Consider the following 72,089-nt stretch of genomic DNA (forward strand, 5'->3'; position numbering starts at 1 on the left):
AAATGGGCAAAAATTAAATGACGGGACCCAGTTGAAAGGGTATTATCATTGAAAGTTATCATTGCTATGAAACTATTTAGTATGGTATTAATTATGCAGTGGTGACAAATTTGGGTGTGCAAAAATGTAATCATTTTTCTCCAACTCAACATTGACATTGAGCTCCTCATTCCCCTTGGAGATTTAATCTCAGCCAATTCATGGTAGACTCAGTCAAATTATGGCTTTCTTAGTCAATTCAGAGGCTTATTTTTTCCCCCCAGTCAGTTCACGTTTCCTCCTCTGAGACTACTTCTCAATTGTGGGGAAGTTCCATTACCTCAAGGCATGGAGAAGAGACTACACTTGGGACGTTCTCTGCCTAGGCTGGCACCTGGCAAATGTGTCATTCTACCTGTTTCCTGGGGTCTGCGACTATCCCAGTGTGGTGTCTGCTGAGGCATTGGGGTCCCCATTGGTCTCCAGTTACTGTGCTCCCTTCAGCCACTGGGATGTGATGAGTGTGCAAGCTCTCTTTTAGTGACACCCCCCCCCCCTTGTCTCTCAGGGAGGCACAGGCAAAATTGTGCTCTGTGGAGCTTTCTCAGGTGCCTTGGTATAGACTCCTCATGCCACCATCTCTACCCACTGTCACCTTGCCATGGTGATACAGGGGCCCCTTTAAGGCTTACCTCTTGCATAGTCTCTAGTGGAAGTGGGGCACTGGTCTCCTCTATGCTCAGATCCCCAAACCTATCTGGGATTCTTTGCCCCTCACCCCCTCCCAAGAGTTTTGGCCCTGGTTGATGATGGTTAGAGGGCAGACTCTCTTTTCAGAGACCTACACCATCTAACTCTATGGCTTTCCTCTCATATCTTCTTACACTTCTCTCTTCCTTATAAATTGTAATCCCTTCTAAACTACTTTGGCTAATTTCACATGCTTTCAACTTTATTGTTCATGACATAAATGAAATGCCACAAATACATCATGATTTTGATACTCAGAAGTCAGACTTTTTTTTTTTGCGGTACACGGGCCTCTCCCGTTGCGGAGCACAGGCTCTGGACACGCAGGCTCACGGACCCAGCTGCTCCGCGGCATGTGGGATCTTCCCGGACCGGGGTATGAACCTGTGTCCCCTGCATCGGCAGGTGGACTCTCAACCACTGCGCCACCAGGGAAGCCCTAGAAGTCAGACTTTTGAGACTCAAAAGTGACTTTAAATAAAATAACTTTTTGCTTTGTCTTTGCTGCAAGTTTCAAAAGTCTGCTTTAAAACTCGGAAGCTGAGGATGAACTATTTTCATCTGCCCTCTCATCCTTTCTGAGACAAAGCCTACACGCCTAAAGGAGAGGGTCATGGAGCAAAATAAGAATTTTGAGGAAAAAAACTGGATGGGTTAATAACAAATTAACCCAATATATAATAAGGACAATTGATAATCACTCTAATGCTCCAAAATAATAGAATAGTAAAATAAAATTATAATGGAACACTATAAAATCATTGAATATTTAGAAGTATTTTTAATAACACAAAAATCTTTATGTATTAACGAGTGAAGAGATGGGTATATAAAAGTGTGTACAAAGATCACAACATTATAAAAATACTCGGAGAGCATAGTCATGAGGAAAAGAAGCATAACTGTAGCATAATTTTGGGTAGTAGGACTATGCATAATTCCTATTTTTTACATTTTCTAATATTTCCCTCTAAGGAATGTGAATTATGTTTATAATCACAACATTATATATTATATATATATATGCATATACATGTATGTATTTACAGTTTGACATAAATAATAAAATTTCCTATAGACAGGCCAGGCAAACAGCATCCCTTATATAACAATGGCTAAATAAGACTATATCTATCTTTAGATATATTTTTGTACTCTATCTGTACATATATTTTTTGGATGAGGGAAAAGAGCCAGGGGGGAAAGCTGAAGTAGCCAGGTTCCCCACAAGAAAATCAGGGGAACAACAATGTGGAGGAGGAGGACGGAAGTGCATGACTGCTTGCAGTTGGGGTGGGGGCTGCCATCAGACACTTGCTCAGATGCAGACAGATTTTGCTGTCTGCTACCACACAAACACATTTTAAGATGTATTCTACATTATAGACCTCTAAATATTTGAATTAGCTATTGTATTTCTCCTTAACTGTCCCCCTCTCCAAACTAGACATTTCCAGGTGCTGCACATTTTCATCCTGTGACTTGGTCTTCAGAGTCCTTGTTCTGCTGGTTGCTTGTCTCTAGATGTGCATATCCTTATCACTCAGCTTCTTAAAGTGACACTTGACTCCATATGTGGTCCAGGCAGCTCTAAGGATAGAGAAACTCCTTGTTCTTTCCCTCTAGGCTAAAGCAAGGAGAGAAGAAAGAAAAATGAGATGTGTTATGTTTCTGTCTGTGGCATGATTCCCTGTCAAGATTTTCCTAAAGTCAGGGGGAGTTACTTTGGCAACAACAATTTTATGGGCCTTTAAATAACCTCCTCCTGGGAGATCCCTGGTGGTGCAGTGGTTAAGAATCTGCCTGCCAATGCAGGGGACACAGGTTCAAGCCGTGGTCTGGGAAGATCCCATGTGCCACAGAGCAACTAAGCCTGTACGCCACAACTACTGAGCCTGCACATTAGAGCCCATGAGCCACAACTACTGAGCCCGTGTGCCTAGAGCCCGTGTTCCGCAAGAAGAGAAGCCACCACAATGAGAAGCCCGTGCACCACAACGAGGAGTAGCCCCCGCTTGCCATAACTAGGGAAACCCTGCAGGCAGCAATGAAGACCCAGTGCAGCCAGAAATAAATAAATTTTAAAAATAAAAATTAAAAGAAAAAAACAAACCTCCTCCTGCTTAGTGAGATTTCATTTTCATAAAATAAGCAAGCCCTGCAGTGACTTCTTAAAGTAGCCAAAACTCTTCTTTTCCCTCTCATTATTTAAGAAACATATTCAAACAAATCATATAATATTTAAAAACATGTTGCTGAGATTGGTTCAAGATGGCGGAGTAGAAGGACGTGTGCTCATTTCCTCTTGCAAGAGCACTGGAATCACAACTAACTGCTGAACAGTCATCGAAAGGGAGACACTGGAACTCACCAAAAAAGAAACCCCACAACCAAAGAAAAAGGAGGAGCTGCAATGAGACGGTAGGAGGGGCGCAATCACAATAAAATCAAATCCCATAACAGCTGGGTGGGTGACTCACAAACTGGAGAACAATTATACAACAGAAGTCCACCCACTGGAGTGAAGGTTCTGAGCCCCACGTCAGGCTTCCCAACCTGGGGGTCCAGCAACGGGAGGAGGAATTCCAAGAGAATCAGACTTAGAAAGCTAGCACAATTTGATTGCACAACTTCGACAGGACTGGGGGAAACAGAGACTCCAATCTTGGAGGGCACACACAAAGTAGTGTGCACATCAGGACTCAGGGGGAAGGAGCAGTGACCCCACAGGAGACTGAACCAGACCTACCTGCTAGTGTTGGAGGGTCTCCTGCAGAGGTGAGGGGTGGCTGTGGCTCACCACGGGGACAGGGACACTGACAGCAGAAGTTCTGGGCAGTACTTGTTGGCATGAGCCCTCCCAGAGTCTGCCATTAGCCCCACCAAAGAGCCTGTAGGCTCCAGTGCTGGTTCGCCTCAGGCCAAACAACCAACATGAGGGAACTGAGCCCCACCCATCAGGAGACAAGCAGATTAGTTTTACTGAGCTCTGCCCACCAGAGCAACAGCCAGCTCTACCCACCACCAGTCCCTCCCATCAGGAAGCCCCTTAGATAGCCTCATCTACCAGAGGGCAGACTTCAGAAGCAAGAAGAACTACAGTTTTGCAGCCTGTGGAATGAAAACCACATTCACAGAAAGAAAGACAAAATGAAAAGGCAGAGGACTGTGTACCAGGTGAAGGAACAAGATAAAACCCCAGAAAAACAACTAAATGAAGTGGAGATAGGCAACCTTCCAGAAACAGAATTCAGAATAATGATAGTGAAGATGATCCAGGACCTTGGAAAGAGAATGGAGGCAAAGATGAGAAGATGCAAGAAGTGTTTAACAAAGACCTAGAAGAATTAAAGAACAAACAAACAGAAATGAACAATACAATAACTGAAATGCAAAATACACTAGAAGGAATCAATAAGAGAATAACTGAGGCAGAAGAACAGATAAGTGACCTGGAAGACAGAATGGTGGAAATCACTGCTGCAGAACAGAATAAAGAAAAAAGAATGAAAAGAAATGAGGACAGCCTAAGAGACCTCTGGGACAACATTCTCATTATAGGGGTCCCAGAAGGAAAAGAGAGAGAAAGGACCTGAGAAAATATTTGAAGAGATTATAGTCGAAAACTTCCCTAACATGGGAAAGGGAATAGCCACCGAAGTCCAGGAAGCACAGAGAGTCCCAGGAAGGATAAACCCAAGGAGAAACACTCTGAGATACATAGTAATCAAACTGACAAAAATTAAAGACAAAGAAAAATTATTAAAAGCAACAAGGGAAAAAAGACAATATATAAGGGAACTCCCATAAGGTTAACAGCTGATTTCTCAGCAGAAACTCTACAAGCCAGAAGGGAGTGGCACCATATACTTAAAGTGATTAAAGGGAAGAACCTACAACCAAGATTACTCTACCTGGCAAGGATCTCATTCAGATTTGCCAGAGAAATCAAAAGAATTACAAACAAGCAAAAGCTAAAAGAATTAAGCTGCACAAAACCAGCTCTACAACAAATGTTAAAGGAACATCATTAAGTGGGAAACACAGGAGAAGAAAAGGACCTACAAAAAGAAACTCAAAACGATTAAGAAAATGGTAATAGGAGCATACATATCGATAATTACCTTAAATGTGAATGGATTATATGCTGCAATCAAAAGACACAGGCTGGCTGAATATATGTTCAGCCAGCCCGTATACATGTTGTCTACAAAAGACCCATTTCAGACCTAGGGACACATACAGACTGAAAGTGAGGGGATAGAAAAATATATTCCATGCAAATGGAAATCAAAAGAAAACTGTAGTAGCAATACTCATATCAGATAAAATAGACTTTAAAATAAAGAATGTTAGAAGAGACAAGGAAGGACACTACATAATGATCAGGGGTCAAGGAGTCAATCCAAGAAAATGATATAACAGTTATAAATATATATGCACCCACCATAGGAGCACCTATATACTAAGGCAAATGCTAACAGTTTTAAAAGAGGAAATCAACAGTAACACAGTAATAGTGGGGGACTTTAACACCTCACTTACACCAATGGACAGATCATCCAGACAGAAAATTAATAAGGAAACACAAGTTTTAAATGAAACAATAGACCAGATAGATTTAATTGATATTTATAGGACATTCCATCTGAAAACAGCAGATTACACTTTCTTCTCAAGTGCACACAGAACATTCTCCAGTATAGATCACATCTTGGGTCACAAATCAAGCCTCAGTAAATTTAAGAAAATTGAAATCATATCAAGTATCTTTTCTGACCACAACACAATGAGATTAGAAATTAATTACAGGGAAAAAACGTAAAAAACACAAACACATGGAGGCTAAACAATACTTTACTAAATAACCAAGAGATCACAGAAGAAATAAAAGAGGAAAGAAAAAGATACCTAGAGACAAATGACAATGAAAACACGACGATCTGAAACCTATGGGATACAGCAAAAGCAGTTCTAAGAGGGAAGTTTATAATAATACAATCCTACCTCAAGAAACAAGAAAAACTCCTCAACCTCCTCCAAAAAGTTGCAGAGGAAGGAACACTCACAAATTCATTCTACAAAGCCACCATCACCCTGATACCAAAACCAGACAGAGGTACTACAAAAAAAAAAAAGAAAATTACAGATCAGTATCACTGATGAATACAGATGCAAAAATCCTCAACAAAATACTAGCAAACAGAATCCAACAACACATTAAAAGGATCATACACTATGATCAAGTGGGACGTATCCCAGGGATGCAAAGATTCTTCAATACATGCAAATCAATCAATGTGATACACCATATTAACAAATTGAAGAATAAAAAAAACGTGATCATCTCAGTAGTTGCAGGGAAAGCTTTTGACAAAATTCAACACCTATTTATGATAAAAACTCTCCAGAAAGTGGGCACAGAGGGAACCTACCTCAACATAATAAAGGCCATATATGAAAACCCACAGCAAACATCATTCTCAATGGTGAAAAACTGAAAGCGTTTCCTATAAGATCAGGAGCAAGACAAGGATGTCCACTGTCGCCACTGTTATTCAACATAGTTTTGGGAGTCCTAACCACAGCAATCAGAGAAGAAAAGGAAATACAAGGAATACTAATTGGAAAAGAAGAAGTAAAACTGTCATTGTTTGCAGATGACATGACACTATACATAGAGAATCCTAAAGATGCCACCAGAAAACTGCTAGATCTAATCAGTGAATTCAGTAAAGTTGCAGGATACAGAATTAATGCACAGAAATTTCTTGCATTCCTATACACTAACAATGAGAGATCAGAAAGAGAAATTAAGGAAATAATCCCATTCACCACTGCAATAAAAAGAATAAAATATCTAGGAATAAACCTACCTAAGGAGGTAAAAGACCTGTACTCAGAAAACTATAAGACACTGATGAAAGAAATCAAAGATCACACAAACAGATGGAGAGATATACCATGTTCTGGGATTGGATGAATCAACATTGTGTAAATGACTATACTACCCAAAGCAATCTACAGATTCAGTGCAATCCCTATCAAATTACCAATGGCACTTTTTATAGAACTAGAACAAAAAATCTTAAAATTTGTATGGAGACACCAAAGATCCCGAATAGCCAAAGCAATCTTGAGGGGAAAAAACACAGCTGGAGAAATCAGACTCCCTGACTTCAGACTATACTACAAGGCTACAGTAATCAAGACAATATGGTACTGGCACAAAAACAGAAATATAGATCAATGGAGCAGGATAGAAAGCCCAGAAATAAACCCACACACCTATGGTCAACTAATCTATGACAAAGGAGGCAAGGATATACAATGGAGAAAAGACAGTCTCTTCAATAAGTGGTGCTGGGAAAACTGGACAGCTGTTTCTAATTTCATAAAAGAATGAAATTAGAGCACTCCCTAACACCATACACAAAAATAAACTCCAATTTGATTAAAGACCTAAATGTAAGATCAGACACTATAAAACTCTTAGAGGAAAACGTAAGAAGAATACTCTTTGACATAAATCACAGGAAGATCTTTTTTGACCCACCTCCTAGAGAAATGGAAATAAAAACAAAAATAAACAAATGGGACCTAATGAAACTTCAAAGCTTTTGCACATCAAAGGAAACCATAAAGAAGATGAAAAGACAACCCTCAGAATGGGAGAAAAATATTTGCAAATGAATCAACTCACAAAGGATTAATCTCCAAAATATATAAACAGCTCATGTAGCTCAGTATCAAAAAGCAAACAACCCAGTCCAAATATGGGCAGAAGACCTAAATAGACATTTCTCCAAAGAAGACATACAGATGGCCATGAGGCACATGAAAAGCTGCTCAACATCACTAATTATTAGAAAAATGCAAATGGATGTACAATGAGGTATCACGTCACACAGGTTCGAATGGGCATCATCAAAAAATGTACAAGCAATAAATGCTGGAGAGGGTGTGGAGAAAAGGGAACCCTTTTACACTGTTGGTGGGAATGTAAATTGATACATCCTCTAGGGAAAACAGTATGGAGGTTCCTTAAAAAACTAAAAGTAGAATTACCATATGACACAGCAATCCCAGTACTAGGCATATACCCAGAGAAAACCATAATTCAAAAAAGATACATGCACCCCCAGTGTTCACTGCAGCACTATTTGCAATAACCAGGTCATGGAAGCAATCTAAATGCCCATCGACAGATGAATGGATAAAGAAGATGTGGTACATATATACAAGGGAATATTGCTCAGCCATACAAAGGAACGAAATTGGGTCATTTGTAGAGATGTGGATGGACCTAGCGACTGTCATACAGAGTGAAGTAAGTCAGAAAGAGGAAAACAAATATCATATATTAATGCATATATGTGGAATCTAGAAAAATGGTACAGATGAACCAGTATGCAAGGCAGAAATAGAGACACAGATGTGGAGAACAAACGTATGGACACCAGGTCAGGGGGGAAGTGGGGGGGCTGGAGGGGGTGGTGGTGGGATGAATTGGGAGATTGGGATTGACATATATACACTAATATGTATAAAATAGATAACTAATAAGAACCTGCTGTATAGAAAATAAATAAGTAAAAATTTAGAAAAAGTAACATGTTGCCCCATAAGTGAAATATAGCAGTTAATGGCTGTCTCTTAATTTCAAGATTTGTTTGAGTAGTGATAATAAGCTTAATTTTAATGTGGCATTGAATTAATAATATCAGTAAAGTGGTCTCTTTTTTAACCAGCATGCTAATTGTTGCTGATTGCAGGATGGCTTTACAAAGGGAAGAATTATGACATTTCATGTTTGAAATAACATGTAGAATCACTGCAGTTCTTTGCTGTGGAGGCAATTCATTTTGTAAGGACAAACACAACTCCCCTTCGAAGCTCCAAAAATGATTTTTCACTTAACAGTCTCTTGCCAGCTCCAACTGTGCCACACAAAAGTACTGCAACCAGTTACAGCTGGTGACCTTTACAGTAAAAGTAACCCAGAAAAGGTAAGAAATTGTTTTTATGAGTAGTAGAGATGCCTATTCTGGAGGCTGTATAAAACACTAACTTTTACTTTAGGTGTAGAAAAGTGCCTGCAAGAATGTATGCCTCTTACTGTTTTATGTGTTATAATATGAAAAGGTACTCCACAGGGTTACTGGGAAAGTGCTATCAAACAGTGTTATTGAGTTATTTAGTTCTACACATCTAACCTTTGGACATTTTAAGATGAAGTGCTTGTCCTTTCAATTAATCAAAAATGTTGTTCCCTTCCAGTTAGCTAGGTCACTCAGGTCTCCATTCAGTCAGCATTTTCCCCCAGTTCTTTGGCTGATTTCCATTACTGAAAAATTAGGTCTGGTAATTAAATCCAATCTCAATCTCAGCAAAATTTTTTCAGGCAGTTTATTTAGGTTCTATGCAAAATGGAATCCCTTAGGGACAGAGAATTAATATGTTGTGAAGTGTAATTGCAGTGAAATATATTGAACAGTTATTTTTGTAGCTTCAGTGTCTTTATGCAAAGTTTTTCATTTGTAGCTCCCATCCTTTATAATTAGATGTGTTCATATATTTTCTGCTGGCTTTCTACATAAGCTGCTTTTGTCAATGATTTTGTATAAATCAGTATGTTTCCCACTGATTCATATATACACATACACATATATCAAAATATTCTAAAAATGAGACACAAGTATAAAAAGGTTAAAAATAAACATAAATATATACTTATAGCTATGCATTATATATTTATATTTTTTAACATTCTGTATCTTGATATATATCTATTTTATTTTTCTTTTTGTTGTTTGCAAGCTTTTTTTTAAAAAACATCTTTATTGGAGTATTATTGCTTTACAATGGTGTGTTAGTTTCTGCTTTATAACAAAGTGAATCAGTTATACATATACATATGTCCTCATATCTCTTCCCTCTTGTACCTCCCTCCCTCCCACCCTCCCTATCCCACCCCTCTAGGTGGTCACAAAGCACTGAGCTGACCTCCCTGTGCTATCTATGCGGATGCTTCCCACTAGCTATCTATTTTATGTTTGGTACTGTATATATGTCCATGCCACTCTCTCACTTTGTCCCAGCTTACCCTTCCCCCTCCCCATATCCTCAAGTCCATTCTCTAGTAGGTCTGCATCTTTATTCCCATCTTGCCCCTAGGTTCTTCATGAACGTTTTTTTTTTTTTTAAGATTCCATATATATGTATTAGCATATGGTATTTGTTTTTCTCTTTCTGACGTACTTCACTCTGTATGACAGACTCAAGTTCCATCGACCTCACTACAAATAACTGAATTTCGTTTGTTTTTCTGGCTGAGTAATATTCCACTCTATATATGTGCCACATCTTTTTTATCAGTTCATCTGTTGATGGACACGTAGGTTTCTTCCATGTCCTGGCTATTGTAAATAGAGCTGCAGTGAACATTGTGGTACATGGCTCTTTTTGAATTATGGTTTTCTCAGGGTATATGCCCAGTAGTGGGATTGCTGGGTCATATGGTAGTTCTATTTTTAGTTTTTTAAGGAACCTGCATACTGTTTTCCATAGTGGCTGTATCAATTTACATTCCCACCAGCAGTGCAAGAGGGTTCCCTTTTCTCCACACCCTCTCCAGCGTTTATTGTTTGTAGATTTTTTGATGATGGCCATTCTGATTGGTGTGAGATGATACCTCATTGTGGTTTTGATTTGCATTTCTCTAATGATTAATGATGTTGAGCATTCTTTCATGTGTTTGTTGGCAATCTGTATATCTTTGGAGAAATGTCTATTTAGGTGTTCTGCCCGTTTTTTGATTAGGTTGTTTGTTTTTTCTGATATTCAGCTGAATGAGCTGCTTGTAAATTTTGGAGGTTAATCCTATGTCAGTTGCTTCATTTGCAAATATTTTCTCCCATTCTCAGGGTTGTCTTTTGGTCTTGTTTATGGTTTCCTTTGCTGTGCAAAAGCTTTTAAGTTTCATTAGGTCCCATTTGTTTATTTTTGTTTTTATTTCCATTCCTGTAGGAGGTGGGTCAAAAAGGAACTTGATTTATGTCATAGAGTGTTCTGCCTATGTTTTCCTCTAAGAGTTTGATAGTGTCTGGCCTTACATTTAGGTCTTTAATCCATTTTGAGCTTATTTTTGTGTATGGTGTTAGGGAGTGATCTAATCTCATACTTTTACATGCAGCTGTCCAGTCTTCCCAGCACCACTTATTGAAGAGGCTGTCCTTTCTCCACTGTACATTCCTACCTCCTTTATCAAAGATAAGGTGACCATACATGTGTGGGTTTATCTCTGGGCTTTCTATCCTGTTCCATTGATCTATCTTTCTGTTTTTGTGCCAGTACCATACTGTCTTGATTCCTGTACCTTTGTAGTATAGTCTGAAGTCAGGGAGCCTGATTCCTCCAGTTTCATTTTTCGTCCTCAAGATTGCTTTGGCTATTCAGAGTCTTTTGTGTTTCCATACAAATTGTGAAATTTTTTGTTCTAGTTCTGTGAAAAATACCAGTGGTAGTTTGATAGGGATTGCATTCAATCTGTAGATTGCTTTGGGTAGTAGAGTCATTTTCACAATGTTGATTCTTCCAATCCAAGAACATGGTATACCTCTCCATCTATTTGTATTTTTAATTTCTTTCATCAGTGTCTTATAATTTTCTGCATACAGGTCTTTTGTCTCCTTAGGTAGGTTTATTCCTAGATATTTTATTCTTTTTGTTGCAATGGTAAATGGGAGTGTTTTCTTGAGTTCACTTACAGGTTTTTTATCATTAGTGTATAGGAATGCAAGCAATTTCTGTGCATTAATTTTGTATCCTGCTACTTTACCAAATTCATTGATTAGCTCTAGTAGTTTTCTGGTAGCATCTTTTGGATTCTCTATGTATAGTATCATGTCATCTGCAAACAGTGACATCTTTACTTCTTCTTTTCCGATTTGGATACCTTTTATTTCTTTTAATTCTCTGATTGGTGTGGCTAAAAGTTCCAAAACTATGTTGAATAAGAGTGGTGAGAGTGGGCAACCTTGTCTTGTTCCTGATCTTAGTGGAAATGCTTTCAGTTTTTCACCATTGAGGATGATGTTTGCTGTGGGTTTGTCATATATGGCCTTTATTATGTTGAGGAAAGTTCCCTCTATGCCTACTTTCTGGAGGGTTTTTATCATAAATGGGTGTTGAATTTTGTCGAAAGCTTTCTCTGCATCTATTGAGATGATCATATGGTTTTTCTCCTTCAATTTGTTAATATGGTTTATCACATTGATAGATTTGCGTATATTGAAGAATCCTTGCATTCCTGAAATAAACCCCACTTGATCATGGTGTATGATCCTTTTAATGTGTTGTTGGATTCTGTTTGCTAGTATTTTGTTGAGGATTTTTGCATCTATGTTCATCAGTGATATTGGCCTGTAGTTTTCTTTCTTTGTGACATCCTTGTCTGGTTTTGGTATCAAGGTGATGGTGGCCTCATAGAAGGAATTTGGGAGTGTTCCTCCCTCTGCTATATTTTGGAAGAGTTCGAGAAGGATAGGTGTTAGCTCTTCTCTAAACGTTTGATAGAATTCACCTGTGAAGCCATCTGGTCCTGGGCTTTTGTTTGTTGGAAGATTTTTAATCACAGTTTCAATTTCAGTGCTTGTGATTGGTCTGTTCATATTTTCTATTTCTTCCTGCTTCAGTCTCAGAAAGTTGTGCATTTCTAAGAATTTGTCCATTTCTTCCTGGTTGTCCATTTTATGGGCATATAGTTGCTTGTAGTAATCTCTGATGATCCTTTGTATTTCTGCAGTGTCAGTTGTTACTTCCTCTTTTTCATTTCTAATTCTATTGATTTGAGTTTTCTCCCTTTTTTTCTTGATGTGTCTGGCTAATGGTTTATCAATTTTGTTTATCTTCTCAAAGAACCAGCTTTTAGTTTTATTGACCTTTGCTATCGTTTCCTTCATTTCTTTTTCATTTATTTCTGATCTGATCTTTATGATTTCTTTCCTTCTGCTAACTTTGGGGTTTTTTTGTTCTTCTTTCTCTAATTGCTTTAAGTGCAAGGTAAGGTTGTTTATTTGAGATGTTACCCGTTTCTTCAGGTAGGATTGTATTGCTGTATACTTCCCTCTTAGAACTGCTTTTGCTTCATCACATAGATTTTGGGTTGTCGTGTCTCCATTTTAATTTGTTTCTAGGTAATTTTTGATTTCCTCTTTGATTTCTTCAGTGATCATTTCGTTATTAAGTAGTGTATTGTTTAGCCTCCATGTGTTTGTATTTTTTACAGATCTTTTCCTGTAATTGATATCTAGTCTCATAGCCTTGTGGTCGGAAATGATACTTGATACAATTTCAATTTTCTTAAATTTACCAAGGCTTGCTATGTGACCCAAGATATGATCTATCCTGGAAAATGTTCCATAAGCACTTGGGAAGAATGTGTATTCTGTTTTTTTTGGATGGAATGTCCTATAAAGATTAATTAAGTCCATCTTGTTTAATGTATCATTTAAAGCTTGTGTTTCCTTATTTATTTTCATTTTGGATGATTGGTCCTTTGGTGAAAGTGGAGTGTTAAAGTCTCCTACTATGATTGTGTTACTGTCGATTTCCCCTTTTTTGGCTGTTAGTATTTGCCTTATGTATTGTGGTGCTCCTATGTTGGGTGTATAAATATTTACAATTGTTATATCTTGTTCTTGGATTGGTCCCTTGATCATTATGTAGTGTCCTTCTTCGTGTCTTGTAGTAGTTTTTATTTTAAAGTCTATTTTGTCTGATATGAGAATTGCTACTCCAGCTTTGTTTTGATTTCCATTTGCATGGAATATCTTTTTCCATCCCCTAATTTTCAGTCTGTATCTGTCCCTAGGTCTGAGGTGGGTCTCTTGGAGACAGCATATATACGGGTCTCGGTTTTGTGTCCATTCAGCCAGTCTGTGTCTTTTGGTTGGAGCATTTAATCCATTTATATTTAAGGTAATTATCGATTTGTATGTTCCTATTACCATTTTCTTAATTGTTTTGGGTTTGTTATTGTAGGTCTTTACCTTTTCTTGTGTTTCCTGCCTAGAGAAGTTCCTTTAGGATTGTTTGTAAAGCTGGTTTGGTGGTGCTGAACTCTCTCAGCTTTTGCTTGTCTGTAAAGGTTTTAATTTTTCCATCGAATCTGAATGAGATCCTTGCTGGGTAGAGTAAACTTGGTTGTAGGTTTTTCTCCTTCATCACTTTAAATATGTCCTCCCACTCCCTTTGGTTTGCAGAGTTCCTGCTGAAAGATCAGCTGTTAACCTTATAGGGATTCCCTTGTGTGTTGTTTGTTGTTTTTCCCTTACTGCTTTTAATATTTTTAGTTTGTAAATTTTTTTTAACATCTTTATTGGGGTATAATTGCTTTACAATGGTGTGTTAGTTTCTGCTTTATAACAAAGTGAATCAGTTATACATATACATATGTTCCCATATCTCTTCCCTCTTGCGTCTCCCTCCCTCCCACCCTCCCTATCCCACCCTTGTAGTTAATTTTTGATAGTTTGATTAATATGTGTCTTGGCGTGTTTCTCCTTGGATTTATCCTGTATGGGACTCTGTGTGCTTCCTGGACTTGATTAACTATTTCCTTTCCCATATTAGGGAAGTTTTCAACTATAATCTCTTCAAATATTTTCTCAGTCCGTTTCTTTTTCTCTTCTTCTTCTGGGACCCCTATAATTTGAATGTTGGTGTGTTTAATGTTGTCCCAGGGTCTCTGAGACTGTCCTCAATTCTTTTCATTCTTTTTTCTTTATTCTGCTCTGTGGTAGTTATTTCCACTATTTTATCTTCCAGGTCACTTATCCTTTCTTCTGCCTCAGTTATTCTGCTACTGATCCCTTCTAGAGAATTTTTAATTTCATTTATTGTGTTGTTCATCACTGTTTGTTTGCTCTTTAGTTCTTCTAGGTCCTTGTTAAACGGTTCTTGTATTTTCTCCATTCTATTAACAAGATTTTGGATATCTTTAGTATCATTATTCTGAATTCTTTTTCAGGTAGACTGCCTATTTCCTCTTCATTTGTTAGTTCTGGCGGGTTATTGCCTTGCTTCTTCATCTGCTGTGTGTTTCTCTGTCTTTTCATTTTGCTGAACTTACTGTGTTTGGGGTCTCCTTTTCGCAGGCTGCAGGTTCGTAGTTTCCGTTGTTTTTGGTGTCTGTCCCCAGTGGCTAACGTTCGTTCAGTGGGTTGTGTAGTCTTCCTGGTGGAGGGGACTACTGCCTGTGTTCTGGTGGATGAGGCTAGATCTTGTCTTTCTGGTGGGCAGGTCCACTTCTGGTGGTGTGTTTTGGGGTGTCTGTTGATTTATTATGATTTTAGGCAGCCTCTCTGCTAACGGGTGGGCTTTTGTTCCTGTCTTGCTAGTTGTTTGGCATAGGGTGTCCAGCACTATAGCTTGCTGGTCGTTCAGTGGAGCTGGGTCTTGGTGTTGAGATGGACATCTCTGGGAGATTTTCACCGTTTGATATTACATGGGGCTGGGAGGTCTCTTGTGGACCAGTGTCCTGAACTTGGCTCTCCCACCTCAGAGGCACAGCCCTGACACCTGGCTGGAGCACCAAGAGCCTTTCATCCACACGGCTCAGAATAAAAAGGGAGAAAAATAAAGAAAGGAAGAAGATAAAATAAAGTTATTTAAATAAAAAATAATTTTAAAAATGTTTTTAAAGTAATTTTAAAAAAAAGAAAAAAGAAGAGAGCAACCCAAACAAAAAACAAATCCACCAATGATAACAAGTGCCAAAAACTATACTAAAAATAAACAACAAACAAAACTGGACAGACAGAACCCTAGGACAAAAGGTAAAAGCAAAGCTATACAGACAAAATCACACACAGAAGCATACACATACACACTCAGAAAAAGAGAAAAAGGGAAAAAAATATATATATCGTCCACCTCCTCAATTTGGTATGATTCTTTGTCTATTCAGGTATTCCACAGTTGCAGGGTACATCAATCTGATTGTGGAGATTTAATCCGCTGCTCCTGAGGCTACTGGGAGAGATTTCCCTTTGTCTTCTTTATTTGCACAGCTCCCGGGATTCAGCTTTGGATTTGGCCCCACCTCTGCGTGTAGGTCACCTGAGGGTATCTGTTCTTCGCTCAGACAGGACGGGGTTAAAGGAGAAGCTGAATCTGGGGCTCTGGCTCACTCAGGCCGGGGGGGAGGGCCGGGTACGGGTGCGGGGCAAGCCTCCGGCGGCAGAGGCCGGCATGACGTTGCACCAGCTCGAGACGTGCCGTGCGTTCTCTGGGGGAAGTTATCCCTGGGTCATGGGACCCTGGCAGTGGCGGGTTGCACAGGCTCTTGGGAAGGGAGGTGTGGATAGTGACCTGTGCTTGCACACATGATTCTTGGTGGCTGCAGCAGCAGCAGCCTTAGCGTCTCATGCCCGTCTGGGGCCCACGCTGATAGCCGCGGCTCGCGCCCGTCTCTGGAGCTCCTTTAAGCGGCGCCCTGAATACCCTCTCCTTGCGCACCAGGAAACAAAAGGCAAGAAAACGTCTCTTGCCTCTTTGGCAGCTCCAGACTTTTTCCTGGATTCCTTGCCGGCTAGCTAGGGAGCACTAGCCCCTTTCAGGCTGTGTCCACAGAGCCAACCCCAGTCCTCTCCCTGGTATCTGACCTCTGAAGCCCGAGCCTCAGCTCCCAGCCCCCGCCCGCCCCGACGGGTGAGCAGACAAGCCTCTCGTCCTAGTGAGTGCTGGTGAGTGCCAGTCGGCACTGATCCTCCGTGCGGGAATCTCTCCGCTTTGCCCTCCACACCCCTGTTACTGTGCTCTCCTCCGCGGATCCGAAGCTTTCCCCTTCCACCACCCACAGTCTCCGCCCCCAAAGGGGCTTCCTAGTGTGTGGAAACCTTTCCTCCTTCACAGCTCTCTACCACGGTGCAGGTCCTGTCCCTATTCTTTTGTCTCTGGTTTTTCTTTTGCCCTCCCCAGGTACGTGGGGAGTTTCTTGCCTATTGAGAGGTCTGAGGTCTTCTGCCAGCATTCAGTAGGTGTTCTGTAGGAGTTGTTCCACGTGTAGATGTATTTCTGATGTATTTGTGCGGGGAAAGGTGATCTCCACGTCCTACTCTCCCTCCATCTTGAAGCTCCACCTGATGTATATCTATCTTGATGTACATATTTTGATACATATCTTCTATAGTTGTGTCTTAAATTTCTGAGTAGTTTGTTCAGATCTCTTCTTGCAACTGGCAATTTAATGTCCTGAAATTAGATAGGGAGTAGGAAAATCAGCATCCAAAAATATAATGAGGGTTGCTGTTTTGAAGTCACCTCTAAGGTCATCTTATTTAGTTCATTCCTCAGGTTCACAGCTGTACAATTTCATCATAGTATGGAATTTACAAGTTGCTTCCCAGTGCTGTTGGTTTCTATTATTTATAATAAATTCTTACATGAATTTTTCAGGAAAGCTTGCAAAAATGACTTACTAGAGGTCCTTAAGGATAGTGTTTCCCACAGAGAACTTTGGTTTATTTTATTTGTCAGTTAGTTGGTTTTGATTTTGTGTCTAGGAATATTTAGAATGATATTCCTTCCAATCACAAACTCCTTTTTACTGATAGATTATTTTTTGTCATAGTATTTATAACCACATTGCCATGGGCTGAATGTTTGTGTCCCCCTCCCCCCCAAATTCATATGTTGAGATCTAATCCCCCGTGTGATAGTATTTTGGAGGTGGGTCCTTTGGAAGGCGATTAGATCATGAGGGTAGAGCACTGAGGAATGGGATTAGTGTCCTTTTAAAAGAGACCTCAGAGAGGTCCCTTGCCCCTTCTTGAATGTGAAGACACAGTGAGAAGACTGTCATCTATGAACGAGGAAGCGAGTACATCACCAGATATTGAGTCTGTTGGTGCCTTGATCTGGGACTTCCCAGCCTACAGAATGTGAGAAATAAATTTCTGTTCTTCACAAGCCACATAAGCTATGGTACTTTTTTATACTATCCAAAAGGACTAAGACATACACTGATGTTCTATGACTGAAAAAATTTTATGTATACATAACACACATATGCAGATCTGAATCTCAAACAAAGAATCAGGTGGTTAAAAATAACTATATTTTTTTGTAACTGAGTTTAGTTTCTGTTCAGAGTTCCTACTCTGCTAGGTAGTAGGTGTTAATATGTTCCATCAATTTAGCACCCCTTTTCTCCCCAACCCAGGCTGTGTTTGTGGGAAGAGAGAGGGGGTTGGGAGAAGGCAGAGAGGCTTTGTGATATTCAGGCACTGAGAAGGGCTGTATGCTGTGTGAACCACTCTGGCATCAGCTGAGACACTCTCGTTCCTGTTGGTCTTGGGTCATTGCACCCAGGCAGTTGCTGTGTCTTCCTTGTTCCAACCATGAGAGCTTTCTCAGTCCCAGAGGTACTGTCAGTGCTGAGTCCCCTCTTTCATGCTGTTTGCTGCTTTGGTGCAATGACATAATTCTTTTGTTTGACACTGAATGTGCACCCAGGCCCTCTGTGAGACCAGCTAAGGCTCTTGTTTTAGATTTCCCACTCCACTGCTATGTCTTCTGTGTTCTCCCATGTATGCTGAGGTTGGGAACACTGGGATCTTGCCAATTTTCAGGGCTCTACTGGGCACAGTGTACAGATTTCCTTTGCTCTGTGTTTTCCAAATGTATATGTCAAGGTTTTTGTAGTTTTCTCCCCTCCTCATCCCTGTAGCTGTCTAAGCCCTGGTTACCCTCTCCAGGACCTCATGAGCATCTAATTGTTGAGTTCTCTCCCTCTGTTTTTTGTTTTTTTTTTTTTTTTTCCATTAATACATCCTTTAGTTCTTCGGTTTTTTACTTAGTCCAGCTGAAAGGGGAGGATTGGTAGTTACAAGGTGGAGGGAATAACATGACCAGAGATGATGAAGTGAATTCGAGAAGGGTGAATATCAGAAATAGCAGGCACTTGAGATTCCCCTTGAGAATGTGGGTAGGGGTCAAGGGGTCAACTAGAGATCTGTGTAGAGAGTGATGGAGCTGCGAAAAGACAGTGGATCACTGATAGCCTGAAGTTTAAAACTTCATTTTTTTCCTCAAGGCAATGGGAAGCCTTTGAGAAGCAGAAAATGATTTAATCAAAGAAATGGGATAGATTCTAGAGAATTTATAGAGAAATGTGGAAGGAACTGGCATAGATGGGATATGTGAATGTGGGAGAACAACTCAGATATGATTCCAAGAACCCAGCCTAGGTGGTGTGAGCTTTTCTTGTAGGAAGAAATGGGAGTTCAGTCTTTGAGCTATTCTTTTTCAGTGGCAACTTTGAGATGTCTGGCATGCAGTTGGAAATGTGGGATTGGAGTTCAGAAGAGAGAGAAAACCTAGGCATGTGGCTATAGATGGAAACAAAAACATCAAAAATTGATTAGAATTGAAACTGTGGAAAGAGAAGAGAGAAAGACATAGAGAAGATAAAAGGTCATCTTGGAATGGTAAAAAATGGTCAGAAACCAAGGAAGAGAAGCAAAATTAGAATGAAATGACATAGAAACATAGAAGGAGGATTTCCAAAAAAGAGAGTGATTACTGGCATCAAATGTTACAGGAGAATTTTCCAGGAATATGGTGGTTTTACTGTCCAGAGTAATCCTCTCAATTCAGAACACCTGAAAATTCTGTAAAAATATGCAAAACTATTTCTATAGGCATCGCTAACTTCAGGAAGTAATGGAAATTATTTCATAGTACCTTTCCTCAAGGGAGTTGCCTTTAGGAAGCAGTTCTTCCCTTTGCGCTCACCCCGTCTTGGGATGTCTCTAGGCCTAGAACCAGAGTGTGTGCTGTGAGTGTGGATGGTGGAGGAGAGGGGACTTGGGAAATTACGAAGGCAAACCTAGGAGGAGAAGGTGATGTAAGAAAAGAATTAAAAATCTTTGCTAGTTCATATCACCAAAATCTGCAGGGAAATAAATTCTGAGGAAGCTCTATCAAGGATGGGAGAGCATAATTACAGATCAGACTGAATTTATCAATGCAAGCCCACACTTCAGAGATTCTGTATCCTGTGTGCTGGACCAAATGGCTGGAAATAGTTCTAAATGTTAACTTGGCTGGTTGAATGAAAATGGTTTCACAGAGGTCTAGAGTAGATAAACTTGATCTAGGAGAAAATACTCGATCTAATGTAGCCTGCGTCTACCAAAGACAGAAGTGTTTGAGTGGATTAAATAAGTGTGACTCCCGTAACGCTGCCCTCCAAGAGGTCTCAGAAGAAACTGTCTTCACCGAGGCCTTGAGTAATAAATACATCGACAAGGTGAGTACCTGAGAAGTGGTTCAGGGGTTCTTTTCTGTAGGCTGAGATGACAATGGGAGGTTCTACAGGGGTTATGGTCTCATAAACTCAGTGGGGATGGGAAGCGCCTAGATGCCCAAGCCAAGTAATGACATTTAACCAGCAGAAGCAAAGTGATGTCGTTACCTTCATGGGTAGCTGGGATAATAGTCAGTTGGAAGAATGTGACCCATACAGATTTTAGAGATGAATAATTGATCATGGGATTCCTAATTGGAAGCTGTCTATGGTCCTTCTTGATGTATTTAAATAAAAAACAAAAACATCTCTAGGTGTGGTGAAGGGGGCCTGACTTGAGCTTTTATCATAGAGAGCTGTAGCTCCTCACCCAATTCCCAGCCCTGAGCCACATCACAGACCTGGATGGAGTTTGCATGAAGGCAGGTCTGGGGCCCCTCAGAAAGAACATGCCAAAGAGTTACAAGTGTGTGCTCTTTACAACCAGTACTTTACATACTAATTGTCCTTTAAGGGTTTATAGCTATTTACCATGGTAAATGGGCCCAGATATTCCAGGGAAGATTTCACAATGGTTCTAACTCAGGTGGCCCAAGTTCTACTGAGGTGTACAAGGAATAATGGGGATTTTTTAAAAGCCAGATAATATTTAGAGTTTTGACCCAGGTCTACCTCACAGTAGGTACAGTAGGTTTCTGAACATGGTTATTTACCTAGTTCCTGTAAGTTTAGATGTATATATGTATGTATATAAATGTATGTAAAGATGAATACATATATTATATACAGTTAGAATAGGTATCCTGAGTAACTGGCAGGATAACTAATCTTCATTAGTTTCCTGACTCGTGAACTGATGTAAGGACGATTATGGTAGGAAAGGCCAACTGGAAGTTAAGCTACAGTAAAAGAAACAAAACAATGGTTGGTACCCATGGAATTAACTGGATTTATATCTTTATCATTAGAAGCGGTTAGCTTTATGGAATGGTACAGTGGACTATGCAGTACTCAATTTTACTGCCAATACCTTGTGTAGTTGGATACTGTCTTACAAAATTCAGAATCCACTCTGAACTGTTAACTGAAATACGGTGTTCTTTTTTCTTACAGCCAGAGTGTGAATGTCGAGGGATAATGAACTGGAGGTGGGGTGGATCCTGTACCTGGTATAGCTAATAACCCACTTATAAAACTTGCTTTCTGTCCCTGTGACTCTGGATTCTGTTTGTTTAGTTATGTTAGTGCCCCAGGGACAAATGCTTCTTCCAGAGGGCATACAATAGTTGAATTGGAAGCTAAGCTTGACCATTTTAGACGACTCATACTTCTGAGAGAACAGGGGAAAAGGAGGGTTATGGTGGTAACTGGGATGATGGATTCTGACTCTCCAGAATAAATGAGGTTTCATTTACTCAAAAGAGAAAGAGATGAGTTTTGATAATTCCTTGGGCAGCACCTATTATCACTGCATTGAGCAGTAAGTTAGTATAAAAGTGCAGCAGACCCTTCTGGGCTAACTCACAAGGGCTGAGATCCCCCAGGTGGGAAAGAAGGTTTGTGTTGTCCATGTGGCTAAAGACCCCATACTAGTTACAATGCTGGCTGAAGAAGAAGGGAAAACAAGCTGTGCAACAGAGGGGAGAACAAGTAACTATCAACTACATCCCATGACTAGTATTTCCTTCTTTGCCATGTCATATATAAATTTATATATTCTAACTAATTTTGTTTATCTTTCTTACCTTTTTACCAAACCATTTTTAAATAAGTTTTGTTGCTTAATTTTACATTTCAGATCATATGACTGCAGAACATTAAGCAGGCATTTAAGAGAAATGGAGGAAAAAAAAGAACATGACTCAGAGATCTTAGATTTGGAACTAAAGACAGTAATTGGCAAGGGTGAGGGTTGCCTTCCTTTGTTGGGAGTGGCTGAAGATGTCTTGATTATTTGAGGAGCACTGCATTAGTACATGAGGCAGGAGTATTTTCCAGTGAAGAGTATATGCAGATATCAGATAGGAAGAGTGCTGGGTTGTGCTAGACATCTGCTGTTGTTTGGCTACCCAGTGTCCAAACATGCTTCCGTTTGTGGGAAATCCTCCAGAGTGTGAAACTTGGTGGAAGTAAGGTGTCACCTGTTATAGAATCTGAAATGGCCAGGCATTGCTCCCTGGCCCCTGGTGCTGGGGTATGACTTCACCTGGGCTTGAGCATTCCAGTGTTCCTGGGAGAATGACAAAAATTACAGAGCCAATGAAAAACACTCCTTGGTGCTAGTTCGGTAATGATGGGGAGCTCAGCAAGGGTAGCGGTTAGTGTCAGAATTCTAGGGGCAACAACATGAAGTGTTTGGTGGTGGCAACACTGAGTTGTTATAGGTGGTGGTAAGCAGTGGTGGCCTCCTGGCGCCATGCAGTTCATTCTACAGTGATCCTGTCCATTTTCTCAGCCTGACCTCTCTAGCCTTCCTGTTGATTGAGTTAGCAACACAATATCCCTTCAATAAATGCCTTTCTGCTTCATAAAGTTAGTGATATTTGGTCTCTCTTGCTTGCTACCAAAAGCCTTGACCTTTACAAGACTGATTCATGCATAACATTTGATTTCTATCTAGGGACGGTGAGCACAAAATATTAAGGATTACATGAAAAAAAAACACTGCAGATCTTAAATTTTTTATATGATGTTTTCTTTACTCACCTACTTTTTCACATAACAAAGTAAAAAGTAGAAAAAATGTAGAATAACTCCCACTAATGGAAAATTAAACCCTTTTGAGGGAGATAAATTCTTATCTATAAAGAAGAATATTGTTAAATTTCACTTGTGTTTAGGGCCAGCACAATTCTGCCTTTGTGCTTCCAGTGTGGGTTAGTTGCCCTTTTCTTCATCTAGTTCCACTGCTGGATGGAGCTGACCTGCAGGTGCAGGAGAAGGTGAAGTGAGTGCTTCGATCCTGCAGGTAAAGTGGGGAGAGAGAAAAGGACTTCCTTATTGTCTGGCCTTCAGGAGGAGTATTGCACAGATCAGACCTTTCCACACTGTGAAGGTTCATCGTCTCCTAGCATATCTCTTATATCTTAATATGCTAAAATAATTGCTGTCACCTTTTTAATGTCACCTTTTAGAAGGCTTCCATTTTATTATTCACACTCTCGGAGTCTCCAGATTTCTCAAAATGGTCATTATAAAAATCCCACCCTTTATTATATAAGTCTGAGAGAAAATAGTATACCTCTTTCTTATTCTTATGTTTGCTAGCTTCACAAAGGGAAGGAGTAATCCTTTGTCAAGCTGACGAAATACAGTGAACACTCTCATGTCAGAATTGCTAAGTACCTGGAATCTGGTTCTTAAATGTATACTCAGAATATTTTGGCTTCTATTTTGATTTTGGTGAAAATGTCGTCACAGCATCTGGCAGGCTGAAAGCAATTAACAGCTCAATTTCAGACAAAAATTCCTTTGCCCAGGGCTAGTGAAGGTTAAAGCATTGCCCAGCTGTTCTCCTCAGTCCACTTCAAGCACCAGGTGCCTGGGTGGGCTTATGTATTCTGAACAAAATGAAACACATATAAAACAGTGAGATTCATTTAATCCATTTGATCTTTTGTGTATTGAGAACGGGGAGTGGTGCAAAGAGTGATCTATTTTGTTGGAAAATCCAAGTCACACAACATCTCAAAGATGGCAAAATAAGAAAGACATCATGTTTCTAAATTTTAAATGTTGTGCAACAGCTACCTGGAGGAAAAGCAGAAAGGTTTTGAAGGCCAAATAATGACTTTTAGTTGCTGGAAGGCATCCATGTTCAACAGTCTGTCAGGAAGAGACAGGTGGGGCTGGCTCACTGCCTGGGGTGAGGGCTGGTACAGGGCTTTTATTAAAATTACTGCACAGGAGCAGAGATGACAAACACTCAGTGGGTGTAGTAGAACCGCCAGGCCATATGTTTGGCCAGAACTAAAAGTCTCCTCCAAAATAAACCTACCTAAGGCAGGCACCATCTTTTTAAAAAAATCTTGAGTACCAGGCAAATACATTCCACGATTTAGAAATACAATTTATATGCTGCTGTGTCTTCAGTGCCAATGTCTGGGCTTTATGATCTGGCTATACAATCACTTGAGGTATGTTATGGCAGGGAGAATGTAAACTGAATTTTAGATATCATCTGAGGACGAGGAGGATGTTAATTTAAGTGGCTCTGCATGCTTAGCATCATGTCCATCATAGACTCTCAGAGCTAGATAGTTCTGAAGAGTTAACCAGAGTGAAGTCCTGTGGTGCAGGGTCAATTAAAGTCCTGAGAAATAGTGTGACTTGTTTAAGGTCCCACAGCTACAAGTGGCAAACTTAAAACCACAACCAAAGTCTTCTGACCCTCAGTCCTTTGCTCTCTTCAGTAGAGAACATAGCTTTCCATTGTATTAGTTTCACATGGCTGCTGTAACAAATTGCCACAAACTTAACAGCTTAAAACAACACACATTTATTATCTTGCTGATATGAAAGTCAGAAGTCCAAAATCAGTCTCACTGGGCTAAAGTCAAGGTGTCAGCAAAGTGCTTCTGGAGGCTCTGAGGGAAAATCGATTTCTGTGCCTTTCTAGCTTCTAGAGACCTCCTGCATTCCTTGACTTGTGGCCCCTTCCTCACATCACTCCAACTTTTTGCTTTTATTATCCCATCATCTATTGCTGACTCTGATTTTCTTGCCCCCTCTTATAAGGACACTTGTGATTACATCAATCCCAGCCAGATAATCCAGGATAATCTCTCATCTCCAGATACTTAATCACATCTGCAAAATCCATTTTATCATATAAGGTACCATGTTCACAGGTTTCAGAGATTAGGCTGTGGCCATCTTTGAGGAGCATTATTTTGCCTACCACTCCACTCTACCTTTGGTTATCTGCTCTCCAGTCCTCTGAAACCAAACAACATAGAAGGCAGAAGAGACTTCCAGGACCAAAACTGTGTGGTAAAGCTCATGGAGCACTGGGGGTGGTTCTGTTCACTTGACACAGCACTTTTGCCTCCGTGTCAGTTTCCCTGACCCCTGGATGAGTGGAAGGGGCAATATCACTATTTTGCACATTGGTAAAAGAGGGGACAGTTAAGAGCATTTTTAAATTAGAGATTGGTTCTTAAGGCATACTTGCTTGTACCAAATAATATTTAACAGCACTCAGTGCTTACAACAGTATTCAGAGTTCTTAGGTTTCTAATTTTTTGTTAACACTCAAAGCAGGTGGCTTCATTTGTTCCTTTAGTCATGCTTTTTTTCTTTTTATCAATACGGCAAGAGATAAGAGAACATTTGCCTAATATCTGTGTGACTTCATGTCCTTGGGAAGAGTGTGGTAAAGAACACATATTCATAATCCTAAATATATATAAATGGCTGAATCCGAACAGAGAGGTGCCCATTACCAAAAGCAATGGAGTGAGGGAGATGTGGAAGAGGATGAGGTCTCATTAGGGAGGGAAAGTCGTCACCTTGGGGAATTCAGTCATTTCTGCGCTATTTCCAGACGGATTAAGGTTGTCACTCTGAATTTCTTTCCTGGGGAATGATAGGAAAGAGAGTAAAAATATTTACAATTTATATGAACCACACAATCTCCAAATAGTCTGAACACTTGGTATTATGTTTTATTAAGACAAATATAGTAGGCTCTCAGTAAATGTTTGTGGTGTGTTGAATGAGTGAATCTTATCATTGGGTGATTGCATTTGCTTGAAAAATATATGAAGGATGTTTTCATTTGGGCTTGTTCACTTCCTCTACATTCAGTGATGACTTAAAAGAGTCCTTTGACTTTTAAATTTGGGCTAAACAAACATAGGCCTGTGGTGAGGCCAGATTTGGTTTGCTTAGGAGACAAAATTGAGGGCAACTATTTTGCTGGACCTTCAACAGTGTTCAAAAATAGTCGCAAAGAAGTTCCTTCTATCCACCCATTGTCTCAGTGTCACTCCTAGGTTTCTTACATGGGAGGGGCCATCGACAATTTCAGAGAGTACTGTGGACCCCAAGGACAGTTGTGGAGTCAGAGCCAACAAATGTGTGAGCACCCACATTGAAATATATTGTTTCATTAAACTCAACAACTTTGTGCAGTAGGTGTTGCTCCCATTATACAGATTAGAAAAACCTTGAAAGAGGTTAAGTGACCTCATAGGATGGAAGATCCAAGTATTCCAAAGCCCTTGTGTTTCAACTCCAACTCCAGTGCTGTTTTGACTTCACTCTGGCTTATTCTATCAGAAATTTCTATTAGGGAAAAGACTGAGGAAACATTGATAGAATGCCTGCAAAGAAGTGAGGTCATAAATCTAACACATCTTCAAAAGGAGGTTGAAAGATGACAAATGACAGAAAGCAAGGTTTGAACCTTTGGTTTTGCAAAGGGCTGCAAAAGCAGTAGCTCTAGACTCAGGCGTTTTGAATCTCACGTCCATCCATTTGCTTACCGTGGGACTTTGAACAAGACACTTAGCCAGCCTTTGCTTCGTCTCCTCATCTGTAAGTTGAAATGAGGGACAACACCTACTTACAGGGTGACGGTGGTTGTCAGGGTAAATAGAAGAATTCTTGCATATCCAGTTTATGGTGCCCTGGAGGTGCTTCAACAGTGCTAACGCTAATTATTTGCGGGAGGTCAAAGACATGTTCAAAGTTTTATTCATTTTAATAGGTGCTAGTCTTCCTTTAAGACTCATTCCTCTTTGGTGCAAGGTTCTGAAGTTTTGGATTACTATTTTCAGGATGAATACCCTTGTCTGTCAAAATTTCATGCTTTTGTATATAAAATTTTCCACTTTAATTCTAATTTCTCTATAGAACTTTAACGTTATTACTCTTTTTCTGCAACAGTTTCAAAGGATCCCATTTGGGGTATTGCTTTAATTTATGTGCCACCACCCTCTCCTGGACCATTCATAGAAAATTATGAATTTTTTATTTTATTTTTATTAAATAAAAATTATTAATAAATTATTAAATTTTATTTTTATTAAAATATTTTTATTTTTTATTTATTTATTATCAATTATGATGAATTGATAATAAAATAAAAAGACATCATCACTCATCCCACAGTACACTAACTAATCATTGTTTAATTATTAACAAATACAACTGAGGTTTAGCAAAGGCAGTGTGACCCTGGACCAGCAGCCAGCTGATTTGAGTTCTAGCCTGGCAGTGCCACTTGCTAGCTGGGTGCTTTTCCTCTGAAATACCTGCTCTCTCCTTCCATCTAAGGTGCAATTGTTCTAAGAAGTTTGTGAATCTAACTGAGAATGACTCGGTCTATGAGAAAATATGTGCTTGGAAAATGTCCTTCCAGATGGTAAACCTGAATAAAATCCTTTGCTTCAGAAATGAAAGTAGACAAGGCAACTGGTTTGTTTGGTTTGAGTGTTCTTTCACTTTTATTTACAACTGTACTCTCAGGATTATTCCCTTCCCAATTATGTCTTCTGCTTTGTGTTAACTAAAGGTAGTAAACATTGACCTGGCAGGTGGGATTTCACTTTTACTTTCATTTCTTCCAGTGCTGGAACAAGGATTATGAGTGCCCACCTGTCCTTTTGGTATTGAAAACACAGCAGGGTATTATGACTTTACCGGAGTCTTCTAAAAGGCCACAAGATGGGGATGTTACTCCACAAACTTAGATCTTTTCATTCATTCTGCAAATAATTATTGAGTACCTACTAAGTGCTTGGCACTGTGCCAGGCTCTGGGATTACTGTGATGAATAAAAACAGACCTTGCTCAATGGAGTTTACAGTCTCCTGAGAGTAAATGTTTGAATGTGAATTTCATAGTCCACTTAGTGCTGTGGTGGCAGAAATGCAGAGAGCTGTAGGCATGCATGGTAGGGACCCTACATACAATTTGAGAAGATCCGGATGGTGCTCTTTGGAAGCTCCCTGGAGAAAAGAGTGTCCAAGCTGAAACCTGCAGAATGACTAAGCTTTACTTAGAAGCAAAGTTCTAATCTCGGCAGGAGAATGGTGTACCCAGAGACCCAGCAGGGAAAGTGAACATGGTTCTTTGACAATTGAAAAACGTCAAATTATAGTTGAAGCATTGGAGGAGAGAGTGGTGAGAGATGGTGCTGGGTCATATCATGAAGGGAGTTGGCCATGTACAATTTTTAGGGCAATGGGAAAGCAGGCCCTCTTATACTGATTTATCCACTTGCAAGGTCTTTCTTATCCTTCTCTGACACAATCCCTGGCTAAGTGTACATGTTGTGTTCTCTAGGAAATGGTCCTTGACCCACCAAGACTGGGTTAGGATCCTCACCTGTGGGCCATGTTGCACATTATGTGCTTTCCATCCATCACTTATGCAGTGGTGTCATTGTTAACAGATGGGGCTCAGACTTAGCTGACTGGCATTTGAGTCCTACCTCCCCTGCTTCCTAGTAAGCTCCTGGCCTCAGATTTCTCATTCAGAAAATGAGGCCAATAATAGCAGCCATTACATAGGGTTTTGTGAAACAATCTGGAAGTGCTTGGCAGATTGCCTGGCACATAATATGTGTTGAATAAATATTAGCTATAAATAAATTATAATAAATTATTGACATTAATTATCCTAAACATTAGCTGTTGTTGTCCATTATCCTGGACTGTAGTTTCTTAACTAATCACTCGTCTGCTTCTTTTATCTCCTAAGATTCTTATGGACAAGAACCATATCTTATTTCACTGTTACAGCTCTAGCTACTACCACCATTCCTGGAAAAGGAAGTGCTCAGTCAGTAGTTATCCAAAGAATGAGAATAGTCATTGTGTTATTCAAGATAAGCCTGTGTCACAGTTAAAACTATTAACTCCAAGGTGATACAGTTGAAGAGTGTGTGTAGTGAGCTCCTCTGTGATCTGTTCTATTAGGAAATGGCATTTCCCTGAGGCAGAAAACATGCCTGATTCAGGGTTTAAAATCCTTATTTTATTTTTCCAAGTTTTGTTGACAGTCCTTCCTTTAATCAATGTCCATTGCTTTCTGAATTTAATGACCATTTTTATAAAACTCATTTAACCTTAAAAACTTTAATTCAACAAGAGTACTCATGTAAAGAGTAGTCAGCTCTTTTTAAGCAATATAGACATATATTCATATAGCATATAAATTTGTTTTTACTTGAATTTTTAAACTTAGCTATAGATGGTCTACTTACTATAGTCAGTTAAACACTTGGGAATAATATGACTAGTGATTTATTTTAGAATTTCTAACATGAAATGGTGCTTAACTGACTTCTAAAAAGGTGTACATTTCTTGGTAGTTGAAAGAGCATCAGATTATAAAATAGAGATCTAAATTCTACTCTTGGATTTGCCTTAAACAAGCTTTGCAACCTTGGGAAGTCAATTTTCTTTTTATGAACCTCTGTTTCATCTCTAAACATGGCCAGATTGAGCTGGATTTCAGCTAAGATTCTCTCTGCATTCCCAAATCCTATGATTTGATATCTTTCTATTCAGATGATAAACCAATTGAGCTTCTGGCAAAATAGACTGGTGTGGATTAAAAGCAGGCATTGATTTCGTTTTTTACTATAAAACTTTTACTGCAACTCTGCTTTTCTGGAGAAAAGCTAAATGCCGAAAGTTAATATTTATTGAGTCCCAGCTAAATTATGCTAAGTACTTTACATGCATTGTCCAATTAGATTGCATTGTAACTCCAAGTGAGTATTATATTATTAGACACATTTTACATGCAAAGGGGTGAGGTTCAGAGAGGTTGCCTAATTTAGCCAAAGTCACATGTCTAGTAAGTAGTAGTGATGGGCTGATTCCAGAGCCAATTCTCTTAGCCATTTTGCTGTAAGAAGCCATTGACTGCTTCTTATAGAGGATCTACTATTTCTCAGGCACTATGGTGGGCAATAAACAGGCATTCCTTCATTAAATGCTCACAACACTTCTGTGGAGTAATTCTTATTAACTTCGTATATTTTCTTTGTAAGAGGTACTAGAAATTATAGGACAAAGGCATATTAAGGAGAAGAAAGTCCACAAACATAAATAGGAAGAACCTGAGGCCTTGATATAGAAGATGTTTAAGGAATATAAATACCATTTTAAAGTCTAAAGTTTTCTCTGACTTGGACTGTTTATCACTACCTATAAAACTAGCTGCTATTTGGTCTGAAATTCTTTTATTCTGGAATTAATAGAAAATAAAAAAGTTGAATTCTGCTCTCAAGATTCTGCTCTCAAGAATCTTAGGTTTATACTCAGGACTGGAAGATCTTGGCAAGTTAGTAATATCTCAGCCTTAGTTTTTTCATCTATAAAATAAGCCTAATTCCTACCTTGTAGAGCTGTTATAATTATTAGGGACAATATATGCAATAATCTGGAATAATGTCTAGAATATAGAAGATGCTCAATAAATGATAACTGCAATTATTTTTATTATTGTTATATATCATTATATTACATATAATTATATTGTTATATTACATACTATTATTTCCTTTCCCACTCAGTTTTAAACTCCTTGATACCACAGGCAATGTCTTTCCATGGTGATTTTCAGATTACAAGTATGCAAAAATATTTTTAAATAAAAGAATTAAGGTGATGCTCTGCAGTTATAAGTCCTTTTCATTGACTGGATTGGTTAGGAGAAACGGATTTGAGCTTAGATGAGAACCAACAAGATTAATGGAGGCTCTAGAAATGGATATGGAAGGAACGTGTTCACCAGAGAGATACTGAAGAAGAATTGTAAGAATTTGGTCAGGAGCTGGGAATGATGGGGATGGAAGGTAGGCAGTCTCTGGATAACTGAGCTTTCAAGCTTCAATGGGTTAGGACAAATGGGAGAAGCAAGCTTAGGGTGGAGAAGGATTTAAATAGTTTAGTTTGAGACATGTTAAGTTTGAGGTGTGTGGTAGGTATCTAGATACATGAGTCTAAATAGATGGCATGTAGAGGGTCTCAGAGCCTCTGAGAGTGAACACAGGAAGTTCAGAGCACTTGGCAAGTACATTAGGAATGGAAAGTTTTGAAGTAGTTTCTTAGGCCTCATTAAATCATAGTTTTTTGGTGGGTTGTATGAGAACTCTAGGCTGTATTTTAGCATAAATCCCAACAAATTTCCTCCCACCTCAAATGCACTAGACCTACTTTTCTACTTTGATACCAACATGCAATGTTGTGTTGGCCTTTTGTCTTGAGAAGCACATTGAATCTTTTAAAAATGACAAAATGGAAAATAAAACCTCACCTGATAACATTTAATCCCAGTAATTTAACACAATAGAACAATTATCTTATTGCTATTATAAATAGAATTGTACATATTTTTCTAATGTTCTTAAAGATTATATCATTTCCTTGCCCTTTTCATGAAGCAAAATAGAGTACCTAATTTTATCCTCTGTGTTGAAACTTCAATGTCATTTCAGGCAGACAACCACTCTGCATTAGCAACTCTCTGTGAGGGGGCTTAGCTCAAAGTCTGCTCTCTTCCTCTGCCCACACTTGCACTCCCTCCTACAGAGTTCTGGGTCAAGTGGCCAATTAGGAAGCCTCAGTGTCTTAGGAAAAACAACTTCTGAGAGCTGAAGAACCACTGATTCTTTTAAAATTTGCTTTCCCACACTACCAAAAAAGAAATAGAGATAAAATTAAATAATTAACTAAAAGTTATATCAATTATATTGAGTTTTAGGAAACTTCTATATGAGGCTCCTAATGTTGCTGTAACAAATTACAACACACTTAGTGGCTAAAAACAACACATTTATCATCCTATAATTCTAGAAGTTAAAAGTCCAAAGTGACTCTGAGCAGGTTAAAATCAAAGTGTTGGCAGGGCTGCATTTCTTTTCAGAGGGTCTATGTGGGTATTTGTTTGTTTGCCTTTTCCAACTTCTGGAGGTTACCTGGATTCCTTGGCTTGTGGCCTGCTTCCATCTTCAGGGCCAGCAATAGCCAATCAAATCTTTCTCCCTCTGCATAGCTCTGACACGGACTCTTTTTATCTCCTTCTATTTCTAAGGATTCTGGTAAGGACCTGGATAATCCAGAATAATCTCTTCATCTCAAGGTCAGCTGATTAGCGAACTTTATCTGCTTCTTTAATTCCCCTTTTTCATGTAACATAATATTCACAGGTTCTGGAGATTAATGTGTGGGCATTTTAGGGGAGTCGCTGTGATTCTGCCTACAGTAAGTCCCCTACATATGAACTTTCAAGTTGCGAACTTTCAAAGATGTGAACGTGCGTTCGAATGTCCAATCATAAGTTAGTTCACATGTCTGGTGTACATTGTCACGTGTGTGCATCCTCTACAAGTGGTTGTGCTTTTGTGTACTTTACTGTACAGTACTGTATAGAGTACAGTAGTACAGTATCTTTATTTCAAGCCCAGGATGTCCAGAAGCAAGTGTAAAGCAGCGGTGCTGTAGCTGGTACTGCTAAGAAGTGCCAATTGATAACCATGGAAACAAAAGTGAAAATAATTGAGATGGTGGAGCGAGGCGAAAAGATGGTAGACGTCACTCGTTCAGTAACTGAAGAACTGAAGAGATTCACGATGCAGGAAATGGACAAGGAAATTTTCTTTATCTGAGGAGGCACTGTTAGTTTTTGAGGCACAGGACCTGACGTAAACAGTGCACAAAGGTTGCAGCAGCCATTCAGAATGCAATCCAGTGCTACTGTGTCATTTATGACAAGAAAAAAAGAACTACCCAGACATCACTGGATCGTTTTTTCAAGAGGGTAGATAGAATTGGATCCAGCAAGGAACCACAACCTGTGCCAACAGTTTCAGGCATGAGGGAAATTGAAGCTTTCCCTCTGTCTCCTATTGCTGACAATCCTTCAGCTCTACCATCTCCCACCTCTTCTCCCTCCTCTAGTCAGTAACTCTTCTTGCCTGTTCACTCGATGCCAGCCCCTGTATGCCAGCTGTTGTACTGTACTACTGTACTTTTCAAGGTACTGTGCTGTAAGATTAAAAAATGTTGGGCTTCCCTGGTGGCGCAGTGGTTGAGAGTCCGCCTGCCGATGCAGGGGACGCGGGTTCGTGCCCCGGTCCGGGAGGATCCCACGTGCCGCGGAGCGGCTGGACCCGTGAGCCATGGCCGCTGAGCCTGCGCGTCCGGAGCCTGTGCTCCGCAACGGGAGAGGCCACAACAGTGAGAGGCCCGCGTACCGAAAAAAAAAAAAAAAAAAAAAAGTTTATTTTTTGTGTTTGTCTTTTATGTATTATTTGTGTGAAAAGTATTATAAACCTACTAAAGTACAGTACTATATAGCCGATTGTGTTAGTTGGTACCTAGGCTAACTCTGTTGGACTTACGAACAAATTGGACTTATGAATATGCTCTTGGAATAGAACTTGTTCGAATGTAGAGGATTTACTGTACTGTACTTCTTAACCATATTAAACACGTACCATGGTATGTTAATAGCATAATCATAAAATTTGATATGTTTATATCAAAGACATCAGGGTTCTAATATAGTTGAATTCCACATGATTGTGCTGAAAATAACCTAATTGATGCTGCTCTCTTCATTTTGATGGCAGGGGCCCATCTGAGACATGGAATGCTGAACCTCTTAAGATGACATGATTCATTGTGTAAGAGAGACAGGGAAGACAAAGCAGTGAGTCATTGTGTGTTGCTTTGGGCAACACTGTACATTAGAATTTTCTGAGATGATGGAAATGCCCTCTATCTGCACTGTCTAATACAGTAACCATTAGCCACACTTAGCTACTGAGCCCCTGAAATGTGGCTAGAGCAACTGGGAACTGAATTTTAAATTTTATTTAAATTAAACTTAAGTATCAATAGTCATGTGAGACTAGTGGTTACCATATTGGACAGCACAACTCTAGAATCAAGACCATGGCAGACCAACTCTGAGTACCTCCTTATAGTTTTAATTCTCTGAATAGAGGGACACCTATGTGTGTGGGTATGTGCACATAGGTTTGAGTGTATGAGAAGATGATAGTGAGAATCAGAAATCCATGGGGCAATATTTCCTTCATAATATATGACACAAACGAAACTCAACAAAATACTTTATCTTCATTATGTCAAATGAGAAATTGATGTATTTTTTAAATGGAATTTAATAGTCATTTTGCTGTCATGTTGATCAACCAAAACAACTTCTTGGGAAAATAGGTGCTAAATAAGGTTCATTGACCGTTTCAGGTTCTCAAAGCATAAGAACATTTGTTCATTAATTCAGCAAGTATCAATGGAGCTCCAAGTCCAAGGTGTTATTATAGGCTCTGTGGGAAAAGCAAAGAAAGATAAAGCACAGTCCTTACTTCTAGGAAGCTTATACTAGTAGGAGAGATAAAGCTCTATCTTCCTCTCCTGGCTCCCCCTCGAATGTCCTGAAAGACACTGATTTGACTCCCTAGTCTCGCAGTTCCTTGATCAGCTTACACTCACTGACCTTTACTTCGAGTAGCATATGGCCACTCACCTCCTTTCCATTTCTAGAGTCTGTCATTGTCAGGAATTATTCTGTCTCTTAATTAGGTGTCTGGTCCATAGTCCACAACCTCCTGGCCTGTCAGCCTGTTCCCTCTATCCCTGTTCTTGGCCCCCCTGAAGGTTCAGCGCTCTTATCTCTCTGCTTTCGCCTGTTCCCCAGCCTTTGGTGGTTTGTACTTCTTTCCCTTGCTCTTGTTTATTTCCTGGCTTTGAACATGTTGTTCCATCTACCTGGACAACGTTCACGTATCACCTGTATCTTTACCTTCCCAATAAACACATGGCTAATAGCACTGTGGTATAAAGGACCCTGAATTTAAAGTCAGAAGCTCTGGTGTTCAAATCTCAACTTGGCTTTTTACTAGCTCAAGGGCTTTTTTTTTTTTTTTAAATAAGGGCAAGTTATTTAGCCTGTTTGAATCTTAGTTTACTTCTCTGTAAATGAGGGAACCTAATGTTTTGTTTCCATTTTTAAAAAAAATTTTGAAATAATTTTAGACTCACAAGAAGTTCTAAAATTAGTGCAGAGAGTTGTGTATCCTTCCCCCAGCTTCCCCCAATGATAGCATCTTACGTAACCACAGGACATTATTAGAAGCACATCATTGACATGAGTATAATTCTGTTAACTAAACCACATACCTAACTCAGATTTCATCTGTTTTTTTACATGCAGACTTTTTTTTTAGGGGGGGATGTATAATTTTATAAAATTTTTATCACATGTGTAGATTTGTTTAACTTCCACCACAATCAGGATACATAAGTGTACCATCACCATGAAGAAACTCCATTGTGCTACTCCTTTATAATCATACTTCCTTCCCAATCCTAACTTCTGGTAACACTGATCTATTTTCTATCACTATAATTTTGTTATTTTGAGACTGTTTTATAAATGGGATCATGCAGGATATGTTTTTGATCTGCTTTTTTTCACTCAGTTTGCCCTTGAGATCCATTCAAGTTGTGTGTATCAATGTTCATTCCTTTTTATTGCTGAGTAGCATTCCTTTGCATGGATGTACCACAGTTCACCCACTGAAGGACATTTGGGTTGTTTCTAGCTTTTGGTTCTTACAAAGGAAGCTGCTGTGAATAATCAGATAGAGGTTTTTGGGAGGACATAAATTTTCATTTCTCTAGCATAAATAGCCAGGCATGTAATTGATGGGTCATATGTCTTATAGTGGAAATAACTGATTAACAACTAAATATATATCTTTTTTTTAGAATTAAAATGATCAAATATTTTTAGCTTTATAAAAAGGCCCAGTTTTGTCTTTGTTTTTGTCATTTGCCACCAATGCATGAAAACTTAATTTTAGATTGTAATCAAAGTTTTCTTTTCTTTTTTTTAAAGTTATACTCCATTTATAGTTATTATAAAATATTTGCTATGTTCCCTGTGTTGTACAATATATCCTTGTAGCTTATTTTATACCTAATAGTTTGTACTTTTTACTCCCCTACCTCTATATTACTTCTTTCCCCTTCGCTCTCCCTACTGATAGCTACTAGTTTGTTTTCTATATCTGTGAGTCTGCTTCTTTTTAGTTATATTCACTAGTTTATTGAATTTTTTAGATTCCACAGTGGTGTTCCATTATAATGCCACATATAAGTGGTATTATACCGTATTTGTCTTTCTCTGCCTGACTTAGCATAATGCCCTCCAAGTACATCCATGTTGCTACAAATGGCAAAATTTCATTTTTTTATGGCTGAGTGATATTCAGTTGCACATATGTACACATTTTCTTTATGCATTCATCTGTTGATGGACACTTAGGTTGCTTCCGTATCTTGGCTATTGTGAATGATGCTTCTATGAACACTGGGGTGCATATATCTTTTTGAATTAGTGTTTTTGTTTTTTTGTTTTGTTTTTCCAGTTGTATACCCAGGATTAGAATTGCTGGGCCATTTGGTAGTTCTGTTTTTAGTTTTTTGAGAAAGCTCCATACTGTTTTCCACAGTGGCTTCACCAACTTACTTTCCCACCAGTGGTGTATGAGGGTTCCCCTTCTCCACATCCTCACCAACATTTGTTATTTGTGTTCTTTTTGATGATAGTCATTCTGACAGGTATGAGGTGATATCTCAATGTGCTTTTGATCTGCATTTCCCTGATCACTAGTGATTTGAGCATCTTTTCATTTGCCTGTTGGCCATCTGCATTTCCTCTATTCAGTTCTTCTGCCCATTTTTAATCAGGTTGTTTGTCTTTTGATATGGAGTTGTATGAGCTGTTTATATATCTTGGATATTAACCCCTTATCAGTTATATCATTTACAAGGTTGTCTTTTCATTTTGTTTGTTTCCTTTGCTGTGCAAAAGCTTCTGAGACACTTTTTTAAAGCAACTACATAATAATCTGCCTGATTAAAGCATACCAAACAACTTACAACTCAGAAACATGACATTCCACCAGGTCTTCTGGTTTACTCTTTTGAAAATACATGATGCCATCTTAGAGAAATCCTGTCACTGACCTCTCCTATTCTTTAGATGCATGCCACAGGGTTCGGCTTGAGTGGATCTGCCTTGACCAAAGTGTGCTTGTTTCGGGGAAATTCTGTTTTGACTTGTTTACTAGCTAATTCTTCATGTTGGAAAATGAGGTCAAGTAAACACTTGGGCACAGTCCTAAATTATAGCTATGGACACTGGGAGCTGTTTAGACCCTAGCCTGATTTAGAAGAGCAGTGTTTGAAAGCCCCAGGATGAAATGACCCAGTTACTGTGGTTTCTACTATATCTTCAAAGGCACCATCTTTTGAATTGCCCCTGACTATCAGAAGTATGCTGGAGATAAGCCTTGTAAGGGTGCCAAGTCTGTTTTGTTCATAAAAAATTTCTCCCTGCAATCCATCCAGCCAAACCTTGTAATTATAGTCAGAGTCTTGCTCACCATGGCGACCATGGCTGCTGCTATCGAATATTAAATCTATTGATCTTGAGCATAGAGTACATCTCAGAGTTTTCAAATGGCCCATGCAGTCTCTTCCCCCAGGGATGAAGTATATTTTAGCTTCTCTTGGGTTTCTAAAGGCTCGTCTTATCTCTTGGCATAATGTGTTCTTTTGATTTGCTGGTGATTTTGTTACTCGCCAGGTGCAGATCCAAGCCAGAGGACAGAGGAAGAAGGTAGTCCAAGGAATATAGAGCTCTTGCATTTCAAGTCACCTTTCTTATGCTCTGTTGCCCTCACACCCAGGTCATTTCCTGAACTCCTCTAATCTTAAAGTGAAAGCCAATTCTTTTATTCTCTCAGGCTGTATTGAGAAGATAGTGGGCTTCTGCAATAGAGAGTGACCCATTAATCAGAACTACCTTTAAACCTGTAATGCATAATTCCTACAGGCTGATTTATCTATCTTGGGCAAAACTGGTCAGTTTGAAATATGGCAGAGATGAACTATTACACGATGTTATAGTACCAAACTGTATTATACTATATGTAATTAAAGTACTATATCATTATATTACCATGTAATATCAGACTATGAAAATATAAACATTTGAGACATCATAGGATAAAAGTTGATCTCAGAGTTGGGAGACCAGGGACAGTTCTGGTCTTCATTATTTGCTAGCTGTGTTGTTTAAGCCTTTCTTGCTCCAATTTTCTACTCTGCAGATATAAATTAACTATAATAATACGTATTTCGTAGGTATCTTGATAGAATAATAAAAGATGTTAAGCTGAAGCACACTACTTTTGAGGAAGGAGAAAAATTAATATTAGAAAAAAATAAGTATAGTTTTAGCAAACATAAGAAAAATCATAATATTTGTCAAAGGTATAGTTCTGGAGACCAAAAGTCTAATTTTTTTTTTAACTTTAGAATAGTTTTAAGATATTGTGAGTTCCTACCCAAGAGCTTTTCTTTCTTTCTTTTTAAAATTATTTATCTGTTTATTTATTTTTGGCTGCATTGTTTGGCTGCATCTTCGTTGCTGCTCGTGGGCTTTCTCTAGTTGCGGTGAGCCGAGGCTACTCTTTGTTGTGGTGCAGTGGCTTGTCATTGTTGTGGAGCATGGGTTCTAGGTGCGCAGGCTTCAGTAGTTGTGGCACACAGGCTCAGTAATTGTGGCACACAAGCTTAGTTGCTCCACAGCATGTAGGATCTTCTAAGACCAGGGCTTGAACCCGTGTCCCCTGCATTGGCAGGCGGATTCTTAACCACTGTGCCACCAGGGAAGTCCCCAAGAGCTTTTCTTTCCCTTATTTTTTCTCCTAGTGGAGAGTGCTTCATACAATAGAGGTTAAAAATATTATTTCCTTGCTTTCTCAATCTCTCTTGTAGCTAGTAATGGTCATAAGTTCTAGCCACTGAGACACAGGGGTAAAACTTCTGGGTGATGTCTGTGAAGTATTTTCCTCCCTTAAAAAAAATAAATGAGAACTTCACGGAGAGTTTTCTCACCTGCTCTATTTCTTTTTCCTGTACTTGAATGATTTCCAAGAGCTTTAGAAACCACCTTATGACCATGGGTGATAAACCCAAGGACAGAAGCCAACGTGCTGAGGACAACGAAGTGAAATGATGGAAGATCCTGGCTGACACAGCCATGCACCTGCACCTCCCTAGGACCACATTCCTTTGGATTTTGAGAAATAAAACCTCTTACTATTTAAGCCACTTTCTGTAATATTCTGTTTATTTGTATCTGAAGTCATCCTAATCCATATAAAAAAAAAGTTTCTTCCCCAGGAGCACAAACTCAGAGGTCACCATTTATATACAATGTGATGGTGCTCCTTGGAGTTGTATAACATGATGACCTTGGTCTTGGTGAACTCTTACTCATCCTTTAAGGCTTATCTCAAATATCGCCTCTTCTGGGAAGTTCTTATACACAGAATAATCACTTCTAGTCAAACACAGTATCTTGTAATTATATATTGTTATATAGATAGCAATTTTTTATAATATACTGAATTGTGATTAAATGTCAAGGAGTCTACTTCTCAAGTGCAGAAGCCATGTCCTATCATTTTATGTATTCCTAGTGTCTAGCACAGTATCTTCCTAGTATACGATAGGTGCTCACAAACAATTTCTGGAATAAAACAAACTTCATTCACCTATTGAGTGATAATAGGATTTTCGTTGTAGTAAAAGTTACCCAGACAAGCCGAGAAAATATTGATATTTTTCTCCATATAGATTTTAGAACAAGATATATGACAAAACATTTTTGGGTAATAGGTATTTATTTTAATGAAAATCTTAAATTTATATTTCAGGGCCACACTTCCTTCATCCCAACTCTTACCCATCCTACATCTATACCTGCAACTGAAAGATGAGACTGGATTTAGCATGATAATCCTGAGGCTGTAATGATCCATCACATCATTGAAAGATGCAGTTATGTTCAGTAGACTGTGCTTAGTAAGGTAAGAAATTATATATAGACATTTGGAGAAACGTTAGAAACCATAAGACTTGAACCAACAGAGGACTGGGCTACTCTTTTACCCTCAACCAGCAAAACTTCAGCTCAGTCACTCTGCAGGCTAATTATTATCCAACAATTTGCCTAATTGAAAATTAATTAATTTATTCATTCAACAAATACTGTTTGATAGCCTACTATAAATTAGATTTTTTTAATGAGATCAAAGGTTATATTCAAGGGCCCTGATTGCATGGACTTTAAATATTTGTTCACATGTTGATAATGGTGATAATAGCCATCTTTAGGGTCAGGAGCAACCCTTCAACATCCTGACAAAAAGATCCCAGAGAGTGTTTAGCTCACTTTTTAAGCTGGGCTGGGTGAATAGGGTTCTAACTTCGATTTGAGTCATAGCTGGTGTAATTCTTAGCAATGTGTCACTCTATATACAACAGGCATGTACCTAATGATGTTAATTTATTGATTATGAATTTGGTTAGAGCCTATACCAATTTTCTATTTGTCTCGATGATCTTAATACTATTCAATACATGCCTAAAAGTAATCTCCAAACTAGACCTGACTCTATCCCAGAAACCACACAGCAGTGATTCAGATGCCACTGCATTGCCCCAGTGCTGATGAAATGAGCAAAGCAATTGCCCCAAATGGTTCAGCAGATTTTCCATCATAGTTCCCATCTCTCCAGAAAGCCTATGAATTTTTGGAACCCTAGTGTTCAGTTATCAGTTACTATGTGTCAGATGTTGTGCTGAGCTTAACTATATCATATCCTTTGAGCCCATTACAAATTGATGATACAGGAAATACCCCCCTGACTTACTGATGATGAAACTGAGGCTTCAGGAGTTTAGGTTCCTTGTCCAAGGTCACACAGCTTGTAGGTGGACCAGCTGAGACATAAACCAGGTCTATGGGACTCCTAAGTCCATTCCTATTCGTTTTATATCATGCTTTCTTCTAGATATATCAATATGTAAAATTAACTTAATTTTTTTAACATCTTTATTGGAGTGTAATTGATTTACAATGTTGTGTTAGTTTCTGCTGTATAACAAAGTGAATCAGCTCTGCGTATACATATATCCCCATATCCCCTCCCTCTTGCGTCTTCCTCCCACCCTCGCTATCCCACCCCTCTAGGTGGTCACAAAGCACCGAGCTGATCTCCCAGTGCTATGTAGCTGCTTCCCACTAGCTATATATTTTACATTTGGTAGTGTATATATGTCCATGCCAATCTCTCACCTCATCCCAGCTTACCCATCCCTCTCCCCCTGTCCTCAAGTCCATTTTCTACGTCTGCCTCTTTATTCCTGTCCTGCACATAGGTTCTTCAGAACCATGTTTTGTTTTAGATTCCATATATCTGTGTTAGCATATGGTATTTGTTTTTCTCTTTCTGACTTACTTCACTCTGTATGACAGACCCCAGGTCCATCCGCCTCACTACAAATAACTCAATTTTGTTTCGTTTTATGGCTGAGTAATATTCCATTGTATATATGTGCCATATTTTCTTTATCCATTCATCTGTCAGTGGACACTTAGGTTGCTTCCATTTCCTGGCTATTGTAAATAGAGCTGCAATGAACACTGTGCTACATGACTCTTTTTGAATTATGGTTTTCCCAGGGTATATGCCCAGTGGTGGGATTGCTGGGTCGTATGGTAGTTCTATTTTTAGTTTTTTAAGGAAGCTCCATACTGTTCTCCATAGTGGCTGTATCAATTTACATTCCCACCAGCAGTGCAAGAGGGTTCCCTTTTCTCCACACCCTCTCCAGCATTTATTGTCTGTAGATTTTTTGATGATGGCCATTCTAACTGGTGTGAGGTAATACCTCATTGTGGTTTTGATTTGCATTTCTCTAATGATTAGTGATGTTGAGCATCCTTTCATGTGTTTGTTCGCAATCTGTATATCTTCTTTGGAGAAATGTCTATTTCGGTCTTCTGCCCGTTTTTGGATTGGGTTGTTTGTATTTTTGATATTGAGCTGCATGAGCTACTTGTATATTTTGGAGATTAATCCTTTGTCAGTTGCTTCATTTGAAAAGATATTCTCCCATTCTGAGGGTTGTCTTTTGGTCTTGTTTATGGTTTCCTTTGCTGTGCAAAAGCTTTTAAGTTTCATTAGGTCCCATTTGTTTATTTTTGTTTTTGTTTGCATTTCTCTCGGAGATGGGTCAAAGGGATCTTGCTGTGATTTATGTCATAGAGTGTTCTGCCTATGTTTTCCTCTAAGAGTTTCATAGTGTCTGGCCTTACATTTAATCCATTTTAAGTTTATTTTTGTATACAATGTTAGGGAGTGTTCTAATTTCATTCTTTTACATGCAGCTGTCCAGTTTTACTAGCACCACTTATTGAAGAGGCTGTCTTTTCTCCATTGTATTTTCTTGCCTCCTTTACCAAAGATAAGGTGACCATATGTGTGTAGGTTTATCTCTGGGCTTTCTATCCTGTTCCATTGATCTATATTTCTGTTTTTGTGCCAGTACCATACTGTCTTGATTCCTGTAGCTTTGTAGTATAGTCTGAAGTTAGAGCGCCTGGTTCCTCCAGCTCCATTTTTCTTTGTCAAGATTGCTTTGGCTATTCGGGGTCTTCTGTGTTTCCATACAAATTGTGAAATTTTTTGTTCTAGTTCTGTGGAAAATGCCATTGGTAGTTTGATAGGAATTGCATTGAATTTGTAGATTGCTTTGGGTAGTATAGTCATTTTCACAATGTTGATTCTTCCAGTGCAAGAACATGGTCTATCTCTCCATCTGTTTGTAACCTCTTTAATTTCTTTCATCAGTGTCTTATAGTTTTCTGCATACAGGTCTTTTGTCTCCTTCGGTAGGTTTATTCCTAGGTATTTTATTCTTTTTGTGACAGTGGGAAATGGGAGTGTTTCCTTCAGTTCTCTTTCAGATTTTTCATCACTAGTGTATAGGAATGCACGAGATTTCTGTGCATTACTTTTGTATCCTGATACTTTACCAAGTTAATTGATTAGCTCTAGTAGTTTTCTGGTAGCATCTTTAGGATTCTCTATGTATAGTATCATGTCATCTGCAAACAGTGACAGTTTTACTTCTTCTTTTCTGATTTGGATTCGTTTATTTCTTTTCCTTCTCTGATTGCTGTGACTAAAACTTCCAAAACTACATTGAATAATGGTGGTGAGAGTGGGCAACCTTGTCTTATTCCTGATCTTAGAGGAAATGGTTTTGGTTTTTCACAATTCAGAATGATGTTGGCTGTGGCTTTGTCATATGTGGCCTTTATTATGTTGAGGTAGGTTCCCTCTATGCCTCCTTTTTGGAGCGTTTTTATCATAAATGGGTGTTGAATTTTATCGAAAGCTTTTTCTGCATCTATTGAGATGATCATATGGTTTTTCTCCTTCAATTTGTTAATATGGTTTATCACATTGATTGATTTGTGTATATTGAAGAACCCTTGCATTCCTGGGGTAAACCCCACTTGATCATGGTGTATGATCCTTTTAATGTGCTGTTGAGGATTTTCACGTCTATGTTCATCAGGGATATTGGCCTGTAGTTTTCTTTTTTGGGGACATCTTTGTCTGGTTTTGGTATCAGGGTGATGGTGGCCTTGTAGAATGAGTTTAGGAGTGTTCCTTCCTCCGCAATTTTTTGAAGAGTTTGAGAAGGATAGGTGTTATCTCTTCTCTAAATGTTTGATAGAATTTGCCTGCAAAGCCATCTGGTCTGGGGCTTTTGTTTGTTGGAAGTTTTTTCATCACAGTTTCAATTTCAGTACTTGTGAATTGTCTGTTTAACTTTTCTATTTCTTCCTGGTTCAGTCTCGGAAGGTTATGCTTTTCTAAGAATTTGTCTATTTCTTCCAGGTTGTCCATTTTATTTGCATAGAGTTGCTTGTAGTAATCTCTCATGATCCTTTGTATTTCTGCAGTGTCAGTTGATACTTCTCCTTTTTCATTTCTAATTCTGTTGATTTGAGTCTTTTTTTTTCTTGATGAGTCTGGCTAATGGTTTTATCAATTTTGTTTGTCTTCTAAAAGAAACGGCTTTTAGTTTTATTGATATTTGCTATTGTGTCCTTCATTTCTTTTTCATTTATTTCTGATCTGATTTTTATGATATCTTTCCTTCTGTTAACTTTGAAGATTTTTTGTTCTTTTTTTTTTTTTTTTTTGCTGTACGTGGGCCTCTCACTGCTGTGGCCTCTCCCTTTGTGGAGCACAGGCTCCCGACGCGCAGGCTCAGCGGCCATGGCTCACGGGCCCAGCCGCTCCGCGGCATGTGGGATCCTCCCAGACCGGGGCATGAACCCGCGTTCCCTGCATCGGCAGGCGGACTCTCAACCACTGCGCCACCAGGGAAGCCCGATTTTTTGTTCTTTTTTCTCTAATTGTTTTAGGTGTAAGATTAGGTTGTTTATTTGAGGTTTTTCTTGTTTCTTGAGGTAAGATTTTATTGCTATAAACTTTTAGAACTGCTTTTGCTGCATTCCATAGGTTTCAGTCTATCGTGTTTTCATTGTCCTTTGTTTCTAGGTATTTTTTCATTTCCTATTTTATTTCTTCAGTGATCTCTTGGTTATTTAGTAGTGTATTGTATAGCCTCTATGTGTTTTTATTTTTTACAGTTTTTTTTTTTTTTTTTTTTTTTTTTGCGGTGCGCGGGCCTCTCACTGTTGTGGCCTCTCCCGTTGCAGAGCACAGGCTCCGGACACGCAGGCTCAGTGGCCATGGCTCACGGGCCCAGCCGCTCCACGACATGTGGGATCTTCCCGGACCGGGGCACGAACCCGCGTCCCCTGCATCGGCAGGCGGACTCTCAACCACTGCGCCACCGGGGAAGCCTATTTTTTACAGTTTTTATCCTGTAATTGATATCTAGTCTTCATAGCATTGTGGTCAGAAATGATACTTGATATGATTTCAATTTTCTTAAAATTTACTAAGGCTTGATTTGTGACCCAAGATATGGTCTATCCCAGAGAATATCCATGAGCACTTGAGAAGAAAGTGTATTCTGTTGTTTTTGATGGAATGTCCTATAAATATCAGTTAAGTCCATCTTGTTTAATGTGTCATTTAAAGCTTGTGTTTCCTTATTTATTTTCATTTTGGATGATCTGTCCATTGGTGAAAGTGAGGTCTTAAAGTCCCCTACTATTATTGTGTCACTGTCGATTTTCCCTTTGTATGATTGTTTAGCATTTGCCTTATGTATTGATATGCTCATATGTTGGGTGCATAAGTATTTACAATTGTTATTTCTTCTCTTGGATTGATCCCTTGATCATTATGTAGTGTCCTTCCTTGTCTCTTGTAATAGTCTTCATTTTAAAGTCTATTTTATCTGTTACGAGAATTGCTACTCCAGCTTTCTTTGATTTCCATTTCCTTGGAATATCCTTTTTCCATCCCCTCACTTTCAGTTGTATGTGTCCCTAGGTCTGAAGTGGGGTCTCTTGTAGACAGCATATATATGGGTCTTGTTTTTGTATCCATTCAGCCAGTCTGCGCCTTTTGGTTGGAGCATTTAGTCCATTTACATTAAGCTAATTATCGATATGTATGTTCCTATTACCATTTTCTTAATTGATTTGGGTTTGTTTTTGTAAGTCTTTTCCTTCTCTTGTGTTCCTGCTTAGGGAAATTCCTTTAGCATTTGTTGTTAGAGCTGGTTTGGTGTTGCTGAATTCTAGTAGTTTTTGCTTGTCTGTAAAGGTTTTAATTTCTCTGTTGAATCTGAATGAGATCTTCGCTGGGTAATCTTGGTTGTAGGTTTTTCCCTTTCATCCACTAAATATGTCCTTCACTCCTTCTGGCTTGCAGTGTTTCTGCTGAAAGATCAGCTGTTAACCTTATGGGGATTCCCTTGTATGTTATTTGTTGCTTTTCCCTTGCTGCTTTTAATATTTTTTCTTTGTATTTAATTTTTGAGTGTTTGATTAATATGTCTTGGCATGATTCCTCCTTGGATTTATCCTGTATGGGGCTCTCTGCGCTTCCTAGACTTGATTGACTATTTCCTTTCCCATATTAGGAAAGTTTTTGAGTATAATCTCTTCAAATATTTTCTCAGTCCCTTTCTTTTGCTCTTGTCCTCTGGGACCCCTATAACTCGAATGTTGGTGCATTTAATGTTGTCCCAGGGTCTCTGAGACTTTCCTCAATTCTTTTCATCCTTTTTTCTTTATTCTGCTCTGCAGTAGTTATTTCCACTATTTTATCTTCCAGGTCACTTATCCGTTCTTCTGCCTCAGTTATTCTGCTATTGATTCCTTCTAGAGAATTTTAAATTTCATTTATTGTGTTATTCATCATTGTTTGTTTGCTCTTTAGTTTTTCTAGTTCTTTGTTAAACGTTTCTTGTATTTTCTGCATTCTGTTTCCAAGATCTTGGCTCATCTTTACTATCATTACTCTGAATTCTTTTTCAGGTAGACTGCCTATTTCCTCTTCATTTGTTTGGTCTGGTGGGTTTTTTCCTCACTCCTTCATCTGCTGCGTATTTCTCTGTCTTCTCATTTTGCTTAACTTACTGTGTTTGGGGTCTCCTTTTCACAGGCTGCAGATTCATAGTTCCCATTGTTTTTGGTGTCTGCCCCTAGTGGGTGAGGTTGGTTCAGTGGCTTGTGTAGGCTTCCTGGTGGACGGGACTGGTGCCTGTGTTCTGGTGGGTGGGGCTGGGTCTTGTCTGTCTGGTGAGTGGGGCCATGTCTGGTGGTGTTTTTTGGGGTGTCTGTTAACTTAGTATGATTTTAGGCAACCTCTGTGCTAATGGATGGGGTTGTGTTCCTGTCTTGCTAATTGATTGGCATGGGGCATCCACCACTGGACCTTGCTGACCGTTGGGTGTAGCTGGGTCTTAGTGTTGAGATGGAAATCTTTGGAAGAGCTGTTGCTGATTGATATTATGTGGACTGGGAGGTCTCTGGTAATCTAATGTCCTGAACTCAGCTCTCTTACCTCAGAGGCTCAGGCCTGACACCAGGCCAGAGCACCAAGACCCTGTGAGCCACATGGCTCAGGAGAAAAGGGAGAAAAAAGAAAAGAAAAATAAATAAATAAAAATTATTAAAATAAAAAAATATAATAATAAAGAAGAGAGCAACCAAAGCAATAAACAAATCCATCAATGAAACCAAGCACTAAAGCCTATAGTAAGATAAACATAACAATCAGAAGCATATCAGTCGCAGTCAGCAAACCCCAAGTCTACAGTTGCTCCCAAATTACTCTGCCACAATTTGGGAATGAATCGATGTCTCTTCCTGTATTGCACAGATTTATGGTACCTCAAGTTGATTGTGGTGATTTAATCCGCTGCTCCTGAGGCTGCTGGGAGAGATTTCCCTTTCTCTTCTTTGTTCGCATAGCTCCTGGGGTTCAGCTTTGGTTTTGGCCCCTCCTCTCCGTGTAGGTAGCCCTCAGGCATCTGTTCCCGCCCAGACAGGACGGAGTTAAAGCAGTAGCTGATTAGTGGGCTCTGGCTCAGTCATGCCAATGGAGGGAGGGGTATGGTAGTTATAATTGGAATGTGGGGTGAGCCTGCAGCGGCAGAGACTGGCGTGACGTTGCAACAGCATGAGGCACGCTGTGTGTTCTCCCGAGGAACTTGTCCCTGTTCACGGAACCCTGACAGTGGTGTGTTGCACAGGCTCCTGGGGGGATGTGGATAGTGACCTGTGCTTGCACACAGGCTTCTTGGTGGCTGCAGTAGCAGCCTTAGCGTTTCATGACTGTCTCTGGTGTCCGTGCTGATATCCACAGCTCGCACCCATCTCTGGGGCTTGTTTAGGCGGTGCTCTGAATCCCCTCTCCTCACGCACCCCAAAACAATGGTCTCTTACCTCTTAGGCAGGTCCAGACTTTTCCCCGGACTCCCTCCCGGCTAGCCGTGGCACACTAGCCCCCTTCAGGCTGTGTTCATGCAGCCAACCCCAGTCCTCTCCCTGGGATCTGACCTCCGACGCTGGAGCCTCAGCTCCCAGCCCCCGCCCACCCCTGCAGGTGAGCAGGCAAGCATCTTGGGCTGGTGAGTGCTGGTCGGCACTGATGCTCTGTGAGGGAATCTCTCCAGTTTGCCCTCTGCACCCCTGTTGCTGAGCTCTCCTCCATGGCTTTGAAGCTTCCCTCCCACCCACCCCTCCATCTCCGCCAGTGAAGGGTCTTCCTAGTGTGTGGAAACTTTTCCTCCTTCATAGCTCCATCCCAGAGGTGCATGTTCCATCCCTATTCTTTTGTCTCCGTTTTTTCTTTTTTCTTTTGCCCTACACAGGTACATGGGGATTTTTTTGCCGTTTGGGAAGTCTGAGGTCTTCTGCCAGCGTTCAGTAGGTGTTCTGTAGGAAATGTTCTACAAGTAGATGTATTTTTGATGTATTTGTAGGGAGGAAGGTGATCTCCACGTCTTACTCCTCCACCATCTTGAAAGTCCCAACTTAATTTTTAAATGCTGACACTTATCCGTAGGAGCAACATATTATTGCATATCAAGCATACAGTTCATGAAATAACATTGACTTTGTATTACGTATAGTTTAATCTATAAAATGAAAAACCTAAAAATTATTATAATTTTCAACTTTTTGGTCCTTCTAGTGATGATCACCTAACAAAACTGAAGAGTCTATCATGGTCGGTGGTTGTAAAAATTAATAAACTAAGCATCTTTCATAATCTTGCTAAGCTTGATATTAAATATACAACTAAGAATGGAAATGGTATTTTTAAGCATTCTGTATGCATTTGAAATACTGGCAGAATTTCATATGTAGGAACTCTAACAATAGAAACAACTCCACCAACCTTGGTTTTAATGTGTTCTTTTTATTCATATGCCTAAAGGTTTTATCTTGAAGTGTTAACAGGGAAATCTGTCACCAGTAGAGAACTAAATGAAGTCACGAGTCATATAACAAGCAGAACAGACAAGTAACCTTTACTTGGATACTTAAGAAAATACTGGCAGAAACCTTGATACAATCAATTTGCAAATAACTTGAAGACAAGAAGGTACTTAGTGGATAATGACTAATGTTCTACTTAAAACCAAATCCTTTTAAGCTAATCTAATATGGTAGATTAAGGAGAAATGATAGATGTACTGTGTCTTGATTGCAGCAAATCTTCTGATTATCTGCATGTTACACCTATCGATGAACAAAAAAGAAAAAAAATGTGACCTAAAGCACATAGCTGACTGGATCATAGTCACTACATAATGTCAAACATCTGGATGAAAATACCAGATGCTCTATTTTTACAATGTCAAATCTATGTGTATAAACACAACATATACACACATGTGTGCACACAGACACCCACAGAATGTATGTACTTAGAAATATCTGAATTTTTAGCCTTTGTGTTATATTCGAAGTTTTATATCAATATAAACTTGCTTAAAGTCCTATTCATATCAAAGGGTATGAATTGTGAGAAAGTTAAAAGGAATGCAAGGAAAATTAGTGAGGCATCAGAAAATACTTTCTAGGCATAGATGTTAATGATATCAGGATAATTCAATCTGTAAAAATTGTAGATAAGGGATAATGTAATAGCATTATTTGACTATGCCTACATGGTACCAAAACAACCAAAAAATATGGTCAGATGACTACCCAAGCAAGTCAAATAAGTTTTTTTAAAAATCCAATGATGCCATCAAAATTGTAATTGATAGCCTATACATGTATTGCTTGAACTTTTACTAATGGCTGTGGCATCTAAAATATAGGAATTTGCTGGCCCTTGTGGACTATTTCCTTGCGGGGGTGGGTAGATAGCTTAAGCAAATCAAAGACAAAATTGGGGGAAGGTTAAAGAAATGGTCAAAGACAGAACATAAAAGCCAGAGCTCCAGAAGCCAGAATAAGGTATATGGACCCTCTGCTTGTTAGTAGAAAGTTCCATCCACCTGAAACCAGAGGGCCTTTAAGACTTAAAGAAAGGCTGCCTCAGCCTGGAAAGCACCTTATATTCTTTCTGCCCCAATTAAAACCATAAGGTTTGCAAAGCTGGGTGTTGGTGCCACATTTCTGTTTCCTGACTTTATTCCATCTCCCATCTTTCTTTGGTGATTCTATCAGTGACTCTTCCGATGGCACCTGCCTCGCCTCATCCAAAAATCTAAGGCCTCTGACCCCGAGTGGTGCTTTCATGCATTCTCCCGCACTCCCAGCAAAGACCACCAAGATTTCTTGCCACTGCACTTGCCCGCATGAGCAAATTTCCCTCCAGTTTAAAAGCTCAGCATCAGACTCTTCGCAGCTTCTAAAATGTAAGTGATAAACTCATTCATTTGAATCCATTTAGTGGGAAAAGTCCTGAGGAAAATACTTCCCTAGCAGAGAGGTGTCCACCACATCCCAGACACTGGACCCTGCCCTGCTATGGGTACATTTAAAAAAATGACTATTCTGACTTTCCAAATGTAAGACAACACAGTTACATGGAATAACACTGATGGTGGGAATATCAGGCCAGGCAAAGAGTGGTGAACATATAGGCAGGAGACAGCGTGAATATGGGTAGAAAAACATAAGGATATATTTGGAGGCTGATAGAACATGATGAGATTCTCAGGTCCTATAAGAATTAGCCTCCTTGCGTGCTCAAACATAAGGCTGACCCTGTCTCAAACCTGTGTGATTCTATCAGAATAATATGTGGTAGTTAAATTCCATGAGTGTGTAGTAAGACTGCTTAGGAGCAAACCTTAGCCCTTACTCGTGGTGTAACTTTGGACAAGCTACTTGACCTCCGTGCCTCAGTTTCCTCAGCTGTAAAATGGGAAGGATGTTAACAGTGACTCCCTGAGGGTTAGTTAAGTAAGGGTTAAGTACATTCATGTAAAGTGCTTAGAATAGTACATGGCAGATGAGAAGTGCTCAATAAATAATGGCTAATTATTACTTATGCTTATGACTGTTACTACCACTACCACAGTGCTAAGAGTCCACCTGAAGAAAATGAGCTTAGTCATTTTTTTCTTATTTACCGAATAACTACTAAAAGCCTGTGATATACCAAACACTGTTCTTGATATTTGAATGAAATGTTGAATAAGACAGGAACCATTATTGTTGTAGTGGGGAGAAAGGCAATATAAATAGATATATTAAATGACCAAGTAAATAATTATAAACTTTGACTATTGCTATGAAGGAAACAAACATGGTGCTAAAATAGAAAAATAATGGAGGAAAATATACTAGTCATTCTTAGATTGGTCAGGAAAAGCCCCTCTCAGGTAATAACATTTAAACTGAGACCTGAAGGTTGAGAAGGAACCAGCAATTTGAAAAGGCAGAGTGAATGTAGGTGTGGAAACGTGGGGATCTATTTAGAGACTGATAGATCAGGATAGGACTCTCAGTTCCCATCAGAATTAGCTCTAAAGGAACATGTGAATAGGCAGTCTCTACATTTCACTTCTTATTAATGAAACAGAAATCAGTAGTAAAAATATTTGCACCTGGCAGTAAAGCCTATTGAAAACTGTACCTTAAGGTTTTATCTAATAGCATTTAAAGATTGCAATTTAATTTTATACTCAGTGTTCATCCTTTGTCAGATAATTGACCTGTGTATAATGCCAAGATTGTCAGCTCCACTTCCAGAATTTACCCCATATCCATCCACCTTTCTTCATTACTACTGATCATCTCCCCAGTCCAAGTCACCATTATGTCACACAAGTACAGTAGCTTCTCTAGGTCCAGTCCATAGACCACCAGAGGGAACTTAACAAAATGTAAATCAGGTGATGTATTTCCCCGGATTTGAACCTTTATATCTTCCCTTTTCCACTACAAATAAAATCCAAACTCCTTTCTATGATCTGAAAGCCGCCACACAATCCAACCCCTGCCCAGCTCCTGACCAGATTCCAGGTTACTCTCTGCCTCTCTCACACTAGCTAAGTACACTTTCTCCATCTCTTTATTACATCTAGATAGTGAACAAAGCAGGGAACCAAGCCTGACATGTAGCATTTGCCAGTTTCTCTAGTGTAAATACTCCTACCTTGACCAGTGCCAAGCTATGAATACAGTGTCACTGGACATGGAGCTGGGCAGAGATGCACAGTTGTCCCCCTTTGTAGTGTTTCCACTGTACAGATAACAGGAGGTGTAAAAACTGCAAGAGCACAGATAATGGTGAAATTTATAATATAATTAGGCAGTAATAAATTTTGAGTATTTATTGCCTTTGTTTACAATAAAATTTAAGTGTAAGGTTATATAATTATTTTTTGAAATGCGTATTTTTAAAAACTGGCTTGCAGAATTTCTGAAAATTTAACAATAGGTCCTCATGAGGGGGTGCATGCTGACTCCAGGACATCACTGTGTGTACCCCAGAAGTTCTTAAACACTCCTGCTTAGATTTGAATGTTTATACAAAAGCAAGAAAATCCTCTGTGTTTTGGTGATGTTTTTTTCACAGCCTTTTTTTTGTTGGGGAAAAAATTTATCCTTCATTTCTGAAGGATAAATTTGCTGGATAGAGTATTCTTGGATAGCATTTTTTTCTATCAGCACTTTGGCTGTATCATCCTATTCTCTCCTGGTCTGTTAAGATTTCTACTTGGAAATCTACTGATAGCCTTATAAGGGTTCACTTGTAAGTTGCAAGCTTCTTTTTTCTTGGAGCTTTTAAAGATTCTGTCTTTGATTTTTTACAGTTTTATTATGATGTATCTTAGAGAGGATCTCTTTGAGTGTATTTGGTGAGCTATGAGCTTCATGAACTTGGATATCCAAATCTCTCTCCAGCTTTGGGATATTCTCAGCCATTATTTCATTAAATAAGCTTTCTGCCCCCTTTGCCTTCTCTTTCTGGAACTCCAGTAATTCACAATTGGCTCTTTGATTGGTATCCCAGTAGATCATGCAGACTTTCTTTATTCTTTTCCAATCCTTTTTCTTTGTTCTCCCTGACTAGACTATTTCAAAGTTCCTGTCTTCAAACTCACAGGCTCTTCTTCTGTTTGATCCATTCTGATGTTGATACTCTGTATTGCATTTTTTTTTTTCATTTAATTCTTTGTATCCTTCAGCCCCAGAATTTCTGTTTGATTCTTTTTTATAATTTTTATCTCTCTGTTAAACTTCTCATTTTGTTCATTATTGAGTTGCTGATTTCATTGAATTGTCTTTCTTGTGGCCCATTGGGTTCCCTTAAAACAGCTATTTTGTATTCTTTATCGAGTAAATCCTAGATCTTCGTGTCTTTGTTCATGGTTGCTGGATGATGATTGTGATCCTCTAGTGGCGCCATGTTTTCCTGAAATTTTTTTTTCATTGCTATCTTTGCATTTGAAATAGCTGTCACTTCCTCCAGTTACATACTGCCCTCTCCAGTGTGTCCAAACTCATGTATTTTTGCCCCAACAGTGTGCTGGAACTTCTCCACTGGAAACCTGTGCTTCCTCAGAGGCTTTTTTGCCAATGGGTGATTGTCTAAGGCAGTGTTTTCTGTAGCCTCTGGACCATAGCTTAGAGGGGGCTGGAGCTGGTTCATGGGTCATTGCAGGGTCCACAGCCAGGACCAATTCTATGTGCCTATTACCTGATGCCTGGTTGGGTCAGGCTCCTCCTGGGTCTCTTGGCATATGGTGCTGGATCCCACAGCTCCCACAAAGAGACTCTGTCTGTGAGTGAATACCAAATTGTTGTTGAGGAAGATTCGAACAAGGGACCTCTTAGTCAGCCATGATTATTAACACTTGAAAATTATTGAATGATTGGATGACTGTATCTTGTTCTATGGCCAAACTAAACAATATTTTTTCTAAAAAGTTAACTCTTTCTGACTTTTTTTTTCTAAAGTCATCACTTATATTTTTGTCACCCTTGCTCAAATCCTCTGAGTTGTCTGTTAAGCATCCATCTCCTCACCTCTGCTCTTCACCGGTATTGGTAAATGTAAGTGAAGTGTCCTTCCTCTACCTGTTTATATCTTTTCTAACTGCTGTCTATGGCCTAGCTCATACCCTTATCACCTTTCATTACGGACTATTAATTGTCTTCAAATTAGTTTTCCTACCTCCAGTCTCTCACCACATTCATCCATCTTCCTGCTGCCAGAGGAACCCTCCTGAAGCACAGGTCAGATCATGCCATGTCCTTTAAAACAGACCAGATGGCTCTGACATCATCAGGATAAAGTCCAAATTCCCTCATGTGCCATTCAGGCCCTTCCACAATCTGGCCTCAATCTGCCTACCCACCATTCCCTCTCAGCAAATCCTTCTACATTTGACATGCCGATGTTTCCCAGGTGAATTCCTCAGAACACTACTTCTTCAGAAATTAATAGATGCTACATTGAACACATTCCCCATGGCCAAATAAGTGGGGATGGCAATGCTGGCCTACGCAGAGCTTGGTAGAACTTCTCAGAGCCAAACTGTGTTGAAAAATATGACCCAACAATATATATATTTTGGGTATATATTTGGTAAAACTAGAGAAAAACAAGGGAATGATGAATACAAAATTCAGGGTAGTAGTTATCTTGTGTGGAAAGGAGGGAGGTATATATGAGGGACTTTAATGGTGTTGAGCATCGTTCTGTATCTTAAGCAAGGTAGTATGTACACAAGTGCCTGTTATTTGTTGTTGTTTGTATATATTTTTTCACATTTTAACGTCTCTGAAATCAGGATGGTCTTACAATTGCTGAGAGTCAAGTGACAATTGTGATGTAGTTGTCTTTACCTTAGAAATATCTTAACCAATTTCTTTAACTTATGTCCTCCTTTTTTTTTGTATGCATAAGAGTGACAACAAAAATCTAAGTGTGAAAGACCTCTTTTATTAAGTACAAAATAAATTTCTAAATGGCAAGAAAAAATTATCCATAAGTTTGTAACAATATTTACATTCAAGTTTAAAGGTAACTCAGGGATCTTTGTGGCTGAAGTAGGTTCCCTTGACTTGTTCCCCCATTATGGTAAAAGTAGATGGTAAAGATGGCTGTTAAAATAGCAAGCTCAGTATCTCACACCTAGTAGGTGCACACTTAATATTGTTGATTGGATTTCCAGTGACTGTTAACATTCAACTCAAATGACCCACTAACATTTTCAGCAAATCTGACCTTTTCAAAAAAAAAATAGGAACAGTGATTGGAAAGCTCACTTTGATTAATACCTGGCCTGATAAGACAATCTGCATTTATGTGCCAATGGGAAAAAGCTACTAGGAATTTTAAACTCAAGTTGGTCTTGCCCTTCTCCTAACTGCTGCTTTCCTTAGTTGTGTATGATGCTAATTACTTCTGTTCTCAATATCAAAATCATGATGTCCTTAAGGGACTGTGGCTTCTGTTTCGTTATCATATATAATGATACGTACATAGTGTTACTTAATCTGTTGTTTGATTAATGGTTCTGTTTCTAAAACGACACATTGATCACATCCTCAAAATATAGTGTTTTGGTTGTGAATCAGCTCTCTTTATATTGTCACAGGACCTTAAAATTCTACCCATGACTCTAAGTTGGAAACCATTCTGTGATATGTGAGTCTTATTTATTTGGCTCATGGTCAGTAAATCAGGAGAGATTGAAAGGTGGATAAACCGATTTACAGGGAAATCTCCATTTTCTGTGTTTACTGACCTTCAAGTGTTTGTTTGACTAGTAGTAGATCCGATAGCAGACATCCATCGGAACTAAAACCCCAGGAGACACCCAGATTCTACATATGACCCAACTTGAACTTCTCAGATTCATGTAGACACTACATGTCCTGTTCATCACTTTCTGTGGAAGTGTAAGTCTTAAGTTATATAGTCAGTCTTTCTTACTGTTGACAGTCATTTTTATTTGCATACTTTTCCTTTTCTGAAAGGGCTACTCCTTAGTTCACTTGTGATCTCTATTTTTCTGTTGTTCACAGTACCAACGTATTATAGTACGAAGCTCTTATTAACTACTTATAGAATTCTTATCTTAATTATTTGTGAGGTAAAGACTTTGGGTAGTATATTCTATCCCTAAACTTTTTGGCATAATGAAAATGGAAGATTATTTAGAAATTATTTAGAAACTCTGTGTTCTACTTAGTTCTAATACCTTTATTATCCCTAAATCTGGACCAGAAATCTTGAGATCGTTACATTTTCTATTTGTTATTAAGAAATGATAAATCCTGGGACATAGTTCACTGTCCCAAGTTTATTACATATCAAAAATTAAATCTCCCCAAGACAAATAAAATTGATGAAAAATTAATTGTGAATACAGCTCATTTCAAAAATTACACTTAAATCTGCAGCCAAAAATACTTTTCTTAGTGAAGGAGACATCATTTAATTGTTAGGCAAAATTTTAGAATGATAAAGTTCTTATAGATTTAATTCATTCTAATTTAATAAGAATAGAATTAATTGCTTCTTTGGTTAATTTAAATATTAGCAATAATCATCCCAGTAGAGGTTATTTAGAACAAAAAGACAATGCAGAACAAGCTTTAATAGAATTTGGCTGTCTCTAAAGACCACAGTTAAAAGCATCAACTATTTAATCTTATTTTTTTGTGAAATAATTTTCAATATGAATATTTTAAATCAGTGATCCAATTTAAATCTTGTTAAAAAGCAAGAAAAGCATGTAATCAGAAATAATTCTTCTGCCAAATCTTATATTAAGGTCAAAGCCTTTTACATACTTTTGAAAAGTATTTGGGAATCAGGCCATCGTAATTTTTAAAAAAATTCTTTTTCTTTCTCATAGCATGTACATGTTCAGTGTGTTCTATGTCACTTTCTCCCTGACAGGCTCTATAAGAGAAAGTCTTCAATGTACTTGGAATAAAAGAATTGTAGATAATAAAATTCATTCTCTGGCTGGACATGCTGAAAGTCGGAAAGGGTAAAATTATCAAGTATTAACCTACTTGAAGAACTCTCCAAAATATTTCCATTAAGATTAATGATTTGCACTGCATTTATCTGAAAAAAACAATGTTAAATTGACCAGTTTGGCATTTGTTTTATAAGGAAGATGAGAGTCTGCTGAAAAGTCTATTAAAAGTGAGAGACACACTGCAAACTAGGAGGGAAGAGTTCTGGAAACTGCTTCACGGCATTAAGGAGCCAGAGAAGGCTTTCGTGGCTTGGAGACCTGGAGTTTCAGGAAATGCTCACTTGAGACCCAGAAGAGCTATGATTGTGATTTCTGAGGTGGCTCACTGGGTGCTCCATGATCTAGAAAGCTTGTTGTGACTTGAATCTTAGTTCTTGGGGAGATTGCTAGCTCCACAAAATTAGCTGGGAAAAGTCTTACGGTTCCAGTGAAGGAGGGAAATTATCAGACCTTGCTGATCTCTCTTCTGTAATGATCTGTGTTTAGTCAGGGTTCTCCAGAAACAGAACTAATAGAACTTTATCTGTCTATCTATCTATTGAGAGAGAGAGAGATAAATTTTATAAGGAATTGACTCAGGCGGTTATGGAGGCTGAGAAGTCCCAAAATCTGCAGTAAGCAAGCTGGGGGCCCAGGAGAGCCAATGATATAGTTCCTATCCAAGTCCAAAGGGTTGAGAAGCAGGAGAGCTGATAACATAAGATCCAGTCCAAAAGCCAGTGTGCTTGAAACCCAAGAAAAGCCTATGTTTCAGTTTGAGTCCAAAGGCAGGAAAAGACTAATGTCTCAGCTCAAGAGTCAGGCAGGAGGAGTTCCCTTTCGTTGGGGAAGATCTGCCCCTTTTTTTCTATTCAGGCCTTCAACTGACTGATGAGGGCCACCTGCATTAGGGAGAGCACTCTGCTTTATTCAGTCTACTGATACAAATGATAATATTATCAAGACACACCATTGTAACCTGATAATACTGATAGCTTTTTCTCATATTACCTGAAAGACATCGAAAGTATAATGTCCATTCTTTGGGCACGATTTAAAATAATTGGAAGCAGGGTTTTCTGTAGAGTCATTAATATTGTAGTCCTGGAAGAAATTTTAGAAAGTTTTAGTCTAAGTCTCTGATTTTATCTTTACAAAGACACCACTCGTGGGGTCCCTGAGGCAATAAGTGTCCAAGCTGGTCCCTGTCCTCCTGCTCTCAGGCTAGGGCTTCTCCCACAGTCTATAGCACTTCTAAAGTCAAGAAAGCTGTTATGTGGGGAGAAGCTTGCCTTCTCTTTCACCTGCATCTGCTCCTTCTTCTCCTCACCTCTTTCTTATCTTCCTCCAAGGGTTCTTCCTCCTGTTATCTTTCTCTTTCTCCTTCTCTTCCTGTTTCTCCTCTTTCTCTCCTTTTCCTCTTTATCCACCTCCTTCTCTTCCTCTCCTTTCTATTCCTCCCCTTATTCCTCTTTCTCCTCTTCCTGCTCTGTCTCCCTTTTTCCTGGAGTTGAAAAACTTAGGGATTGGAAAAAATACAAAACAAAGCATGCTTCCTTAACTTAGGTTTATCTGTCTTCAGCCTGAAGGCAAAGGCTGTGATGGTCATCTCCCTGTGATGGATCCTCTGTTGAGCCAAGATTTTGGAGAGGTACCTAAAGCAAGAGTGTCCTTGAGGACTTGGAAATTGCATGCATGGTACCCCTTTGGTTGAGACTTGACATCTCACCCGAAAAACCATTTAGGGCATTTGCTCAGTAAAAGTAAGGTTTGATTGGCACATACTATATGTTGGGTCCTATGCTGATCACTTTAGCTCACTTAGGAGAAGGAGAGAGGTCTTAGAGTTTTCATCATAAAAATGTAGTAAACATTTAGTCACCTTTCAGCACGGAGATAAGAATTATAGACCAGAAGCCATGGCAATGATACCTATATAAGATTTCTCAAATTTTGTTATCAACATGTTTGATATTATCTTATTATTTATTATTGCTATTATTATTGATTCTTTGCTATATTCATTAATTCACTTATTTATTTATTCATCTGCCTACTCAACTCCCTACTGTGTGTTGGGCACATATGGGAGGTGCACAGGTAAATAGGACAGATTTTGCTCTCAAGAGTTAATACAACATAACAGTTAAGAATTTGGACTCTGAAATAGGATGGACGATGTTTTAAGCTTAGTTTTTGTCACTTATTTAGAAGTTACTCTCTCTGAACCTTGGTTTGCTTATGTATAAAGTAGGGATTAATAGGACTATAGTGATGATTAAATGCATGGAAAGAGTTTGGCAGAGTACTTGGAGCATAGTAAGCATTCGTCAATGCTCATCATTATTTTTATTATTGACATTAACCTTGAAGCCAACTCAGAGACTCGTGAAGGTGAATCAGTAGCATAGAAGAGCGTGATGATGTTGTCAGTGCGCCATGACAAATGGAGCTGAGGAAACTTGGACTAGATCCCTGGTAGAAGGATCAAAGAAGGCTTCCTGGAGGACTTGCACTTGAGTTGAGTCCTTGGGCAGACTAGGAGCTACCTTACAAGAAGAAGTCTAAAAAAGGGTGTTCCAGGTAAAGGAGAATAGCAGTTATAAAAACAATAGGCTGTGAAAGCTCAAGGCACTTACAGAGAAGGATTTTAAAGAAACTGACAGAAGCAGACCTCATAGAGTCCAATTTGAGGTAGGATAGTTCAATCACCCATTTTATAGATGAGGAGGTTGAGGCCTAAATGCCTTGGTTGAAATGAATTACCTAAGGTCAAACAACTGATGAGTGAGAGAGCTCTTTCACCCCACAGTCCCCCTTGCCAATGCAAAGCTGACATGGGAGAACATCCTGCTGGTAGTTTACACATAGAAGTCAAGAGTTTCTGTAGAGAAATTTGCATCAGCAGCTTTCTATATCTATCACTTATAATTTTTTCTTAACTACCTAGATATTGACAGCTGATAAAGCAGGTATTTTTGGGTATACATTGCTAGAATTGATTAATGTTTTTCTTTCCTAGAACCCACCTAACACTTTCTATTACTACCTCTCCTCATTGCCAGATCAAAGAGCTACTTGAAAATTCTTGCTCATATGATCTAGTCAAGATGAAGAAAGGGAACAAAAGAGTTAATGATATGAAACCAAGAAAAAAATGTCCAAGTCCAACTATACTGGTTTTCAGTCCCCAATTTCTTATCATTAGTATTTATTTAGCCGATTAGTCACTCAAGAAATGGAGTTTCCATCTACTCCATTGTGTAGGAGTGTAGGACCTAGGATGTGTCCTAGGTCCTAGAGATACTGCAGTGATGGTGGGAATGTGACAAGAGAATGAATGACTGCAAAACAGTGTGACTAACTCGATGGGGAAAGTCAAAGCTGTTATGAGGGCTCCTGGGAAGGACATCTGTTCTGACCTTGAGTATTAAGGAGGGCTTTCTGGAGGAAGTAATTTCAGCATTGAGTTTTGCAATGGGTCAGAGTTAGTGAGCTAGAAAGGGTTAGTGGTTGGTGTTCCTCAGGTTAGGCTTGAGGAACAGCCAGTACAATGGCCTGGAAGGAGGAGGATATATTCAGGATGCAGAAGTGAATCAGTGTGGCTGGAATGGTGGGAACTCATTCATATCCAGAGGAGAGCATGGAGAGTGATGCAGAAACTGGGTATGAAGGGCTATGTGAACATGAGAAAGGAATTGGAAGTTCATTCTAAGGACAATGTGGAATTATATACTATTTATTAGGAGACTAAAAATATCAGACTTGTAATTTTATAAAGATCCAGTTGTAGAGAACGGACTTGAGGATATGGGGAGGGGGGAGGGTGAGCTTTGACAGGGCGAGAGAGAGTCATGGACATATACACAGTAACAAATGTAGTAAGGTAGATAGCTAGGGGGAAGCAGCCTCAAGGCACAGGGTTATTAGCTCGGTGCTTTGTGACAGCCTGGAGGGGTGGGATAGGGAGAGTGGGAGGGAGGGAGACGCAAGAGGGAAGACATATGGGAACATATGTATATGTATAACTGATTCACTTTGTTATAAAGCAGAAACTAACACACCATTGTAAAGCAATTATACCCCAATAAAGATGTTTAAAAAAAAAAAAAAAAAGATCCAGTTGTAGTGCAGTGACTGACCAGATAGTCTAGGCCAAGAGTGGGTGCAGGAATATCAGTAGGGGAATTTTGTAATAACTAAATCAAGACGTATTAGTGGCCTGGGGATGGAAATAAGTGGAAAGACAGGAGTGGTAACTGGCTTGGTAATTGATTGGACGTGTGAGCGGATGAGGTAGAGGAGTCGTAGATGAATTGCACTCATTAGGTTCTGTTGAGCAAACCCTCATCTGACAGTGCCATTCACAGAAGCGGGGGACACTGGACTGAGGACAGTTTGGGGTTATAGAGAGGGTCAGAAAGAAATAGAATTGAGTTTAGTTTTGGATTTTTAGTCTGAAGTGTTTGTGGGTCACTCAAGTGAAGCTGTCTAGCATAAAGCAGGCAAGTGAAAATGTCAAATTAATGTACAGAAACTTAATGACTAATTATTTTCCCAAGATACTCTCTGGAAAGGGGATAAAACTCCCTGGACAAGGACCTTTGCTATCTATACTAGAATCTGGGGGTTTCCAGAACAGTCCCCACAGGGCTTAAACTGAGCCCAAAGCACTGAGCCATGTACTGGCGGGAGAATAAGGAACATCTGAAGGAGTCTAAAGGAGGAAGTCAGAGACGCTTTAAAATCTCTTCTTCATTATTAATCCATATGAAGCTGTTCTGAACGCACCAAGCTGCTCAAGTAGTAAATGAACTAATTTTGTGATCAGCTTGGAGGACACAGCGGTTAAGAACATGGGCTTTTGAGTGTATAATTCTGGTTTAGAATTACAGTTCTGTCACTTACTCTATGACCTTAGGGAAATTAATCTTTTTAAGCCTCAATTTCAGTATCTATAAATGGGATAAAACTACCCAGTTAAGTATAAAAATACCAAGCTCATCAGATTGTTGTAAAGCTTGAGTGAAATAATGTATGTAAAGTTTTAGCAAGTTGCAGTGTCTGGCAAATAGTAAGTCTCTGGTAGTTACTATAGCCACTGCTGTTGTTATTATGAGACATCCAGGGAAGACAAATATCCTTTTCCCCCTGTTTACTACAGCAACCAGGAGTGAAAGGAGCACACAGCCACACCCATTCACACAGATGTGCACAGAGAATGTGACTATGTATTTATTTGTAATAGCAGAAGACTTCATTGTTTTCTTGCTTGAAAGCCATAACCATGTTGTTCTATGGAAATATGAAAAAGAAGTGCATCCTGTTGCTAAGTGATATGCTCATGTAATTACTAGGGAAACAGATGGCCAATCAATAGTAGACAGGTAATTGCCTTAGAAATGGATTTAGTTAAAGATTGGAAATGATGATTAAGTGTATTGTTCTTATGATAGTGGTATATAGGCAGTTCATGGTCAATTATAATAAAAAATCATATTGAAAAGAGCATCTTATTTCTGCTTTCAAGCTAATAAGGAGCCAATACTTTCTCTGTTATTGAGCCAAGCTTTGGAAGAAAATGGAACCACTAATTGTGCTAGACAAATGCTTTATTCTAGGCTACTTTTCCTTCCAAGGAAGGAGTTCAGTATTGAAAAAGTCCAATTATCTATTCATTCATTCAACCAACATTTAACGAACACCCCCTATTATTCTTTTATGTACCTCCTGCTCTGTACGTCCTTCCTCCACTTTGCCCCCTATATACTCCAAACTAACACACAAATTTAGAAATGGGCACCTTACACACACATGTGTCTGTTGGCAAGGTAAATTGACACATTGGCAGTTTGTTGGCAAGAGCAAACAAAAATGAAAATAGTATGTTAGGAGAGTGGAATAATTTTTTCCAATGGTAAAATTTTATTTTAAATTTATTTTAATATTATTTTATAAGATACCAAAAATAAATACTACAAAGAATTGTTTTGTGCGTGGTCAGAATCCAAGATACCATCTTGAAAGTGCCGGATAAAAAGGCTTCACTACTTTTAGAATTCAAATAATATGAGAGAAATAAATAGTTCTGTTTCTCGATGTTTTATCTCGTTTTCTATTGTGAGAGGCATTTACAAGTATATTGAATTTCTCTTGCTTATGAATTCAACGGCTGCTGCTTTTCCACAAACAGCCTTAATCCTTTGTTTGGCTGTCATAGTTGCTACTGCAGGAATTATGATGTTGCCAACAGAGAATTCAAGAACTAAAATGAAGAGGTTTTTAAAATGCCAATGCATACTTCCCCCCTTTTCTGGATATTTTATATACATATATATGTGTGTATATACGTGTGTGTGTGCATCTGTGTGTATATATATATATATATATATATATATATATATATATATATAAAGAATGGCAATCCTACATTAATTCTATTCTATATAATATTATTTATATATATAATATTAATTCTATATAATATTAATTCTATATAATACTAATTCTATATGAATATATATACATATATATATATAAATTCCTGTTAAATGCTAACCTTGTTCAGGGCAGAGACCATAAAGTTTACTTAATCTGAAAACATGCTCTCTATGCTATATTTATTATTATACAATAAAATAAATATATTCACTAATTAGTATATCAGCTAGCACTGAAGAGAGAAAATGGAAATGCTGGCTTTCATGGGAGTAGATTTCCATAGCTTTCCTCATGCCCATGCCAAGGTTTTGTTTTCTTTTTCTTTCAGCTTCCTAGACTCTAATTTTCAATCACTCAGGTTAGTTTCCCAATCATTGTCGGGAGGAGAGACTCAAGTTTTATTGTCTACTTTCACAAATATTATATCACTATTATTTAGTATGATTAAATAAAGAAAACAATGACTAAAATTATAATGATTGATTTTAAAATTTAGAGAGAATAACTATCTCTAAATGAGAGAGCTTCATTTAGGCTAAAAAATTGTAAGGAAAATGCTTGCTTGCCAAAGATGCTGAGTTGCAGGTGTCTATTTCCATCCTGCTGAGGGCACATGTGACCCTCTGGAGCTCCTTCCCAGCCACCTGCTACAAATTTAAAGGCATAATTCCAAAACTTTTTTTCCTTAAGATGAAGAATTGAAAGAACAATATTTTAAAATATGCTTAAAGATAGGAAGAAAATACAGCAATCAATGGTCTTCCTGCTTGTGTATTATTCTACTCAAAACTCTCTAGACAAAAATCATTTTCGTCCTTTGGTGACAGAAGCAGATGTTTCAAAAAGGGCTGGATCACACAAAGTCAGACTTTGCCTAGCGGGGAAAGCATTCTTCATTGACAACCATCTGGATTTTGACTAGATGAAATGTGATAATGCAGAATATTGCCTCATAGTATCTATGGAGGTTTGGCTGATAATACCAACGATGATTTCAGCAAGGCCATTCACAGGAAGCAACTGCATTTATATGTATATGTATGTGTATGTGTATGTATGTATATATGTATGTGGCATGCATGTGTGTATGTGTGTGTGTGTGTGCACGCACACATGCAAAAGTGTTTAATTCCACTTGCCCAATGCATTTTTTGCTTATATTACTTTCCTCACCTACAAGATTACTGACATAATTTAACACCAACAGTCAAAGTTGTTAAATTGAAATTTTTTCAGAATTAAAGATATAATTCCCAAGTGAGTACAGGGGACTTTGAGACATTAATCTATAAAATTTCAAGGTCCTAAAAGTTTAAAACTCTGAAAAGAAGGGAAAGACTGTGGACACATGCTCCCCTTTTGAGGTGCTGGCAATGTGAATGGATTTGCAAGACACGTAGAGGTACACATTCCCCCTGTACAGTCCTTGAGTCAAAAGACATGATCACAGGCCAAAGCAGTTTCCCTGTCAGACGGCTCATTTCACAGAACACAGGTGTGGTCCTATGCAGGTAACTCTATGTACAAGGCAGGAGAGGCCAGGCTTCTGTGGGCCTCTTTTTTTTTTTTTTTTAACATCTTTACTGTAGTATAATTGCTTTACAATGTTGTGTTAGTTTCTGCTGTATAACAAAGTGAATCAACTATACGTATACATATATCCTCATATCTCCTCTGTCTTGCATCTACCTCCTACCCTCCCTATCCCACCCTGCTAGGTGGTCACAGAACACCAAGCTGATCTCCCTGTGCTATGTGGCTGCTTAGCCACTAGCTATCTATTTTACATTTGGTAGTGTATATATGTCCATGCCACTCTCTAACTTCATCCCAGCTTACCCATCCCGCTCCCTGTGTCCTCAAGTCCATTTTCTATGTCTGCATCTTTATTCCTGTCCTGCACCTCGGTTCTTCAGAACCATTTTTTTTTTTTAGATTCCACATATATGTGTTAGCATACGGTATTTGTTTTTCTCTTTCTGACTTACTTTGCTCTGTATGACAGACTCTAGGTCCATCCACCTCACTACAAATAACTCAATTTTGTTTCGTTTTATGGCTGAGTAATATTCCATTGTTTATATGTGCCACATCTTCTTTATCCATTCATCTGTCAATGAACACTTAGATTGCTTCCATGTCCTGGCTATTGTAAATAGTGCTGCAATGAACATTGTGGTACATGACTTTTTGATTATGGTTTCTCAGGGAGTATGTCCAGTAGTAGGATTGCTGGGTCATATGGTAATTCTATTTTTAGTTTTTTAAGGAACCTCCATACTGTTTTCCATAGTGGCTGTATCAATTTACATTCCCACCAGCAGTGCAAGAGGGTTCCCCTTTCTCCACACCCTCTCCAGCATTTATTGTTTGTAGATTTTTTGATGATGGCCATTCTGAGGCGTGAGGTAATACTTCATTGTAGTATTGATTTGCATTGCTCTAATGATTAGTGACGTTGAGCATCCTTTCATGTGTTTGTTGGCAATCTGTATATCTTCTTTGGAGAAATTTCTATTTAAGCCTTCTGCCCATTTTTGGATTGGGTGGTTGGTTTTTCTAATATTGAGCTGCATGAGCTGCTTGTAAATTTTGGAGATTAATCCTTTGTCAGTTGTTTCATTTGAAAATATTTTATCCCATTCTGAGGGTTGTCTTTTCATCTTGTTTATGGTTTCGTTTGCTATGCAAAAGCTTTTAAGTTTCATTAGGTCCCATTTGTTTATTTTTGTTTTTATTTCCATATCTCTAGGAAGTGGGTCAAAAAGGATCTTGCTGTGATTTTTGTCATAGGGTGTTATGCCTATGTTTTCCTCTAAGAGCTTTATAGTGTCTGGCCTTACTTTTAGGTCTTTAATCCATTTTGAGTTTATTTTTGCATATGGTGTTAGGGAGTGTTCTAATTTCATTCTTTTACATGTAGCTGTCCAGTTTTCCCAGCACCACTTACTGAAGAGGCTGTCTTTTCTCCACTGTATATTCTTGCCTCCTTTATCAAAGATAAGGTGACCATATGTGCGTGGGTTTATCTCTGGGCTTTCTGTCCTGTTCCATTGATGTATATTTCTGTTTTTGTGCCAGTACCATACTGTATTGATTACTGTAGCTTTGTAGTATAGTCTGAAGTGAGGGAGCCTGCTTCTTCCAGCTCCATTTTTCTTTCTCAAGATTGCTTTGGCTATTCAGAGTCTTTTGTGTTTCCATACAAAGTGTGAAATTCTTTGTTGTAGTTCTGTGGAAAATGCCATTGATAGTTTGATAGGGATTGCATTGAATTTGTAGATTGTTTTGGGTAGTATAGTCATTTTCACAATGTTGATTCTTCCAGTGCAAGAACATGGTCTATCTCTCCATCTGTTTGTACCCTCTTTAATTTCTTTCATCAGTGTCTTATAATTTTCTGCATACAGGTCTTTTGTCTCCTTAGGTAGGTTTATTCCTAGGTATTTTATTCTTTTTGTTGCAATGGTAAATGGGAGTGTTTCCTTCAGTTCTCTTTCAGATTTTTCATCACTAGTGTATAGGAATGCACGAGATTTCTGTGCATTACTTTTGTATCCTGATACTTTACCAAGTTAATTGATTAGCTCTAGTAGTTTTCTGGTAGCATCCTTAGGATCCTCTATGTATAGTATCGTGTCATCTGCAAACAGTGACAGTTTTACTGAGAGTGGGCAACCTTGTCTCTTTCCTGATTTTAGAGAAAATGGTTTCTGTTTTTCACCACTGAAAATGATGTTGGCTGTATGTTTGTCATATATGGCCTTTATTATGTTGAGGTAATGCCTACTTTCTGGACGGTTTTTATCATAAATGGGTGTTGACTTTTGTCAGAAGCTTTTTCTGCATCTATTGAGATGATCATATGTTTTTTGTTTGTTTGTTTTTTGCGATATGCAGGCCTCTCACTGTTGTGGCCTCTCCCGTTGCGGAGCACAGGCTCTGGATGTGCAGGCTCAGCGGCCATGGCTCACGGGCTCAGCCGCTCCATGGCATGTGGGATCTTCCCAGACTGGGGCACGAACCCATGTCCCCTGCATCGGCAGGCAGACTCTCAACCACTGTGCCACCAGGGAAGCCCGATCATATGGTTTTTATTCTTCAGTTTGTTAATAAGGAGTATCACATTGATTGATTTGCGTATATTGAAGAATCCTTGCATTCCTGGGATAAACCCCACTTGATCATGGTGTATGACCCTTTTAATGTGCTATTGGATTCTGTTTGCTAGTATTTCGTTGAGGATTTTTGTATCTATGTTCATCAGGGATATTGGCCTGTATTTTTCTTTCGTTGTGGCATCTTTGTCTGGTTTTGGTATCAGGGTGATGGTGGCCTCATAGAATGAGTTTGGGAGTGTTCCTCCCTCTGCTATATTATGAGATAGTTTGAGAAGGATAGGTGTTATCTCTTCTCTAAATGTTTGATAGAATTCGCCTGTGAAGCCATCTGGTCCTGGGCTTTTGTTGGAATATTTTTAATCACAGTTTCAACTTCAGTGCTTGTGATTGGTCTGTTCATATTTTCTGTTTCTTCCTGGTTCAGTCTCAGAAGGTTGTGCTTTTCTAAGAATTTGTCCATTTATTCCAGGTTGTCCATTTTATTGCATATAGTTGCTTGTAGTAATCTCTCATGATCCTTTGTATTTCTGCAGTGTCAGTTGTTACTTCTCCTTTTTCATTTCTAATTCTGTTGATTTGAGTCCTTTCTCTTTTTTTCTTGATGAGTCTGGCTAGTGGTTTATCAATTTTGTTTATCTTCTCAAAGAACCAGCTTTTAGTTTTTGTTTTTTTTTTTTTTTTTTTTTTTTGCGGTACACGGGCCTCTCACTGCTGTGGCCTCTCCCATTAAGGAGCATAGGCTCCGGACGTTCAGGCTCAGCGGCCATTGCTCACGGGCCCAACTGCTCCGTGGCATGTGGGATCCTTCCAGACCAGGGCACGAACTTGTGTCCCCTGCATCAGCAGGTGGACTCCCAACCACTGCACCACCAGGGAAGCCCCCCAGCTTTTAGTTTTATTGATCTTTGCTATTGTGTCCTTCATTTCTTTTTCATTTATTTCTAATTTGATCTTTATGATTTCTTTCCTTCTGTGAACTTTGAGGGTTTTTTGTTCTTTTTTCTCTAATTGATTTAGGTGTACAGTTAGGTTGTTTATTTGAGATTTTTCTTGTTTCCTGAGGTAGGATTGTATTGCTATAAACTTCCCTCTTAGAACTGCTTTTGCTGCATCCCATTGGTTTTGGGCCATCGTGTTTTCATTGTCATTTGTTTCTAGGTATTTTTTGGTTTCCTCTTTTATATCGTCAGTGATCTCTTGGTTATTTAGCAGTGTATTGTTTAACCTCCATGTGTTTGTATTTTTTACAATTTTTTTCCTGTAATTGATATCTAGTCTCATAGCGTTGTGGTTGGAAACAATACTTGATACAATTTCAATTTTCTTAAATTTACCAAGGCTTGATTTGTGACCCAAGATATGATCTATCCTGGAGAATGTTCCATGAGCACTTGAGAAGAAAGTGTAATCTGTTGTTTTTGGATGGAATGTCCTATAAATATCAATTAAGTCCATCTTGTTTAATTTGTCATTTAAAGCTTGTGTTTCCTTATTTACTTTCATTTTGTATGATCTGTCCATTGGTGAAAATAGGGTGTTAAAGTACCCTACTATGATTGTGTTACTGTTGATTTCCCCTTTTATGGCTCTTAGTATTTGCCTTATGTATTGAGGTGCTCCTATGTTGGGTGCATAAATATTTACAGTTGTTATATCTTCTTCTTGGATTGATCCCTTGATCATTATGTAGTGTCCTTCCTTGTCTCTTCTAACATTCTTTATTTTAAAGTCTATTTTGTCTGATATGAGAATTGCTACCCCAGCTTTCTTTTGATTTCCATTTGCATGGAATATCTTTTTCCATCCCCTCACTTTCAGTCTGTATGTGTCCCTAGGTCTGAAGTGGGTCTCTTGTAGACAGCATATATACAGGTCTTGTTTTTGTATCCATTCAGCCAGTCTGTGTCTTTTGTTTGGAGCATTTAATCCATTTACATTTAAGCTAATTATCGATATGTATGTTCCTATTACCATTTTCTTGATTGTTTTGTGTTTGTTTTTGTAGGTCCTTTTCCTTCTCTTGTGTTTCCTGCCTAGAGAAGTTCCTTTAGCATTTGTTAGAAAGCTGGCTTGGTGGTGCTGAATTCTCTTAGCTTTTGCTTGTCTGTTAAGGTTTTAATTTCTCTGTCAAATCTGAATGAGATCCTTTCTGGGTAGAGTAATCTTGGTTGTCGGTTTTTCCCTTTCATAACTTTAATTATATCCTGCTACTCCCTTCTGGCATTCAGAGTTTCTGCTGAAAGATCAGCTGTTAACCTTATGGGGATTCCTTTGTATGTTACTTGTTGCTTTTCCCTGTGGGCCTCTTTATTGTAAACAGATTTTTAAATGAACCAGAACCTTAATTTCCAGAAGAATAATCAGAGGCATGGAAAGAAAGGTTAGAGTGAAGTGCAGGAAACAGCCACAGGTCTAATTTGAGGACTGTGAATCTCAGTAGCGTCCTTTAAATATTTCAGAACACTCTGCTGTTTCCAGGGCTTCATCAGGATCTATTTGAATATATTAGGATCAAAAGAGCCCTCCTGTTCCCTTCGAGTTAAGCAAGCGCTGCCAGTGGCCCTGCTTTAGCTCATTTAGTTATGCTCTGTGCACTGTATATGGCCCTTTCTGCATCCTCTGCACTCCAGGCCAAGCACAATCCAGCAGTCATGACTCAGATACTATTTAATTTCCTCCTCGAATCATCCTGTTTCATATAAGTTGACTTTTTCATGACTCTCAAATTTCCTCATTAGAAAATGACAGGCTCTCTGGGATTAGAAACCTTACCTGATAACACTGTATCTAAAAGTGTCTGGGTAAGATTTTCCTCATTTAAAAGTGAAAGGAAAGCCCTTGATCGGCTCCACTAGGAGGATTCAGAGCATGCAGACAATCCACTTGGATTTTGCTAGAAAACCTTTTGTTGTTGGAGCAGCTGGTGGAACTGGGGTCAGAGATGGATCTGAAGGAGCTCTGATTTTAAGAAGGTCAAAATAATTATGGACTCCACTCTCAGAGTGCCCCTTACCTGTAAAGCATTTAACGTATGTCACTTCTTATATTCCCCATAGCTCTGCAGCGTGCGTATTACAGTTAGGGACACTTGAATTCGGAAAGGCCCAGGAGCTTGCTCAAGTTTATCCAGCAGATGTGTTGCAGGGCTGGGATTTAAACCTGGGTCCCTGGACTTCATTCTTTCCATTGCATTGTTCTGCCTCGCAGGGCAAATAACTCTTCCAAAAAGAAATGCCAGGTAGACATGCTGCAGACACATTAGTTTGTATGAATACATTCCATTAACAATATCTATTTGGTCTGAAGAATCCTAGCAGTTTTAGACCTCAGCAACTGGAGTAGCATAATTATTACTGAACCAGTCCTGGGCCATGCTGTTACGATTTAGACTCTCACATTTATTTGGGATTTAGCCACTGGCTGGGCTGGGTGATTTGTGGCTGTTATTTTCTGGGGTTAGGTTTCTTGAGCTATAAAATGAGGATAATAATAATACTTTCTTCATAGGGTTGTTATGACAATTAAATGATAAAATGCTTGCAAAGTGCTCTTGGGTAATCAATACCAGGTAACTATTTTTATTACCAAAACTTTTAAGTACTTTTGTCTTCCCTGCCCTGTGTATATGGGGAAGAAAAAAAATTTTTTTTCCAGAGGAAAATTTTTGGAACAAATTAACTTGTAACTTGCTACAAACCTCAAATAACAGTACCAAATAAATAAGGTTGATGTACAATATTTGCCAGTGGCTGAGGGCATTGCAACAAAGCATTCACTGTTGGGTGGGAAAGGCAGAGGCTGTCATGCCCCATTACTTCATAGCCTAACTCTGTGCTGACTCTGTCAAAGGCAGGCAGTAATCACAGACAGGTTTATATGCTGGAGAATTGATATGGTCATATTTTCACATCTCAAAAGCAAAGTCAAGAAAAAAGGGTGATCAGAAAGTTTTTATGGCTCTAATCATGAAATGGTGACCCCTCTGGCTTGCTGATTTGCCTTTCATTCACCTCTGTAATTTGGAGTGAGCTGCCCAGCCAAAATTGGAGGTAGGGAAGGGGAATCCCTTCTGTCTTTTGGGCATTTTGCAACGAAGAATGTGTCAGTTCTTATTTATCTTGTAAAGGGTAATTGATTGGGGATGGTGGTAAGTGTTCAGATGGGATTTCTGGAGGGCATCTATCTTAGTCCCCCACAGCCCACACGATCAATATTGTTTATGCTAATGACATGATCGCCCCACCACATCAGAAATCCTGCAAAGCATGTGCGGGAGCAGTCGCAGTACCGTATTCAATTATCTCTTTGCATTTCTAATGGTAGTAATAAATTAGAAGACATTTATTTGACTACTATTTTGAACTGACAAATCCATTGTTTTCTTGTTAAATGGTGCTAATTGTTGTTGTCATGGAAACCCTGAAGGTACTTAGGCTGAATTGTCCAATCTATTTTTTTTCCTTTGTGAGAGATTATTTCTTTGGCTGACATTGAAGTTCCTCCTGTAGAAAGCTATTATACATATACTCACAAGACACTTGCTGTATGTTAAAAATCCTCAATAAATCTGTTAATTATACCTGTACTGTGGTTATGAGAAGCAATTTGCTTCAAACCTAAACTGAATACCTGGAAAAATTAGTAAAACAAGTTGGCTGGGTTTTTATT

The sequence above is a fragment of the Phocoena sinus genome, chromosome 18 (assembly GCF_008692025.1).
Source record: "Phocoena sinus isolate mPhoSin1 chromosome 18, mPhoSin1.pri, whole genome shotgun sequence".
Taxonomy (NCBI): Eukaryota; Metazoa; Chordata; class Mammalia; order Artiodactyla; family Phocoenidae; genus Phocoena; species Phocoena sinus.